Genomic DNA, 72,089 nt, shown 5'->3' with positions numbered 1-72,089 from the left:
TGTGATGAGAACTCGTCCTTCCCGATCTGTATGCATTTGGAAAACGGAGGGAGAAGATTCCATGGCTATTCGTAGCCCTATCCATTATGGAGGATATAACAATTCCCTCAACTATATGTCTACTATCTAAATATCACTTTTGTTTACACAGTGCATGTTATTTGCAATTTGACATATATATTGTTTTTGATTTTTTGTTATCTATCCTACACTTGTAAATTTATGTTATCCAGTATTGATTCTATGTGTCTGTTATGTCACCTTATGGTGTATGTAATTCACTTTCATTATTTATTTTTTATTTTTTATTATTTTTTATTTTTTATTTATTATTTTTTTCATCCTAATCACCGTTTATGGCTACATTATTACTTCCCCTCATATTTTCCATATGTGCGGGTCTTATAACTCACTTTCACCTTTATATATTTTCACCTTTATTTTATTTTTGGGTCTGACGCTAATATATATGTCTTTTTTCATTGAGTTTCTGACACTGTACTTGTAATACTGCTTACTAGACATTTGTCTTTTCTCCCTTAACTTATTGTATTTTCGGTTTATACTAAGGAGATTTTGACATAGCCCACTATAGGCAGTAGGACATTAATATATATCTTTCTTCTCCTAATATATATGTTTTTTTCATTGAGTTTCCGACACTGTACTTGTAATACTGCTTACTAGACATCTGTCTTTTCTCCTTTAACTTATTATATTTTCGGTTTATACTAAGGAGATTCTGACATAGCCCACTATAGGCAGTAGGACATTAATATATATCTTTCTTCTCCTCCCGTGCTCACCGTCCAATCAGGTGCGCGCGTCCTCTGCGCGACGCTGTTTTGTGGCCGGCCCTCTTCCTTGCCCCCCATAGCGCACTGCGCATGCCTGGGATCCCTGTACGCGTCGGGGATCTCTGGTGTGCGCTCTAGCGCTGGGGGCTGGAAGTGGGGCATGCCTCACTTCCGGTCTCGGCAGATGACGTGCGCCGGAATCTTCTTGGACTGAGTTTTACTCGATTCACCTGGTGCTTGCGCTACTTATACTCCTCATCTCTTTAGACACTTCTCACCCCTTGAGGAAGCACATCGCGAAACGCGCGTTGGGGTTTTTCTACTCACACTAGCTCGACTCTCTGCATTTATCGTTCAGTATGGGTAAGTTGTTATATCAGTGGGTGGACGTTCGGCTTATTTAGGCTGCAGTCTGTGAATCCCCTTTCTTTCATCTTATATGACTGATGGTCTGTAACTCCTTCTAGACCTTTGCGTGACTGTAGGTGACTGTAGGTCATACATCACCTGTTGTTTATGATACTGTATTTGTATAAATCTACCCATGACACTATTGTCTTACAGTGCTGTTGTATATGACTTGCGTCATGATTATACTGGTCCACTCACTTTAGTCTGTGTATTGTACACTGCCCTTCATTCTGCCATATAGAGATATTCCTGCTAGTTGTGTTTTAGTGTAACTATTCAGAGTCTTCATGTCCAGCTCTGTACCTTTTTATCTTTCATACATGTTTCTATATGTTTAATAAAACTATTTTCTTTTAATACTGGCTAGTATGCTCCTTTTTGTCTCTAGTGTATATCATTATATACGGGAGTTGCCCTTTCTCTTATTAGGGTAGTATGCTATACCTTAAGCATCCAGCCCCACACATGCTATTTGAGCTGGTTTTTTTGTTTATACTTCTCTGTACAACGCCCAGTTGGTAAAAAGTAAAAACACGCCCAGTTGTCCATTGAGAAACTCATTAGCATAAATCTAAAATTGCTCATAACTTGCTCAAAAATGATTGTTTTTCAAAATAAAAACCACTGCTGTAATCTACATTACAGAGCCAATCAGATTATGTAGGAGATCAGGCACTTATAATCTGGTGACAGAGCCTCTTTAAGATGCAAAACATGCTATAGCATGTTGGTAGGATATTAGGGCAGACACATAGAGTTTGTTATTTGTCTATATGACCTGTCCTATTTTTATTGCTCTGGTTAGAAGTTCAAAAGATGCAGCATAATAATAATAATAATAATAATAATAATAATAATAATACATATAAAGGATTTAGTCACAGATATTGTCCCCTAAGAGCATTAAAAATACCTCCATATTATGGCATATGATGGTCATGCTACAGTTTTTTTCTGGCAGAATAATACGGATTTTGAAAGAAAAATGACTGTGTGTCTCCGTTTGAAATCGGAGGCATACAAAGGTACAGGGTTCCCTATACTTCTAGGGGTGCCATTTTTTTTTAGCTTGGTACAACTTGGAGGTTGCACAGAGCTGTAATAGGGCCTTGGGCATAAGACCTAATATCAGGGATTGTACTTCCCGACTCTCCTCGGTGCTCCATCTGCCCGGTGGGGCACACATTGGCTTGTTACAGAGCTATGGTGTTCCGACGCCTTGACAAAGTCACAGCTACCTTCTCCACACTGTGCGGCACAGCTGCGGGATTGAGGCCTGGCCACAGTGGATATCGTCATCGGTTGGAGACCTTAAATGGGAACTGCTTCTGGAGTTCCTTGCTTTATTCTCACTGTTAATGGTGAGTTTTCTGGAATTTTCCTGTTGTTCTCTGTGGTTCCCTGTGTTTGATCCAGCGTTTATCTTGACTTTGTTTCATCTATTAATCCATGTACCGACCTCTGGCCTGACCCTGACCAGAAGTTTCCCACCTGTTACCTACCCAGATTCATTAGACTACGATACTGATCACACCTGCCATCTGCATCCCCCCGTCTATTCGAGACTATCCTGGGGACCTAGACCTGGGAATCTTACCAACAAAATCCATACCTCCCTGCAGGGATTTAGCGTGAAGAACATGAGCTTCCTTAGACTTCTCAACTCAGGTTAGCCTGCGCCAACTCAATAAAGGTCTCTGTCGATCATCGTCATTGCCTGCTGCCAAACTTCTCCTATGCTCGAGCGCAACTCCTTGTCATAGTGTCACTGAAGTGTGTTACTGCTACTCTGCATAACCGCTCCTATTTGGGGAAGATGTATTAAAACTAGTGAAAAACAAAATTGCAGTGATTGCATATGGCAACCAATCAGATTCCACCTCTCATTTTTCAGAGGCCCTTTGGAAAATGAAAGCTGTGACCTAATTGGGTGCCAAGGGCAAATACTTCACTATTACATTGCACCAGTTTTAATACATAGAGGAGCCCTATGTGCTTGCAGCAACATTCATGTGCAAAGTACTCAGTTCTTTCAAAGCATTTTTAAAGCCTGTATGTGGGTTTTATTTTTTTAGTAGCAACGATTTTCCATTGCTATATACCTGCTATTAGTACTAATGCTAAACCAATATATTAGAATGTATAATAAACTAATATACTCATTATGTTGCTGTATCATAAATGTGTTAGGGTGCCTGTACTCCTGGAGGTAGTGTGCCGCTGTAATGTATTTCACCAGTTATAACCTTGTGGCACACTACTGCCAGGTGTACAGGCAGCCTAACAGAGTTGTCCATATATTATATATTGTATATGTTTTCAATTTGGAATAATTATCTATGTAACTACAAACAAAGCCTATACAAAGTATTCACTTCCCTTGGATTTTTTTTTAAGGTTTTATTGTTGCAGCGGAGGCAGCAGAGGAACTGTGCCGTACTATTGTGGTGCTCTGATCGTGTGGGCACTGCCACTGTTCCTGCAAGATAAGAAGCAGGACAGCATCTATAATACACAGCTGCAGTCCTGGTCTTACAACAAAGATCAAAGACTTTTCTAATCTCAATTGTTTCAAAACTTTGGATGATCATTTTTGCCATGATTCGGCGCAAATCGCAGCACTCACATAATTGATCAAACAGAAAGCATCCGTGGACACAAGGAGGGGAATATATTAAGACTGATGTCATTCTTAAAGGACAGGTGTCGCGAACATATTTTTTTTAATATAAATTACCTTTTAGTGTGTTATTAAAATACATTTTATTTATTTGTGTTTGTGTTTTACTTTTTTCTTTTTTCTAACTTTTACATCTCTATGGGGGCTGCCATTTTTTCTTTCATCTCTGTATGTGTCGATTAACAACACATACAGAGATGGAATACGGCACATACAGCCCCATAGAGAATGCGGATGGGAGCCGTTCCATTCACTATAGCGCACACCGTTTGTGTGGGAACGGCGCATGCGCCGCTCCCACACAGTCCAAAAGTAAGGTCTGTATGTGTGTGTGTGTGTGTGTGTGTGTATATATATATATATGTGTGTTGTGTGTACACTACCATTCAAAAGTTTAGGGTCACTTAGAAATTTACTTATTTTTTAAAGAAATGCACAGTTTTTTTCAATGAAGATAACATTAAATTAATCAGAAATACACTCTATACATTGTTAATGTGCTAAATGACTATTCTAGCTGCAAATGTCTGGTTTTTAATGCAATATCTACATAGGTGTATAGAGGCCCATTTCCAGCAACCATCACTCCAGTTTTCTAATGGTACATTGTGTTTGCTAACTGTGTTAGAAGGCTAATGGATGATTAGAAAACACTTGAAAACCCTTGTGCAATTATGTTAGCACCGCTGTAAACAGTTTTGCTGTTTAGAGGCGCTATAAAACTGACCTTCCTTTGAGCTAGTTGAGCATCTGGAGCATTACATTTGTGGGTTCGATTAAACTCTCAAAATGGCTAGAAAAACAGAGCTTTCATGTGAAACTCGACAGTCTATTCTTGTTCTTAGAAATGAAGGCTATTCCATGCGAGAAATTGCCAAGAAACTGAAGATTTCCTACAACGGTGCGTACTACTCCCTTCAGAGGACAGCACACACAGGAATTAACCAGAGTAGAAAGAGAGGTGGGAGGCCCCGCTGCACAACTGAGCAACAACACAAGTACATTAGAGTCTCTAGTTTGAGAAATAGACGCCACACAGGTCCTCAACTGGCAGCTACATTAAATAGTACCCGCAAAACGCCAGTGTCAACGTCTACAGTGAAGAGGCGACTCTGGGATGCTGGCCTTCAGGGCAGAGTGGCAAGGAAAAAGCCATATCTGAGACTGGCTAATAAAAGGAAAAGATTAATATGGGCAAAAGCACACAGACATTGGACAGAGGAAGATTGGAAAAAAGTGTTATGGACAGACGAATCGAAGTTTGAGGTGTTTGGATCACACAGAAGAACATTTGTGAGACGCAGAACAACTGAAAAGATGCTGGAAGGGTGCCTGACGCCATCTGTCAAGAATGGTGGAGGTAATGTGATGGTCTGGGTTTGCTTTGGTGCTGGTAAAGTGGGAGATTTGTACAGGGTAAAAGGGATTTTGAATAAGGAAGGCTATCACTCAATTTTGCAACGCCATGCCATACCCTGTGGACAGCGCTTGATTGGAGCCAATTTCATCCTACAACAGGACAATGACCCAAAGCACACCTCCAAATTATGCAAGAACTATTTAGGGAAGAAGCAGGCAGCTGGTATTCTATCTGTAATGGAGTGGCCAGCGCAGTCACCAGATCTCAACCCCATGGAGCTGTTGTGGGAGCAGCTTGACCGTATGGTACGCAAGAAGCGCCCATCAAGCCAATCCAACTTGTGGGAGGGGCTTCTGGAAGCATGGGGTGAAATTTCTCCCGATTACCTCAGCAAATTAACAGCTAGAATGCCAAAGGTCTGCAATGCTGTAATTGCTGCAAATGGAGTATTCTTTGACGAAAGCAAAGTTTGAAGGAGAAAATTATTATTTCAAATAAAAATCATTATTTCTAACCTTGTCAATGTCTTGCTATATTTTCTAGTCATTTTGCAACTCATTTGATAAATATAAATGTGAGTTTTCATGGAAGACACAAAATTGTCTGGGTGACCCCAAACTTTTGAACGGTAGTGTATGTGTACAATGCGCAGGATCTCCTGTCAAACGTAGAAGTCCTGCTGTTGTGGCGCTGCATGTAAAAACCTGACCTCGTGGGCCACTCAAAATGAGGTGGCACACCGGATTCGGCCCGTAGCCTAATGCTTAACATGTGTGGTCTAAAGTGTCCATTAAAAAAACAAAAACACTTTGTCATTAACCAAACACTGAATCCCCCAAAAAATACACCATGTTCACTGTAAAGAATGGTGTTGGAAGTCATGAAGAAAACACTGCTGTGGGCAAGAGAACTGAGACTTTGGAGAAAGTATACTTTCAAGCAAGACAACAAAGGGCTCATGCACATGACTGTAATCTACAATGCAACATCTATAGAACTATATGGGCCCATACTGTGCCTCTGATTTTATACAGTGGCATAGAGAGTTTTTTTCTCACAGATTTTCTAGAAAAAAATTATTAAACGCAAATCACTCAAGGTTGCACTGCTCCATGTCTCATGAAGGCTCATTTTATGTTAGAACCAAATATATTCCCGGAGCAGGGTGGCTAGGGACATGTTTATAGGACATTTTCTAGGGAGTCATACTCACTTATGCCAGAGCTTACCTGCATATGCCAGACCAACTCTACCCACACGTCCTGGAAATGAAAGACCCAGGTAAGGAAAACATGGAGAAAAGTTGTTGGGGGATCAAAAATCCAGACAAAGCTGAGTTTCCAGTTTTTGGCAGGAAAAATAACTTTAATCGGAAACTTTAGTAAAAACTAGAGTATCCCATAATAATTACTCAATATAGAGTCCTTCAGAATATGTTATCTGCGGAAAAACAACACAGCATGCGGATGACACATAAATATCTCTAAGTCCATGTGCTGACAAAGTTAGAAAATATATTGGCCTCTTATCCATAGCATAGTATTCCCATTGAAATTGTTGTCTCTATGCTGATTCTTGAAAATGGCTCATCAGATAGAGCCGAAACGTTGCACGAGGGCAAATAAAAACCCATTTTTTTTACTTTGAATTGGACTACTGCTTATTCTTGGACATATATTGGAAGATTTGGGAACTGTGATCGGGTTCCTGAGTCGTGCACCCACTCATAAGTTATACTGGTGTTGCTGGATGTTGGACTTTCTAGATAGACAGACAGATAGACTAGATAGATAGATAGATAGATAGATAGATAGATAGATAGATAGATAGATAGATAGATAGATAGATAGATAGATAGATAGATAGATAGATAGATAGATAGATAGATAGATAGATAGATAGATAGATAGATAGATAGATAGATAGATAGATAGATAGATATGAGATAGATCGACAGATAGATAGATAGATAGATAGATAGATAGATAGATAGATCGACAGATAGATAGATAGATAGATAGATAGATAGATAGATAGATAGATAGATAGATAGATAGATAGATAGATAGATAGATAGATAGATAGATAGATAGATAGATAGATAGATAGATATGAGATAGGTAGATAGATAGATATGAGATAGATAGATCGATAGATAGATAGATAGATAGATAGATAGATAGATAGATAGATAGATAGATAGATAGATAGATAGATAGATAGATAGATAGATAGATATGAGATAGATCGACAGATAGATAGATGATAGATAGATAGATAGATAGATAGATAGATAGATAGATAGATAGATAGATAGATAGATAGATAGATAGATAGATAGATAGATAGATAGATAGATAGAAATGTTAGAATTAATACAGAAAAGTATTATATATATATATATATATATATATATATATATATGAAGTTATATAAATACTATATACCTATTCATGTAAAAAAAGTTAACACGATACAGACCAGATATAATAGTAAAACTAAACATAAAGAATAATATCAATTTGCAAAGAAAAAGTAATTTGCACACAGGACTTTTCGTGTGTGTTTTTCACAAAATCGTAAGTGTATACATAAGTATGATTTCCATGTACAACATGCAAAAATAAATGTAGCCCAAATCATAGACACAGCCTGTTCTAGGAATATTCAGATCAACAATATTACTGATCCTAAATTCTTTTTCTTAGTATTTTAATCAGTATTACTGGATTAGAAAGGAGATTACATTGATCTGTTATATCCCCTGCTTGTGCCTATGATTCTATGTGTAATAGGAGAATGAGCAGGTAGAGCTCAGACGGGTTCAGAGGATTCCTGAGCAATCATCTATTTAGCCAAAGTATCCATATTGCCTCATTATAGAAAGCAGCCCCCTACTCAGAAAGAGCCCCCTACTCTTATCACTAAACTATCCAGAAGGTGACTTATTTCTGTCATGCTTTAATTCAGACTGAACGACATTAGGAATAAATCTGCACCATTATAATCTCCAAACAGAGCTCCACATTTGCCATTGTTTTATAACTGTATGTGCCGCCTCATATGGCTCGTTGCAGAATATGAAACAAATATTTTACAATTTCCCTTTAACTGTATTAAGTAGCATGTGATTAATGTATGTGAATATTTAAGGAGTGTATGAACGCGTAACGCGATTAGTTGTGCAGTCCTATCTTTTTATAGATGGTATTTACACCAAATGTTACAATAACCAATTTTGACTTGGCTGTTGCCATGGTAAGATGAGATGAGGGAATTCCTTATGAATAATTTACCCTGCATAATTTCAAAGCGATATTTCATTTGATATTTATCAAAATAAATACAGAATGATAACGGAAATCACCTCAAATGTTATATTTCGCACAAAGATGATTTTAGACGGCACATAGCACATGTTTATGGGGCGACATCTCCTGGAATCCCGCAATTGCTTTTATTATGGACTGCTTAAGATACTTTCGGATAATGCAGATTATAGTAACATTGACCTCGCTAAATAGAATTCATTCAATGTAACTATAGAAAATATTTTAATATCATTGAGAGTCATGTATGAAAGTGGAGTTTAGGATAGGTGCAGCTACGTTTGGGCTCTCCTGATATATACTTCTCATGCGCTTTTGGACTATGATTAGCTTAACATATACAAAAAAAAGTGTCCTTTCGGCGTGCATATAGCTGGAATACGTTGGTACACCTTAGCCTCTGCTGTACTTTTATAGCGTAGTTAACTACATTTTTTAACACAACCAGGACTATGTGTGTAACAGTATAGCCATACAGTTGCATATGTCTGGGCACGCATTGGGGGAATGCTTCAAACCGTTTTGACAAACATAATACCCAAAGGTGGTGTGATCCCAGCCTTACATAAAACCATTGTTTCTGAAAATAGCGGTTCAGGTTCAGTAAAATGTAGAGCTTAAAGGGAAGGTGTCACAAATTATTTTTTTTATATATGTTATTGCTTTTAGTATGTCAGTAAAATAAATTTTATTTATTTGTGTTTTTGTGTTGTACTCTTTTCTTTTTTCTTTCTTTTACTTCTCTATGGGGCTGCCATTTTTATTTTCATATCTGCATGTGTCGATTAACGACACATACAGAGATGGAATACGGCACATACATCCCCATAGAGAATGCGAACGGGAGCCGTTCCATTCACTATAGCGTACGCCGTCTGTGTGGGAACGGCCACACAGACCAAAAGGAACGTCTTTGGCAGAGCGACATCCGGCACCATTTTCATGTGGACCGGAAGCCGCGGCCGAACAGTAAGATGACTACTTCTGGCCGCGGCTTCCGGCCATATGTCCAGACGCAAGGACTAGGAGCGGAGGTAGCGGCAGCAACAGCGGCGGCGGCAGAAGCAGGTAAGTTATGTTTGTGTATGTGATGTGTGTGTATGTTCGTGTTATACTATGTGATTACCACTGTATCTAATCCTCCTACACTGTGCATTAGCTAAAAAAATGGCGGCAACACAGTGTAGGAGGTTTGAACATTCAACCCCCTCCTTTCTCCTGGCACTAGCCAGGATAAGGGAGAGAGGATTGTGTGAGGTCACTAGAGCGAGTGTGTTTTCTCCAATTTTGCAGCATAAATCAATGAGGTTGCTTTACCACATGCCAATGCTGCAATTTTGGGAATTGCTCCCTCTAGTGACCAGCACATGGAAATTTTATAAATTAGAATATAATGTATTATATTTCCTGACTTGTGAAAAAATTAAAAAAAATGAGAACAATGTGTAATCACTTATATACTAACTGTTTAACTAAAAAAAAATAAAAAAAATTCTAGCGACACATTCCCTTTAAATTTAACTAGCGTGTGGGTATATTCGTGGCAATAGGAGATGCTTTCAATCTCTTAAGTATAGTATATAGGGTAACTGAGCACAATGCAAAGATAAAGTATTAATTTTAATATTTTTAAAATATTTTCGTTTCCAAAAACATGTATTGGCTACAACGTGTATATAGACAAGTATAAATAAGTGTATCACCCATCACAACTAGAGTCCATGGAGTACTTCGGTCAGGTATTTTTTTTTCTATTCCGGTAGTTTCCTGGGCTGAGTAGCAGAGGCCACACGTGGAGGATTGCCGTCTGACGTCACCTGTGCAACGTTTCGGGGGAACACCTATGCGTGATCTCCATGTGTGATCTCTGCTACTCAGCCTAGGAACTACCAGAACAGAAAAAGAAACCTGACCGGAATACTCCATCGACTCTAGCTGTGGTGGATGATACAACATGTATATAGACATAAATTAATGTATCTAATACATGTTTTTGAAAACGAAAATATATTAAAAAAATTTCAAAGTAATACATTATCTTGGCATCGTGCTCATTTACCCTGTATGCTGATGAAAATAGCGCCATCTGTTCTTAATTAAATGAAAAGTTGTGCAAATCTGTTAATTATGGTACAACTTTTTATGCCCCATTTTTCTAGTGTGGAGAAAATGATATAAGACCCCTAAGGTCTTTCTAAGCATCATCATTTTTGTATCTTATTAAAAACCTTTTATACCTATAAGAAAACTCACTATTTTTGGAACCTCTTAATGGCTAGACTAGCGAGGCCGTCAATATTGCAGGACTGGAATATTTTCCGCACTTGTTTTAGAAGAAATAAATAAATAACATATCAATCAATAAAGGTTTATAATCTCCTTGCACCAAATCAACTCCTCCTAGCTCCTCATGAAATCAATGAACGCAGTTAGTACAAGTAGCTGACTTATCAGTCCTGCGATCAGAATATTCACAAATGCTAAGGAATGGGTCTCTGAAGAATTGTTTGTAACTGCAAAGTGATGCTGTGGCTGACATTAAGATGCTGAGATGCTAGAAGCCAGGCCTCCTGTGTCACCTTAGCAGTGAATAATTGGGCCTCTGCATATTCCTTGTCATAAATGGCAGGAGTGAAGGGGCCCAAAGGATTTCCATGGCAGGACGGATGCAGCGATAGCAAAATAAATTAAAACACGGTCTTGAGAAGCATGATTGTGTGTGACAGATCAGGGCAGTTGTCTCTGTACCATTTGTCCTGATGCCCATATGGTCCTTACCAAGTGGCAGGTAATGCAGAGCATAAAGATTGACCGCGTGAATGCCAAGTATTAACCTTAGTGATATTGATGCAGTGTCCAAATTTTGCTTTTCTTCAATAAAATTAATCCTGTACGTTTCTCTTACAAAAAAACAACCAGACGTTTTCAAATCTCTGCTCTCTTATTATAGAAAGCTGCAGTAATGTCAGGTTTATGCTTAACTTTTTATCTCCGCGTTTCTAAAGTCATAAGCTTTTTCATTTTTCTGTCAACATTCAAAAAAGCGTTATTGTTTATTTATCATTATATTTAGTTCCGCTTCGGGACTTGACCATGCGATAGTTGGATTGCTTCTATAATTCACTGCAATACTTCTATATTGCAGAATATTATGCCTATCAGTGAAAACTGACAGGCACCCCATTAGGCGCTGCCTCTGGCGGCGCCTAATACGAGTACAAAGAAGCTAGACCTGGGGATCCTAATTAGGCCTCCGGGCTGACATTGAAACCCCTCAGCACCCGGATATGGCCCTGTTGGGGCTCCAATCAGGTGACAGAGGGATCCCACTCCTTCTGTCAGACCGCCTAGATACCGCTGTTGCTATTGACCACTTCATCTAAGTGGTGAAACAGCCATGATCTGAGATATCTCAACAGACAACCACTGGCAACAGACAACCACATGGCATGGGCTCTCCTCTGCATTCCTAACCGCCTGCGCCATAAATGTATGGCACTGGGTGGGTAGAGTTTATAATAAATAAATACATACATATTACGGGCAATGTAGTTGGCTTACACTTTATATGGCTGCCATGTGGCTGGCAGTATATTTGTTGGTCCCATGCCTATCACTGTATATGGGGGCATGTGGCTATCACAATAGGATGTGCTTTGACTGACACTTTATTTTTACCCTCTAACCATCACTACAAGAGAAGTGCTGAAAGCACCTCGAAAGAAGGACAAAACAAATTTGCCAAGCAAAGCATAGATCAGTTTTAGCTGGTTGTGACATTTTGTAGGAACTACTAGAAAGAATCTGGAGAAGGTCCAAGAGAACAATTATGAAAGGGAGCGAGCTTCAGTTACTAAAGAAGAGACGTCCCACTGGACGTGTTTATTAGCCCTAATCCTTTGGACTACAACTAGGTAACCTGACAAAGGAAGAAGGAAGAGACCTATATACCCGGCATGGTCTTTTACGAATGCGGCGATACCAGTTACAGTATATTTATTTTTTTACATTGCATCTGAACTTTTAACATATGTATACATGATGCGTATACATATATATATATATATATACATATATACATACTGAGTATATATATATATATATATATATATATATATATATATATATTGATATTGCTTTATTTAACTGTATTTAACTGTATTACTTTTTTATTATACTCCCTAGACTCCTATTAAGTCTTGCCTCTGCCCACTTTATTAGGGCCCCTGGCTGCCATGACAACCATTGGCACCCCGCGATCGCGTCACGGGGGGCCGATGGGATGTCAGAGAGGGCTGTCCCCTCTTTATAATGGTATAGATGCTGCAGACGCTATTGACTCCAGCATCTAAGGGGTTAAATGAGCAGGATCCCTCTTGTTGCAGTGAAGAGTCGGCTGTAAAATACAGCAAACACGCTTAAGTTACGTAGTGGGCTCAGCCCATAAGCCTGCTACATACTTTCCCCCCAAGCCCCCACCGTATATATACAGTGGATATTGGGAAGGGTTAACTAATACATCACAATTACAAAATATTTTGCCTGGAGAGCAGCCTGGCTGAATTGCTGAATTTTAGAAACTATTTAACTCGTCAGATTATTAACAGCGGAACAATAATATAAAATGCAGAAACAGTTATGTGATTAGATTCGTGGCCACAAATCCACGGCTCAGCATTCAGCTATTGATTTGACATTCATCCAGCCAGAAGTATCTCATTGTCCAAGTGTTTTAATAATCTGATTTTAAAATAAAGTACTTTTCCTGCACAGGGTTGAATATGACCTCTTTTGCTTCCTGAAATCTACAGTAATGTCCTTCTAATGCAATCTAGAGGTGAGTGATGAATGTGAGTTGCAGTCTGACAAGAGGATATTTCATTCTCAGTTACATAGCAGCTCCACTACAGATAGTCCAGATTTAACAATCGCTGATTATGTTCATTTGCAAAAACTGTTTATTATTAGATAAAGATTTCCAACTGTTAATATTGAAGAAAAAATACTACTGTATTGTATGGTTAATTAGTAGAATTAGTCTGAAAGTCTGATTGGTTACTCTATTACACTAAGGCCGGGTTCACACATGGTATGTTTGTGGTATTTATATTAAAAACGGTAGTAAATGGTGCACCTCTTACTAAATTTGGCAAACTTTAACTGACAGTCAGAAATTAAAATTTCTACTTGCTATAAACAGGCTTAGATCTTAGCCATAATGTCAACAATTTTCACTTATCTTTCTTAATAAATATGGCCTAAACAACGAGCTACTCGAGTCCGACACTATGTCTATAGGAGCAGGGCTGACCTTAGGGGTGTGCGACCTGTGCGAGTGCACAGGGCGCTGCACCCTCCCAGCATACAGGGGGCACCACTGGGCTCTGCCTTTACTCTGTCCTCTGTTCTTAGTTACAGACAAACACGGAGTAAACAAGAGCCCAGGCAGAGAAGAGGAGGAAGCTCCACCCATAGCCCGCCCTGCAAAAAGCCTGTAAACGTTTCAGCAAGAAGAGATGGTAAGTGCCTATGTGTGTATATGTGTCTGTGTGTATATGTGTCTTTTGTGTATTTATTTCTGTGTATATATGTCTCTGTGTCTGTATGTGTATATTTTCCAGTATGTGTGTATATGTTTATGTGTGTCTATATATGTGTAAGCATGTGTATATATGTTTCTGTGTGTATATGTCTGTGTATATAAGTCTCTGTGTTTGTGTGTGTATATGTTCCAGTATGGGTGTCACGAAGCGGGTTAGTGGACCCACTAGGCCGTACCGCCGTAGCGGGGAAGCAGCTGGCCAGACAACAGGACATCCCTGAAATACAATGTCCCGCACAAGGGTACCTGAATAGTCCAAATGGTGGCCGCAGCTCTGGCACAGATGAGATGGGTGCAGCAGATGGCGCCAAACGTGGCGGATGACACAGGAGCCGCAAGTTGCGCCAGATGTGGCGGACTCCTCCGGACGTGGCAGAAGACACAGGACGTGGCGGATTCCTCCGGACGTGACAGATGACACAGGACGTGGCGGAGTCCTCCGGACGTGGCAGATGACACAGGACGTGGCGGATTCCTCCGGACGTGGCAGATGACACAGTACGTGGCATGACTCGATACAAAGGCACAGCACGGGAAACAGGAACGGGAAACAAGGCACGGGTAACAATTGGAACGGGAAACACTAAGGGACCATTTGCAAGACAGACTGGGAAAACTAACAACACTCAGGCAAGGATTAGAAGACCTGGGGCCTTCTTATAGACCAGGAAATCGTGGCAGTTGATGATGATGACGACTTCCTATTTGCGCGCGCTGGCCCTTTAAGGCCGGGCGCGAGCGTGCGCGCGCACCCTACGGGACACAGCCGAATGGAGCGGAAGTGAGTGTCTCCTAGGAGGGAGATGGGGACCAGCGCTCACGGATCCATGGCTGCGGGCGTCGGGAGGTGAGTGAACCTGACGGCCCGCGGCCATGGACGCTACAATGGGTGTATATAAGTTTCTGTATTTGTATGTGTATATGTTCCACTATGTGTATGTGTATATATGTGCCTGTGTCTGCATATGTGTCTGCATGTGTATATATGTCTCCGTGTAAGTGTGTGTTCAGTATTAAAGTAGAACAAATAAAATGATATATGTGTTGCCCCTTAAGGGAAACACCACACTTTCATATATGGTAATCTATAAAACCTTAACAAATTCATGCCAGTTAATTCACGGAAATAATATTTTGAAAGTGTATCACGAGCTTGGAGGTGCACTGCATGAAAAAATAAATAAATAAAAAAAATACATATATATATATATATATATATACACATATTCCTGTATTTGTACCTCTGTGGGTATAGTTATCTGGGTGTGTCCTCTGTGGTGTTACATAGGATTGCAGGTAACACTATCACATTATCTGTACTCAGAGAGTAACCACTGTGTGTTATCTGTGGTGTTACATAGGACTACAAGTAACATCCATTACATTATCTGTACTCAGACTTATCACTGTGTGTTATCTGTGGTGTTACATGTCGCGCCTGTGGGCTATGTGGGCCCACTAGGCCGAGTAGCAGTTGGCCAAACTACAGTCAATAACAGTCTTTGGGGTAAGAGTACTTGGGAGGATGTTCAGGCAGATGCTTGGAGAAGCAGACACGTGGCACAGGTGAGGCTTGGCGTGACAGACGATACCAGACGTGGCAGATGTCACCAGACTTGGCAGATGATACCAGACGTGGCAGATGACACGGAACATAGCAGATGACAACACAACTCCAACACTAGATACAGCTCAGGAACAAGCACAGTTACAGGATACAGGATACAGGTAGTAGGATATGGAAACACTGGGAGCAGTATAACAACTAGGGGACCATTTGCAAGACTAACATGGGAATGCAACAACAATGCTCAGGAAAGGAGTGGAAGGGCAGAGCCCTTTATATAGTCCAGGAAGTAAGGGGATAGGTTAGGGAACATTTAGTTGGTTCGCGCGCTGGCCCTTTAATGTCTCCTAGAGGCAGGAGAGTGCAGCCCCATGAGTTGGCATCTCCTATGAAGGAGATGCCAACATGCATCTAGTGCCCCGCGGTCGTGGCTGCCGGTAAGTACAGGGTGCCGGCAGTCAGCGACCGCAGACACAACATTACATAGGACTGCAGGTAACACTACAAAATTATATGTACTGGGAGAGTTATCACTGTGTATTATCTGTGGTGTTACATAGGACTGCAGGTAACATCTACTACATTATCTGCACTGTGTATATATGTACCTGTGTGGGTATATATGGGTCTGTATGTGAATGTGTCTTTGTGCTGTATACATGTGCCTATATGTCCATATAAGTGCCTTTTATGTATTTATATATGTTCCTGTCTGTGTATTTATGTACGTGTGTGTGTGTGTGTGTGTGTGTGTGTGTGTGTGTGTGTGCATATATGTATCTGTATGGCTATATATTTAACTTTATGTATGTATATATTCCATAATGTGTGTATACATATTTGCCTGTTTGGCTAAATATCTGCCTTTATATATGTATAGTATATATGTTACAGTATGTGCGTGTCTATATATGTGGTTAATTTTTGGTTTGTGGAGGGCAGCAATAGAGTCCCGCACAGAGCGCCATCCAACATAAGGCCGGCCCTGTATAGGAGGAACTGGAATGTCAACTTCCTCCCGAGGTGAATCATAATCCATAATGTGTTCTGGATCAGAAGGTGGTGGTGTGAAAGACTGTGAGTCACTATCCTCAGCACTTGATCTTTTATGCAGTCTTTTCCCACTAAGTAGGTGTTCTTTGAAATCCTCTTTTTTTCTTCATTTTTTCAACTAGGCTCCCGAGCAACTTAAGCATTTTCAGTTTCTCCAAGGTTAGTACTGTCAGGAACTTCCATGGAGAGGCACCCCACTTTCATCCCATCAGAAACAGGATTACCGGCAGGCTCCACTTCAAACTCAAGACTTCTTTCTTTAGGAGATTCGGTAGGAAACAACTCCGCCAAGCTTATCTTCCTTTCTTGGCAATTTCTAAAGGCATGCCCCTCTTTTCCGCAAACACTGCACACAGTCTTCAAAATACAGCCCATAGTATTATGACCGTATTGGCAACAGTTTCCACAAAAGGCAATGTCTAGAGCACGCGATTCTTGTGTATGACCAAAATGCCTACTCTTTCTGCAGTAAAGTGGCATTCCACTGTAGGGATCGCCTCTGTATCTCCTGATCATCACAGTAAAGGGTGAACTTCTTAATAAATTTTGCAAATTTTGAACTGTCTAACAGACAGAAAATAAAATCTAAACTTGCTATGAATCTGCTTCGTTCTAATTTGTACAATTTTTGAACTATGTTTTTTGAAAAATATGGTCTAAACCATTGGTCCCCAACCTTTTTAGCACCGAGGACCAGTTTGATGCAAGAACATTTTTCCAGGGACCCGCGGGGCGCGGCGCATGGGGGCATGGGTTAGAGTCAGTTCACACATTGCGTAAATACGGCGTATTCCTGTATTAAAATACATGTATTATGCTATGGAAAATCCGCAGCATAATACAGTAGCAGCAAAGTGGATGAGGTAAAACAAGTCTGATCAACACACTGCGTAAATACTGAGCAGAAAAAATGCTCAGAAATTGACCTGCGGTGCAGAATTTTATTCCACAGCATGTCAATTGTATTTGCGTAAACGCTGTTTATTTGTTGCGGGTTTTCCCCATTGAATTTAATGGGGTGGTAAAATCAACAACAAATAGCAGCAGGGGTGTAGCTAAAGGCTCATGGGCCCTGGTGCAAGAATTCAGCTTGGGCCCCCCTCCCCAACACCACCAGACCCCTGCCCACGCCTATGCCCAGCTGCCTTGCCCAACAGTCCCCATGGATGCCCCCACAGTATAATGCCCCCATAGCTGCCTCCATGGTATAATGCCCCCATATCTTCCCCCACACAGTATAATGCCCCTATAGTATAATGCTCCCCATAGCTGCCCCATCACAGTATAATGCCCCCATAGCTGCCCCCCCACAGTATTATGCTCCCCATAGCTGTCCCCACACAGTATAAAGCCCCCAAAGTATAATGCTCCCCATAGCTGCCCCCACACAGTATTATGCTCCTCATAGCTTCCCTCATAGCTTCCCCCACGCAGATTCAATTACATGCATAAGCGCTGCATAATCGCTGAATAGCAGGGCACGTTCCGTGCCCTGCTATTCCGCCCCTTTCAATGACGCAAGTGACACAATGAGATCATTGCACTGCTTGCATCATTGACTGCTTGCACCATTGAATGGCACGGTGCAAGGCACCCTACCAATCAGCGCTTTCTATGATGCAACCGGCGCTATGATGTCATTGCGCCGCTTGCATCATTGAAAGGCGCTGATTGGCAGGGCAGAATGACTTACACTGTCACTCAGCGCCTTTTTACGTTGCAAGCGGCGTGATGACGTCATCACGCCGCTTGCATTGTTCAGTCCCAGCAGACCTGCTCAGAAGAGAGCAGGCTATATGTGGGGCACTATCTACAGGGGGGCTATATGTGGGGCAATATCTACAGGGGGGCTATATGTGGGGCACTATCTACAGTGGGGGCTATAGGTGGGGCACTATCTACAGAGGGGGCTATATGTGGGCACTATCTAAATGGGCACTTTGGGGGCACTATCTACATGGGCTCTATGGGGCAGTATCTACAGGGGGCTCCATAGGGCACTATATACAGGTGGCTGTATGTGTGGCACAGTCTACAGGGACATTATGTGGGGCACAGTCTGCAGGGGCTTTATGTGGGGCACTGTCTACAGGGGGCTCTGTTGGGCACTGTCTACAGGGGGCTCTGTGGGGCATTGTCTACAGTGGGCTCTATGAGGTGCACTATCTACAGTGGGCTCTATAATAGGGCTCTATGTGGGGGCACTATCTACAGGGGGCTCTATGGGGGGTACTATCTACAGGGGCACTGTGTGTGTGTGGGACACAGTGTATGGTGCTATTATATTCAGGGACACAGTGTATGGCATTATTAGAACTAGAGGTGCAGTGTATGGCGCTATTATATTTAGGGGTATAGTGTGTGAAATATTGAAAAGTGAGAAGCTGAAGCCAACTGAGCTGCAAACTACAGAATTGGGCTATGGCCGATATAAGTCATCATAGAGGCCTAGACCGGATGGAGAAGAAAAGAGAAAAATAACAACTAGAATCTGAGAAGACGTCACTTGTGAATCTCTTAATGTAAATGTTTATTCTGCCTCTAATCAGAAGGTTAGTCCCTGTACGATCTGCAGCAAGATGATGGGCGGCATGATTTTTTTTTGTGAAGCTGCAACTCCCAGCATATCCTTACCATTGTTCGGGCCATGATGTAGTATTACGCCGTACAAAGCTATACAACAGAGGTTGCACTAAATTGAGCTGTATTTGTGCTGGTGCTGTATTTATGTAGAGAGCTTTGTTCTGGTGCTGTATTTATGCACTGAGCTTGGTTATTGTGCTATATTTATGTACTGAGCTTGGTCCTGGTGTTGTATTTATGTACTGATCTTTGTTCTGGTACTGTATTTATGTACTGAGCTTGGTCCTGGTGTTGTATTTATGCACTGAGCTTGGTTCTGGAGTTGTATTTATGTATTGAGCTTGGTTCTGGAGCTGTATTTATGTACTGAGCTTGGTAGTGGTGTTGTATATATGTGCTTTGCTTTGTTCTGGTGCTGTATATATGTATTTAGCTTTGTTCTGGGGATGTATGTATGTACTGAGCTTTGATCTGGTGCTGCATATATGTACTAAGCTCTGTTCTGGTGCTGTATATATGTACTGAGCTTGGTTCTGGGGATGTATGTATGTATGAGCTTGGTTCTGGGAATGTATATATGTGCCCAGCTAGGTTCTGGTATTGTATATATGTACTGAGCATGGTTCTGGTGGTGTACCTATGTACTGAGCTTTGTTCTAGTACTGTATATATGTATTGAGCTTGGTTCTGGGGCTTTACTTATGTACTGAGCTTGTGTCTGAAGCTGTAATTATATAGGATATATTTATAATAACAAAATTGCAGGGAAGATAGAATTGTTTTCAATTCATCGTATATTTAATGGGAACTTGTCAGGTAGTTTTAACCGCTTGAACCGCCACCATGCGGTAATACATGACCTGACAATATTTCCAAGCATTCCCCTGTATGTTTTTTTCAGATACAGCAAAATCTAATAAAATCAACTTTTAAAACGGCATACACTATATGCTAATTAATAATTAAATGGTCATGTGGTGGTGACCCTGAAGAGTCACATAGTCTTGCCGCCAAACCCACCTTTCCATGCTTGATTGACATCCTCCTGGCTGTTATACATCACTAGTAGCCTCCTCCAACTTTCTCGGATGCGCTATTGCCTTGTACTACTTGGGCACGCACCGTGCAGCTAGGTGTACTCTGTCCAGCTTCATCGCTGCACTGCGCATGCCGGGGGAGTACAAAGCAACGGCGCATCCACAAGAGTTGGAGGAGGCTGGTAGTGATGTAGAACAGCCAGAGGGATGTCAATCAAAGTCTGGTGGCCGCCAATTTTCGCCTCAGGCAGCAGTAAAGCTAGAATCAGCCCTGGTTATATAGCCCCAACATATTCTTTAGTGCTATACTGAGATTGCTATCACTCTCATCAGTTCCTGTCTAAAATTAGTCTCACAATCTAAAAACACACACACTAGAAATACTGTATTTTATAAGAAGCAAGTAGGTAGCGGTTCAGAATGCACTAGACCAAAGTAGGTGCACGAATAGGGTCCCAACCCAATCGTATTTGAAGAAGTATTCGGCACACAAAATGTAGTTTTTAAATTCTTTAGATTTATTGTATTCAATGTCAGAGGCTTAGTGCGTGCGACGTTTCGGTCAGGAGACCTTCATCAGGCACTATTGGTGTACAGAATATTACAAGTAAATATATTTGCATCATATAAATACGTAAACAATAAGTATATCATATATCATAACACAAAGAAAAGAGAAATGAAACAAAATGAAAAAGATAAAAATACAAAATAAGATAAGAACAGAGTCATTTGACCAAGATACATACTAAGTTCCTACGTCATAAAGATTTTCATGACATACATATCATTTGGTAGAAAAAAATAATAAGGATACATAAATATAAGTGTATGTATGTGGATGGATGACATCCCAGCCCTGGGTACAATATCCATATTCAATGCCCCTTTCAGAAAATGCCAGACAATGCCCCTTGTAGATAGTGCCACACCCCCCTGTAGATAGTGCCACACTCTCTTCTTTAGATAGTGCCACACCGTCCTCTGTAGATAGTGCCCCACACAGCCCCCTGTAGGGAGTGCCACACACACCCCTGTAAATAGTACCCCAGCCCCTCTATAGATAGTGCCACACCCCCTGTAGATAGTGACACACAGCCCCTGTATATATAGTGCCACACACACCCTGTATATAGTGCCACACATATACTGTAGATAGTGCCACACACCCCCTATAGATAGTGCCATACACTCCCCATAAATATATAGCCATACACCCGCCTTTGTAGATAGTGCCACACCCCGTTTAGATAGTGCCATACACTCCCCTTACTCTTATATATATTGCAACACACTCGCGATTGTAGATAGTGCCACCCAGCCCCCTGTAGAAAGTGCCACACACCCCTTGTAGAAAATGCTACACACAGCCCCTGTAGATAGTGCCACACCCCCATGTAGATGGTGTCACAGCCCCTTGAAGTGAAAAAAACTTGTACTCACCCTTCCCCGTTCCTGCGACGAACGGAGCTGCATAGCAGGCCTCCTCATTCATGTTAGTCCTGCAGCCTATGACAAACCGAGACGGGACCCTTGGGAAGGCCGGCGCGATGCAGTGACGTCATCGTGCCAGCCTGTGCAGGGATCCTGTTCAAGTGTCTTATAGGCTGCAGGCCTAACGTGGCCTGTAGCCTAGTGAATGGCAGAGCAGGGTGCTGATAGATTAGTATTCAATTGCAGCTGCGTCCTGAGGACACAGATACAATTGAATGTGGCAGTCACCCAGTGATCTACGCGGCGATGCCGCTAGTCCAAGCAACTGAATTCCGCAATCCAGGTTCATTCCGCATAAAAGATGCCATAAATTTTAAAAAGGCCATAAATCCTTAATATGGGAATACCCCTATAAGTATAATTCTGTAAACAATTTTTATCAAGATTGCAAAAATAAAGTAATTCTGAACACTTCTTTTACTGTATATCAGAACCCGGTCTTGTTCATGGAGCCTAGGCATCCTCAATCTCATATTCAGAATACAAGCAGCAACAAGTGAAAGTCATTTTTCAATTTACTTTTCAATCTTATTAGAAGGGAATGCAAGGAGGGACAGAATGTTTTATTGAATCCTTTTAGCCTCTAATAGGTAGAGAGAAGCACTTCCACTGCTTTCTAGGGAGTTTCAAGTATGGTCTGGAGGGAGAAGAGTTTAATCCAATGAACTAATCTTTGCTTTGGAGATTAGAGAGATAACACAGAGGGATCAGCAGAATTCAGACAACCCTGAAGCTTTGTCAGCTTTTTTTCCTCTCAGCTCAGGGGAAGATGTTGAAGCAAAAGTAACTCATATTAAAATGTGAGGGGTACAGTACAAGAGGTCATGTGCTGAAATGCAAGTATGGAAAATATGTGTTCTTCAGAACTAGTGATCTACACAAAAAAGCAACTAAAAATACTAAATGATAATGATTTGTTAAAATGAAAATATTAAAATGTCTAACATCAAAAAAGGGTATTGCTATTTAAATGAACAATAGTTTATGTGATCAGCTTCAAATTCATATTTTATGTAATTTTATAACACAAAGTGGTAGTTTCCTCTTTAAAGGAACACTCCAGGAAAAACTAATACACTGTCTTATGCCTTGTGCAGGGCCTGAAGGGCCGGTGCATGACTTGTCTTTGGTTTTCATTAAATCTTTGCATGGTGCATTGCTCGCTCAGGCCCTGCACTAGGCATTACACAGTGTATCAGTGAAAAAAAATGGCCATTAAAAACTGATTAACTGTTTTTCATGGCTGTTTGTATCAATGTTTCTCCAAATTTTCATGCATTTCCAGTCCGTCTGTCTGTTTGTAATGGCCAAAAAAATCATGGATTTAATTACTCAGGGTTTTTTTTTATCCTAACCCCCCTAAGGGTATGTTCACATGCAGAGTCAAAAACGGCTACAAATTACGGAGCTGTTTTCAGAGTAAGCAGCCTCTGATTTCAGCCCTTTTTGAAGCTGAAAACATTTTTTGAGGCATTTTTGGAGCCGTTTTTGGAGCTGTTTTTCCATTGACACAATGAAAAACAGCTCCAAAAACATCTCAAGACGTGACATGGTCGTTCTTTTTACAGGGTGGTTTTTACGCACCATTTTTTTAAAACGGCGGAGTAAAAAAACGCCCCGTCTGAACGAAACGTAATTTTTCCCATTGAATTCAATGGGCAGATGTTTGTTTGCATTTAGCTAGCGTTTTTGTCAGGCATATTTCAAGGTGTATTTCGAGGCATTTGCACCCCGAAATATGCCTGAAAACTCTGTGTCAACAGGACTGGAGCACATTGTCCATTGCATTTAAATGGCTTTACTTTCTAAGGGGTTAGACTACACAGTCGTGACTTGATGTAAACACTAAATCATTCAGCCTGTCGGATAAATGATGTAGTACCTATATATTCCAGTCACCCACAATCATCATAGGGCTTTATGAGAAAGCTAGCCGATTTCTAATATTTAATTATGAAAATGAAAAATTGCATCTACTGGCCAGTGAGAAAAGCAAAGTAATCTTACTCATTGGCTTCGTTTGTATATATTATATACCAATGTAAAATGGAATTATAGAAATACACATTAACGTATGATCTGAGATGACTGACCAATAAAACCAATATCATATTTCACTATTCACACAAAACCCAATGTACATCACATTTATATGAAAATATTTGGGGACAGGTCCAGTATCAATAGTGTTGTTAGTCTGACACATTTTTTAATTGGAATGAGTCTGATTTATGAAAATAACATACAACACAGTAAATTTGTTGAATTTTGGGAAGCTTCTATGAAAGGCTTTGATTCAGTAAATTTTCATTGAAAAAAACTGGTGTACAGGGAATCGTAGATATGTCAACATATAGCAACTTCTTAACCACAAGCTCTATTTCTTACAATTGTTGGATGTGTTAGGATTTAAGGTAAGAAAAAAAGAATAAAATATTGATAAATGTAATATGATATGAACTGTCTGCCACACTTTGCGACTCTTTTACCCTATTTTTGTTGTTTAGCAATTGAAATATGAGCTATAATTAATTTATGTAGGTAAATAACTGGATATTTATTACTGGGCGGCCTATTAACTGGTATTTGAGATATGAATACTTGGATGGCCCGAACATAGATCACATGGAGACATTCTGGTATATGGTCTCGACCTTGCTGAAATGATTACTAGGATTGGTTTAGGTAGTTTCTTGGAGTCGCAAGATATAGAAAGTATCTATTTAAAAGTTTGGCCAATTTTATTAAGATTATGTTGCATTCAAAATAGGAAGACAGAACACCTTGAGGGTAAGTTCACACGTAGCGTAGATACTGCAGATTTTCTGCAACGTATCTCGTTGCGGAAAATCCGCAGCATAATAGAGTAGCAGCAGAGTGGATGAGATTTGAACAAATCTCATCCACACGCTGCGTAAATGATAAGGGGAAATAACACTCAGATATTGATCTGCAGTGCGTCTTTTTTTTATTCCGCAGCATGTGAATTTATGTTGCAGAAATGCTGCTTTTTTGTTGCGGGTTTTCCCCATTGAATTCATTGGGGAGGTAAAACTGAAACAAATAGCACTTTTTGCAGTGGAAAAGCTGCGATTCCACTGCAAAAATCACAACTCAGAAAAAAATCTTATACTGGCCAGCCTCCTGGGATGATGTTTCATCCCATGTGACCGCTGTAGCCAATCACAGGCTGCAGCGGTCACATGGGATGAAACTTCATCCCAGGAGGCTGTGCTGCAAGACGTCAGAGGGTAAGTATGGGCTTTCTTTTTTCTTTTTTTCTCTTCTGTCCCCCACAGTAAACCTTCTGGCTGAAAAACTGCTCTACTATTAGGTGCGGTTTTTCAGCCAGAATTGCCTGCAGCCCCCAGAGCGGATACACTGTGTAACTTTACGCTGCGTATCTGCCCTGTGTAAACTTACCCTAAATATGCAAAATGATTACAGGGCAGAATGATGACAAAACCCCATACAATCCTTAATGCAGATAACAATACAGTATGGGTATGATGACTGCAGATAATATCATTGTCATCATCAAAAAAGAGAAAACATTCTAAATTACTAACGTTGTTACTCTGAAGGGTAAACCTTTCCTCTGTTAAAGCAAAGGAGATATTATTTGGATTTAATATTTCTAGATATAGACCGAAATTATCTTGCATTCCTGTTGTAATTGGGGGAGACCTCCTTGGCCAATGAGCCCACAGATACAGAAAAGGCCCAGAAAGCTCAGAAACTTCAGAGGGGCATATATCAACTTACAGTAATAAATACATACCAACTTCAACAGCGCCAACACTTACTGGGCATCAACAGAACAATTTGCAACAAGTATTAACCATCTCAACTAAACAAGGGTTAAATATATCATACCAAAATACATGCAGCAGTTCAAAATCCTAATAGAATATAAAAATTTAAATCTCATTGCAATACTGAGCATAATAATAGTAAACTATATTATGGCTCAAGAAGAAAGTCTGTCATCATCATTATTGCAATTATAGTGATAGAAACATCAGCCAAAGAAGAGTGGAAACGGCACACAACAAGGTCCAGCATAAACCCCTGTTCAGAATGGGCAAATACACCATGACCATATCCAAGACTCCAAGTTACAATGACAAAAGGGAATTAGCAACATCGTAATAGAGTGAAAAATGTTCATCATTTATATACCCACTATGATTTCATGTTTCACCTCTTTTGCTATAAACAGCTCATATTAATCTCCATTACATCTTTTTAATTAGAACAACATATTATTCACAGTAACTGATGGCTAAGTATTGATTTCTCATAGAATTGTATGTTATTGCTACTATATGTTATAAGGTCAAACAAAGTATACAAAAATGGATTATTCATGTGGGAAGCCATCTGGAAATCTGGTTAGATTCTCCTGGTAGTGCAGTTTCTTCTAATAACCAGTGCACTAATTTCCTTCTATGCCTTCTTTCTGTAGTAGTAATAACTAGTAAGTACAATGTATACATTTCTCAAAAACGTTGTCGCCCTCAAAAACGTTGTCACCCTCATTTTATTTATATGGTCTGAAACTTTTCAACAAACTTTACATAAATCTATAGTACAAGCTATGTAATATTTCTCAGTATAGAAAATGCCTCATTCTCCACATATCAGGCTAACCCCCTTCTAACGGTTCAACCTCTCTGAATTTACTGCTAAATCCGTCTCAACATGAGACGGACTATCAGCTCATTGAGGGATAAGGTTACAGCTGCCCATAGAAGTCTATGGAGGGGGGAGCAGGAGTAGAGTAAGAGAGAGGCAGGGAGACACACAGAGACATTGGATTCACAGCTACACTGCTCATTACTGTTGTATAATCTCCTGCATAATCTACTGTTGTATAATGTTGCTACTTGTATATATTTGATAGATAGAAAAAGGAGAGCAGGATTTTCCTCCTCTATGTATGCTGTGTATAGAAGACATGACAGCAGTTAGGGTCCGCCCACTAGCCCAGGGAAAACTGAGAATTAGAAATAGAGCCTGAAGAAGGCTACATAATCCAGAATACAAATAATATTAGGGCCCGATATAGTGTTATTCCTTATGTACATGCATATGACAGCTTATTCTAAAAATTCACCTGAAAAGTTAGGTACGCTTTCATTTCCTTTACTATATAGCACACCCAAGAGACAATATCCCCAACACTGTATTCCCAAGTTGGCTTCAGTCTCCCTGTCTATAATATATAGGAGGAGCTGCCCAAATTGCTATAGAAAGTACTTGACATCTCCCCAAGTGTCTTCCTACTTGAATGAAATTTAGACGAGCTGTACCCAACTCTAGACACATTCCTCAGCATTTCTCTGAGATTGACAAATAGTGAGCCAAATACTGGAAGTAATTTCTTTCCCGTGGTTAAATTGACCTTCTTTATTACATAGTTACTTACATAGGTTGAAAAAAGACACATGTCCATCAAGTTCATCCTTTCTCAATCAATTACACGTCTTTTATTGCTAGATTAGTTATAACCCTTAATGCCATTTGTCATTAGTTAAACATCTAGCCTTTTTTCAAATTCTGACATAGTATCTGCCATCACTACCTCTTGGGGTATGGCATTCCATAGTTTGACTAGTCTTACTGTAAAGAAGCCTTTCCTATATTGGTATCCGAAACACCTTTTTTCAGAACGCAATGAATGTCCCCATATCCTTTGTAAAGTCCTTGGAAAGAAAAAAATAATATGCTAGATCTTTGTATTGACCACACATATACTTATACATGTCCTTTTTATATTGTGGTGCCCAAAACTGAATTCCATATTCAGGTTGTGGCCTTACAAGCGATTCATAGAGGGGTAATATTACATTTGAATCACAGGTTTTTGTTTCTCTTTTTATACACCATAAAATCTTATTTTTAAAATCTTTTGCAGCTGCTGCTTGACATTGAGTGCTACTGCTTAGCTTATATGTAACCAGGAAACCCAGGTCCTGCTCTTGTTCCGTTATTCCCGGTTTTATCTAGATGTATTACTTTACATTTATCAATATTAAAATTTATCTGCCATGTATTTGCCCGTGCAAAAACTGTTGTGTGGTACGATATCAAATACTTTTGAAAAATCCAGATATAACACATTAGCTGCATGACCAACATTCAGATTTGAACTTACCTGTTCAATGAAACCGAGCATGTTGGTTAGGCACAACCTATTTTTCTTGATCCATGCTGGTTATCAGTTATGAGATTATTCCCTGATATATACTTTTGCATTCGATCTCTTAGAACACCTTCGAATACTTATCATACCACAGATGTCAAACTTACTGGACAGTAATTACCTGGTTCCAACTTCTTACCCTTTTTAAATATTGGTACAACATCAGCCGTCCTCCAAGTCTAAGATGAGATACAATGGTCTGTCCAACACAATCTCAGTTCTTTTAATGCCCATGGATGATTGCTGTCTGGGCCAGAGTCTTTATCAATATTTTTTTGGCTCAGATGCAATTATAGTTTTCTTCTGTGTTAAGCGGGTCATATTGGGTTGAGAACCTTGATTACTGTCCCCCTGAATATCTGGCACTGGCAGCTCATCATTGAACATTGATGAAAAGTTTGTGTTTAATATCTCAGCTTTCTTATTTTCGTCTACAATTATATTCCTATGGTCATCTTTAAGAAGTTTCATATTATTAGATTTTTTCTTTTTGGCATTAGTATGTCTTTTAAAAAAATTGTGATTAATTTTAATTTCGTTAGCGATTTGTTTTTCTGTAGATAAGTTTACTAACTTGATTAAATGTTTACATTTCCTATTGAAATTGTTGTAAATCTCAATGTTTTAAATGTTTTTTGTTTTTGTCTTACATATAGTTACATAGTTTGTACGGTTGAAAAAAGACACATGTCCATCAAGTTCAAACAAGGGATGGGAAAGGGGAAGTGGGATGAGAAAGGGTAAGTAAAAAATTTCTACACATAGGAGCTAATATTTTTTTGTTCTAGGAAATTATCTAAGCCTTTTTTAAAGCCATCTACTGTCCCTGCTGTGACCAGCTCCTGCGGTAGGCTATTCTATAAATTCAACGTTCTCACAGTAAAGAAGGCTTGTCGCCTCTGCAGGTTGAACCTTTCTTTTTCCAGATGGAGGGAGTGCCCCCTTGTTTTTTGAGGGGGTTTTACATGGAACAGGATTTCATCATATTTAATCGGCTCCAGGCGTCCAAAAGGTTAATATGCTCGTCCCTAGGGAGTTTGCTATGCTTGCCTGCACATACCCTGCACTGTACCCTCTGACTCCTGGAGCTGATGTGTCTTCTCTCTTCCGACGCCAAGGTTGAAGGACCTGTGGGTGACGTCACGCTGTATGTCTGCAGTGAAAGAAGCTGGGTGGGAACGATGAGAAGTGTATGATGCTGATTCGTCAGCGTCATACACTTCTATTCACAACGCCCAGTTGGTAAAAACACAATACACGCCCAGTTGGTAAAAACACAATACACGCCCAGTTGGTAAAACGAGAAAACACACCCAGTTGTCCATTGAAAAGCTCATTTGCATAAATATAAAATGTGAGCTCACAGGATCATCCTTTCCTCCTATCTACACACTGAGACCATACTACAATGGACTTTTTAATGCAATCCAATTAAACTTGGAAAAATTTTTTCCATTTTACTTCTACCTAAGCGCTGGACCATACCTTCTTGCTACTTCAAGCCTTTATGAGTCTGCCCCTTGCCCCTATGCCTGAGAAAAGTTGAACAAACCTTGTGTTATCCTGCGAAGGTACTGTATCCTGTGCCCGTTACCTGTTGGTATCCTGCGTCCTGAGTCTGTTACCTGTTGGTACCCTGAGTCTGTTACCTGTTGGTATCATGTACCCTGTGGGTGCTTCCAGTAATCTGGCACCAACGCGCTTCCAGTTATCCGGCACCAGCATGCTTCCAGTAATCCGGCACCAGCCTGCTTCCAGTAATCCTGTACCAGCCTGCTTCCAGCATTCCGGCACCAGCCTGTATCCTGCTACCACCAAGGTACCATCTGCCTGTGTCTGCCTAGCTTCTATTTGGCCAGCAGCTACTCCACTTGGACCACCCCAAGAGTTAGCGACCTGGCAGTCTCCCCGCAGCGAAGACCAGATCCTTGTACAGGGGTTAAATCCCTCTTTTTGGAAACACATCTAGTTACTTCTCTTTTTCCTCACATCTACTTTCAGCGTGAGCAATGTGAGTTTAATAATACAAATAATCTTATTTGTTTTTTATAGCATATATTTTCTAAACATGCTATTGTCGTGTTGTTTGAATTGTCTTTTATTTTAATGATTCATGTATCATGTATTATCTATGTGTATTTTTATGTATTTGTCTTTATATTTTTTTATAAATATATATATTCTTGTGGTATCTGTGTTACGCAAAACACGCTTATGTAATCTGTATCGTCTGACCCCTGACCCGCCCGTATTGGCGGTTCTTTTTTTCCCTCCTTTTCGTGTTGAATGCTAATTATCTTTCATTTCATTTGTGTATTTAAACGTGCATGTATCGCACAATGTGTATTGGCCTGATGAAGACGCTAGTCTGGCGTCGAAACGCGTAGCCCAGTCTCTTGCAAATAAATATTAATCATTTCATTCTCTCTGGCTTGGACTTCATTCATAGCAGCGCCGGTGGTCCTTTTTTCCGATCTACCACATTTATACACTTTGACAGCAAAATATTTTGCTTGTGCACGGACCTGGCTGCAGCTTCTTGCGTGTGTGATACTTATGGTATCCATATTCTAAGGTGAGCAATTTTCGTAATTACTATTGCTCACGTACTCCCTCGTTTTTATTGCACTATGTGGCGCCGTGTCTCCTTTTATCTCTTCATCTAGTAGATCTGGTCTTATCAAATATAACCAGACACAATATCAGATATGGAGGTCCGAGAGCATTTGGGCAGCAGAGACCATAATATGGTAAGTTTCAAAATAATATTCAATAATACAGTATGAAGGGGAGCTACCAAAGTCTCCATCGGACAATTAAAAAAAAAAATATGCTCACCTCTGCCCCTCTTCTCCCCACCAGGTTCCCATCAGCATGTTGCGACTCATACAACGTACTGACGCCATGTTGTATGTGACAATGCACTCAGGATGTTGAGTGGTGCATCGCATATGAGGTCCAGTGTCAGGACCTTGTATGAGCTGCGCAACATTCTTAGGGGACCCAAAGTTACATTATTTTATGTCGGGGAAGGAGTATGGTTGGCGCACGACTAGTGTAATGATGTGTCAAATTTATCAAGAGGCCTCTAAATAAATCTGTCACACCTTACTCCAGCAGAGAAGAAAGCTAAGACTGTCTTAGTAAATCTGCTCCTAAAGGGTGTTTTACACTGGGTATTTATCAGGTAGACAAGCGTTCATAGAACGCTCGTTGCCGATAATTGCCCTGTGTATACAGGGCAGCGATTAGCAGATGAAAGAGCAAGCACTCGTTCATCTGCTGATCGAATCGTTTTAAAAAAGTAAAATATCGTTGTCGGCAGCACATCTCCCTGTGTAAACAGGGAGACACGCTGCCGACATGATAATAATGTATGGGGATGAGTGATCGGAGTAAGGACCGCTTGTCTCCATCCATAGCTTCTTGTTTCCCTACTTTCATCCTCATCTGCGGACATTGCAATTTTGGACCCATTACAACAGCACTTATCCCTAAAAAAATCTGTGTTTATCCATTTTCGCAAATGGATTTACAGACTGAGCCAGGCCTGGCCCCCGTGACGGATTATCAGCAGCAGTCCCTGTATCTACTGATTCATATTACAGGGTGTTGTGCTCCTAGCGCAACACCATCAGGTGAGCATAACCGCTTACTTCTGCATCTGTTCTTCTCTATTTTTCACAGTTAATGCACTATGTGCGCCTGGCGTCTGTATTTTTTCTGTCTTTTACTCATTACTAAGGTGGGGCTTAGTGTTAGCCTGTGCAGAGTTACTTGAACATCTGTAGGGATGGGCGGGCAATGGGACGGCTGCAGGCTGGTGTTATTAGGCTGGGAAAAACAGTGGCCCTTCCCATCCTGGTAATGCAAGGCTGATGCTGCTATGTTGTATCTGGCTGGTTATGAAAAATGCGGGGGCATGTTGTTTTAATAAATAAATGACGTGGAGTCCCCCTAATTTTCATAACCAGCCAGATACAACACAGCAACAGCAGCTTGGCATTACCAGGGTGGGAAGGGCCACTGTTTTTGGCCTTTCCCAGCCTAATAATACCAGCCTGCGGCCGACCCAGTGCCCGACCTTCACTACAGATGGTCAGGTACTGGATCGTACCTGGATCTTCTCAATACCCCTGGTGGCGGTGGGTACCAGGGTAATAATGGGGGTTAGTGTTAGCCTCTGCACCGGATGACACCAAGACCCGCCTTAGTAATAGAAGCTGTCAATCAGCCAGCGGTTATTACTAAAGCGGTAGTAATAAAGTTTAAAAGAAAATACAAATACATAGATAAAATATTTTATTGACATAAACCCCTACTAATAACCATTAGTAACACATGTGGTAGGCTTAGATACAGGGCCCACGTGTGATGCTGTCTGTTAGACCGTGTATCTAAGCCTACCACAAGCTAGGCGTAGATACAGGGCCCCAGCAGACAGCAATCTTATACTGTATAAGATTACCGTCTGCTGGGGCCTGTTTATAAGCCAATGTGGTAAGCTTAGATACAAGGCCATCAGATAGGATCAGACATGGACCCTGTATCTAAGCCTATCACATGTTAGGCTTAGATACAGGGTCTAACAGACCGTGTCACACATGGACCCTGTACAAGGTAGGCTTAGGTACATTACCCCAGCAGACCATAACGTTACACTTACCCTCCTCTTCGGCACCATCTAGCGTTGTGACGTCATTCGCGGCGCACAGCGTCGTGAAATCATGACGCGAGAAGACGTTAGGACTTCCGCTGCGCTTGGGAAGGAAGATGGGTAAGTATGTGTCGTTACTATAGTAACAGGGGTATTTTATTACATACTCCCCAGTTACTATAGTAACTTTTATAGATGCAGTGCGGGTGGCCAATTGTGACTGCTGCGACCCGAATGTGGCAGTCGCCGGGGATGTGGGGCACTGGGCCAAAGACCCGGGGCTTGGACCCCAAAGGACCGGTGCTAGCGATGCCCCTGCTTCCTTGTATATAGTGCTACACAGCCCTTTTCCCTTGTATATAGTGTTACACAGCTCCCCCTCCCTTGTATATAGTGCTACACAGCCCCCTCCCTTGTATATAGTGCAATACAGGACCCCCCTTGTATATATTGCCACACAGAACACCCCTTGTATATAGTGCCATACAGCACCCCCCTTTATATAATGCCAAACAACACCCCCCCATGTATTTAGGGCTACACAGTGCTTCCCCTAGTACATAGTGCCACACAGTACCCCCCTTGTATATAGTGCTACACAGCCCCCCTTGTATATAGTGCTACACAGTCCCCTCTCCCTTGTATATAGTGCTACACACCCCTCCTACTTTGTATATAATGCCACACAGCGCCCCTCAATGTATATAGTGCCACACAGTGCTCCCCCTTTATATAGTGCCACACAGCACTCCTCCTTGTATATAGTGCTACACAGAAATCCCCCCTCCCTTTTATATAGTGCCACACAGTGCCCCCCTTATATATAGTGCTACACAGTGCCCCCCTTGTATATAGTGCTACACAGCCACCCCTCCCTGTATATTGCCTCAAAGATCCCCCTAAAAAAAGAAACATTTTGTAATTACCTTGCCTGGGTGGAGCAATGCACTACCTCCAGGCGGGACGCATGCGCAGACCAGCATGATGAGGCGACGTCATCACGCTGGCCTGCGCAGGGCATCTTCCCAGCGCCATATAGGCTGCAGGCCTAATGTGACGCCACCTGCCATGAGGGGGCCTGTGCCACCCAGCCCATAAATGTTATGTGATCTACTGCACACCCGCAAACCTTGCTCCACTCAGTAAACCTTGCTTGCAGTCTCTGTAGCTTGGACACTTGTTTTCTCTTTCTATACAGTAGACACCTCCCTCAGGACCTGTTCACATCAGCGTCGGGCTTCCGTTCATGGGTTCCATTCGACCTTTCCATCGGAGGAACTGATGAACGGAAAGCCAGAAACTATAACTACAACTATAACTGTTCGACTATGCTATTGTTTCCGCAAAATAAATGGAACTATTTACGGAATGGAAACAAACAGAAACCAATTGCAACGGAAGCATTACCATTGAAATCAATGGTAATGCAAACGGAAGCTATGGTTTCCGTTTGGCTTTCCGTTCATCGGTACCTCCAATGGAAAGGTTGAACGGAACCCATGAACAGAAGCCCGACGCTGATGTGAACTCACAACTTAGGCAGTTTTTTATCCGTTTTATAGAGCCATACACAAGAGTGGATCCAAAAAGAAGGAATAGTATAAAAAAACAAAAAACAAAGACTGATATGTCTTCTCTATTTTGGATCCACTCTGTTTGGCTCAGAAAACTGCCAGAAAAACTTCATGTGTGATTCCAGCCTGAAGGAAAACATAATTGGGGATTTGTTGATACCTACCCACTAAGCACCATATAATGACACCAGATAATGTAATGTCACCCCAAATATCAAGAAAATTCAAGCATGAATGGATCAGATGTGGAACATATATCACAGTAATACTAAAGCTCATAATGTTATTAGTTGTGAAGTATGTATAGAACGGAATAAGAATGAAGAATTGGGGTAAAAAACTGTTTCACACACCTGAAGTTGAAAACTGTAATTGAAATATCATTTAGAATTGTGTGAACCATCTCATCTGCTTTGTTAGAAACTCTATCTCCTATTGGCTCTTACTTCGTTCCATGAAAATAAAGCAAAAAAAAACCTAAACAAGACGATTAAAAAGTTTTTCTTGAGAGGGATGTTGTTTTTTCAGACCTCTTATTAACCCAGCTGTGCACATGCGGCCCTCGGGAGTTGATGCTAATGAAATGCGTGTATAAAAAACGGCAACACGTCTTATTATTTTCCAACCTCTTCAGTGTAACGCTAACTTTTCATTTAATGAAACATGAAGGCAGCTGCAATAATCTCTATCCACAGAATGAGGAAACACACACAACTACTCAGTACAAAATCAAGTGGTGAGCTATGTAAAGAACGAAAATATGCTTTAATGTTGTACAATTTTTTAGCAATGCTTCTGCCAGCTGTGATCTCACTTCACATTATCCAGCAATTAATTGCCCCTTAATCCACTGCTTCATTCAAAGTCCTGAGATCAAAATGGTCAGCGAGGATGTTTGAGTGACAGAGGCAACTTTGTGGTTGTAATTCCGATCTCTTTTTTTCTTTTTTTAATTTTCTCTATTGTTTTGAATTTCCGAATGTCGCAGCTCATCGTTCAGGACCAGACTTTTTAATCAATCACCTAGATAATCAAGTGTCAGTGGCTATCTGCTCTGTGTAATTACTTTTGCAATTAAAAATCAACCTCAAGTCGACTGGTCTAATTAGAGGGTTGAACAGATTTTCACCGAGATTGATTTTTTAATAAATATTGACTTAGGATGCCATAATCCCAACACATTCCTTCATTTTCTTTGTACCAAAAATCAAACAAATGGTAGAATTAACGAGATGAGACGGATTCTGATCACTTCAAAGGGTTTTCTTTTTATTCTTTTTACATACAACACCCAAGCTGTTCAGAAGCCTGGCTTATCTCATGCTAATTTTAAGAAATGCTGGCCAATTCTGGACCCTAATCATGAATATATTAAAGGGCCCAAGTCTCTTCTTCACACATTAAAAGGTAATGTACAAGTGAAAATCATAGACTTTCATATGGTATTTTAAACTTCCTATTATGCATTGTGTTTGTGTTATATTTTTGAATAAACCGATTGACAATCCAACTATGTAATGTATGACATGCCATAATCACTGCCTAAAACTGGCAATTATGATTTAGGTTTGTATATAAGGGGTCTACAGGTAAATTGATTATTGAATGTTCATTTCCCCTGTGCCCATTGAAAGCAGTGGGCATACATTCAGTCCAATCAATGACTGCAGCCCTCCATGAGAGCCGTTTTATGCAGGGTCTCTCTGATATGGCTAATACTGTAAAGAGGTCCCAATTGGAAAAAAAAACCCTCTCTATTATATAAAGTTGCCCTAATAGGTCATATGGAAAGGTATGATTTATGCCAGGTAAACCATATATCTATTTCTAAAGGTCCTGTTACACGGCCCGATGAGCACTAATCAACAAAACAGCTCATTGATCTGCGCTCGTTTGCTCCTTTCACAAGGAGCTTGTATGGGTACGAGCGCTCGTTACTACGCTCACTCGTCCCCATATATTTCTATCATGTCGGCAGCACATCTCTTTGTTTACACAGGGAGATGTGCTGCTGATAACGATAAAATCAGCCGATGAACGAGCAGCTGATCGATGAACGGGCTGCTGATCGTTGCCCTGTTTACACAGGGCAATTACCAGGAACGAGCCTTCTGGGAACGCTTGTTTACCCGATCATTGATACAGAGCATCTGAACATTAACCATCACAAATGTTTAGACTACATATCAACTTTCACTGCATGAATTGCCCACGTTATTAACAGCATTTTCAAAGACAATGCTCAAAGATACAATAAAGTTGGTATTGCAGTGGAAAACCTATATCCTCCAGATAATGAGATACCCCTTTGATGAAATTAGCAAAGATTCACATAACTAGAAGTTTTCTGTTCTTTTCCTTAAAAGTTGTGCTTCTGAAAATAAAGTTTAGTTCATTGTAACATTAAACTCCTGTTATGGGGTTTACCGACCAATAACTTTTAGGGATGTCCCCAGGATATGATGTCAAATCCCTCCAAAACAATGGCTTCTGACTTATTCCATCAGGTATATCGTACAATATTACATTTATGGCAGGAGTTAATATAAAAAAGTTTCACATTTGAGGGTCATATAATCTTATTTTGGTGTACGGTCGTCCAACTTATTATGAACAAATACGCCCGAAAAATGTATCCTGTTCTTGCCCTTTCAAGAGATTATTTTTCCCCAGTGTTTGAAGGTTATGAAGTAAAATAATTCCAATAATATGAAGTTCTGACTTCCTTCCATCCATACTGATTGTGTTTTGTAAATCCTGACAAACTTTTATCATGTTACGTAGATATACATGGTAAGATCTTGTTCACACAGTGCAGATTTGCTGCAGATTTTGCATGTATTTTTTGAGCCAAAACCAGAATTGGATACAGGTGAGGAAACACTTTATAAATTTCCTCTGTTTAGGTTTAGTTTCTATTTTTTGGCTTACAGAATACATGCAAAATCTGTAACAAATCTGCACTGTGTGAACAAGACCTTGAACTTGTGTCTTTGCTTATCTTGAAGGCAATCAATTGTTACACTTTCTTAGGTACTTGGGTCACAATAGTTTTTCACACCCTTGATTCCAAATATGTTCTTAATTTTCAGGAGTTATGAATTATTTTAGTAATTTGCAAAATAATAGTAATAATAATAATAATGTGGTTTTGCGGTAATTACAGGATTACCATTAATCAACAACCTACATGTTAAAGGCTACAAATTACAACCTTCAGGATGAATTAATTGAACTCCCATTGATATGTTTTTCTTTTTGTTTTAGGCTGGGTTCACACGACCACATTAACGTCCGTAATGGACGGACGTATTTCGGTCGGAAGTCCTGGACCGAACTCAGTGCAGGGAGCCGGGCTCCTAGCATCATAGTTATGTATGATGCTAGGAGTCCCTGCCTCGCTGCGGGACAAATGTCCCGTACTGTAATCATGTTTTCACTACGGGACAGTAGTTCCACGGAGAGGCAGGGACTCCTAGCATCGTACATAACTATGATGCTAGGAGCCCGGCTCCCTGCACTGAGTTCGCTCCGGGACTTCCGGCCGAAATACGTCCGTCCATTACGGACGTTAATGTGGTCGTGTGAACCCAGCCTTAAGAAGAAAAAGAAAACCAATTTGACTGTTACTGTATATCGCATTGCACCCTTTTGCTCCATGGCTACTGCCTCAAACATTTACATATATATATATATATATATATATATATATATATATATATACAACAGTGAAGAGAAAAATCCATGGCACTCACCATTTAGAAAAATGTCTTCTTCTTTATTAGCATAAAGCAGAAATGGGGTGTGGACCAATAGACTATGCCATTTTGCGTGTGCCCATGCGTTTTCAAGGCCTCAGCCGAGGGCATCTACTTCTACATGCCACAGAGCACCACCTGTTACATATCAGTTCAGCTGTGTCCTACTAAAAATTGTGTAAGGTTCCGGGATTTGTGTTGCTCCGAGAGACAGAGCAGTCCCGGTTAGTTTCTTCCTCTCTAGTATTTTTAGGCAGTTGTGGAAAAATGCTGCAAAGTAAGAATGCTTACAAAATAGAAATGTTAATAGTTTCTTTTTATCAATTAACAAATCACAAAGTAAATGAACAGAAGAGAAATCTAAATCCAATCAATATTTGGTGTGACTACCCTTTCCCTTCAAAACAGCATAAATTCTTCTAGGTAAACTTACACAATGTTTTTGAGGGAGGTTGTTCCAAACATCTTGGAGAACTAACCAGATCTGTGGATGTAGGCTTCCTCAAATCCTTCTGTCTCTTCATGTAATCCCAGACAGACTCAATGATATTGAGATCAGGGCTCCGTGGGGGCCATATCATCACTTCCAGGGCTCCTTGTTCTTCTTTACGCTGAAGATAGCTCTTAATAACATTGACTGTATGTTTGGGGTTGTTGTCCTGCTGTAGAATAAATTTGGAGCCAATCAGACGCCTCCCTGATGGTATTGCATGATGGATAAGTATCTGCTTGTATTTCTCAGCATTGAGGACACCGTTAATCCTGACCAAATCCCCTTGTTGAAATGCAGCCCCAAACTTGGAAGGAACCTCCTTTCACTGTTGCCTGCAGACATTCATTATTGTACCACTCTCCATCCCTTCGGCGAACAAGCTGCCTTCTGTTACAGCCAAATATTTCAACTTTTGAATATCAGTCCAGAGCACCTGCTGCCATTTTTTTGCACCACAGTTCCTATGTTTTCGTGCATCGCTTGGCCATGTTTCCATGTCGAAGGTATTTGGCCGCAATTTTTCCATGAAGACCACTTCTGGCCAGACTTCTCCAAACAGTAGATGGGTATATCTGGGACCCACTGGTTTCAGCCAGTTCTTTGGTGATGGCACTGATGGACATATTCCAATTTTGAAGGGAAGTAAGCATGTTGTGTCTTTGATCTGATGCATTACGTTTCCTTGGCCGACCACTGCATGTATGGTCCTCAATGTTGGCGATTTCGTTGTTCCTCTCTGCCTTCCAAAAGCCATTATTTTTATTTACTTATTTCATTGACATAGCCGTACGAGGGCTTGACTTTTGCGGGGCAAGTTGTAATTTTTCATGGCACCATTTATTGTACCGCATAATGTACTAGGAAACTGATAAGGTGAAATGGCCAAAAAACAGTGATTACCCATTTTTTGGGTGGGTTGTTTTTACAGCGTCCATCAGGCAGTGACAACTACATGCTCACATTATTCTACGGGTTGATGAGATTTTTTTATGTTTTACCACTTTTCTAAAAAAAACAAAAACGATTTGCTAAAAAAAAGTAATAATTTGTTTTGTGTCGCCATACTCTGAGAGACATAACTTTTTAAATTTTCCCTCGATTGAGCGATGCAAGGTCTTATTGTTTGCGGGGCGAGCTTTAGTTTTTATTGATACCCTTCTGAGGTACATGCAACTTTTTGATCACTATATCTAAAAAAAAAATTTGTAGAGCTAAGGTGACCGAAAAAACAGCTGTTTGGGTGTGTTGTATATATATATATATATATATATATATATATTTTATTTTTTTTATGGTGTTCACCGAGCAGGTTAAATAACACTATATTGTGGCATTTTAGACTTATACGGACGCTGCAATACCAGTTATGTTTACTTTTTTTAACATTGCTTTAGGGGGAAAAAAAAGGAAATGTTTTTTTTTGGGAACATTAAAAAAACTTTTTTTAGCAGTTTCTTTCTTTTTTAATTAGTCGCCCTAGGGGACTTGAAACAGTGATCATTGAATTGCTTGCATGATATACTGAAATACTAATGTATTGCAGTATATTGCTATACTGACTGCCTCCTTTGAAGACCATCGGCACCCTAAGATCGCATCGAGATCGGGGGCGGTGGTACGTCGTATGGGGCCGCCCCCTGATTCTTACGATTTAAATGCAGCTGTCGCGATTGACTGCATCATTCAAAGGGTTAAATGGGTGGAATCAAAGATCAGTGAGATGTTGGGTGTATTACACAGATCGTGAGCCGGCTCCATACTTCTCCTTAACGACTGCCACGTACATGTACGTGGCATGTCGTTAAGGGGTTAATGACTGTGTTTCAACCTACATATGAATTTGATGTTCATTATCACCTGTTTGGTATAATTGGCTAATCATACACCTGATTATAATCCTACAAAATCTATGCCTTTGTGCAAGTGTACCAAGAAGAGTTTATGCTGTTTAGAAGGCAAAGGGAGGTCACACCAAATATTGATTTAATTTTCGATTTATTTTCTGTGTAATCCTTTGGTATTTTGCTAAAAAAAAACAAAAAACTATTATCCTTTTTGTTTTCAAAGCATTTTTACTTTGCAGCATTTTTCCACAACTGACTAAAACTGGCACAGTACTGTATATATATGCCCACACACTTTATGGCAGAAAGTATGTAGACACACCTTGTAATTATTATGTTTCAGTGTTTCAGCCCCACCCATTTCAAACAGGTGCATAAAATCAGGCACACAGCCATACAATCCCCCTAGACAAACATTGGTAGTAGTATGGTTTGTAATGAAGAGCTCAGTGGCTTTAAATGTGGCAGCCATATGATGCCACAAGTTAGTTTGGGAAATTTCAGATCTGCTAACTGTAAGGGTATGTTCACATGACCTATTTTCGGCCGTTTTTCTGGCCCTAAACGAAAAATCGGAAGCAGAATGCCTCCAAACATCCGTATACATCCGTATACCAAGACCAAAATGACCAATAATAACAAGAGTCAATATACAAGGGTCAAAGAATACTGCCACAACATGACCACATATTAGCGACCGAATAATACCACCATACTGTTACTGAATAATACCTCCACACTATGACCACATACTGAATTACGACCACATAGTGACTGAATAACACCATCATACTGTTACTGAATAATACCTCCGTTCTGTTACTAAATAAAACACATTATGCAAAAACAATATTACCACCATATAGTGACTGAACAATACAACCATATTATTACAGAATAATATCCACATCATAATCACATATTACCATCACATAGTGACTGTAAAATGCTGCCATACTGTTACTGAATAATACCTCCAAATCATGACCACATATTACCACCACATAGTGACTGAATAATACCATGCTATTACTGAATAGTACTGCCACTGTTTCTGAATAATACTTCCACACCATGACCACATATATTACATATACAGTAACTGAATAATACCACCACATAGTGACTGAATAATACCATACTATTACTGAATAGTACTGCCACTGTTTCTGAATAATACTTCCACACCATGACCACATATATTACATATACAGTAACTGAATAATACCACCATATTTTTACTGAATAATACAACCACACCATGACCACATATTACCACCACATAGTGACTAAATAATGGCACCATACTGTTACTGAATAAATTCTACTATATTTAGACCAATATTACCACCGTACAATGACCACACAATGGTTGATACCAGTTCTACACAAACGCTCTATAGACCATAGAAGTGAATGCAGTGCATTTAATCCAATGACTCACAGGTGACGCCTTCTCTGATTGGAGTCGTTCACTTTTCCTTTAATTTTTCATCCTGCCAAGACCTCCATGACTACTCCGAGCTGTGACTTGTCTCTGCAGAATTTTACACACACATCTTTGGCTCCTTGCTATTCCAGCACCCTCCCCATCTATTCAGAACCCTCTACACAAACTCCCCATCCATAGCACCCCAAAAGGTAATAATGCCACCTTTGGTGCCTCACACAGTAATAGTACACCACTTTTATGCATACTATAGGCCCCACACAGTAAGTGTCACTTTCAGTTCCCACACCCAGTAATAGTACTATTTTAGCACTCCTGCACAGTAATAGTTTGCCCTTTATGCCCCACTCAGTAATAAATGTCCCTTTTTGTGCCCCCCATGTAGTAATAATGCCCCTTTTATGACCCCATTCAGTTGTTCTGCTGCTCTATTTAATTATTGCAACATTCCCACTGCTCCAGGGAGCAATTCAGAAATGAACACAATATTAAGGAATTTCTATTTATGCAATTCCCTGATGTCTTTGAGGAAGTTCACAAAAGGTGAAACTTCATTTTTTAAGTTTTTGAGAATTTCCAGGCACAATTTCCTGGACAATACAAAGTATATGAACTTCTATTTTGACAATGATAGCGCCCATAAGACATTGTGATCTTAGCCTTTAACTTGGCCTAGAAGAACAAACATTGCCTGCAGAGGAGAAGTTCTAGATGTGTTACTTATAGTGAAATCAATAAGCATACTTAAAGAAGCACACACATTGCTTCATCTCGCTGACTCATTTCTACTAAAATGCTTGAGTGCTCCAGTTCTCTCTCTCCGCCAGTATATTTACTGTTTGGGTGTTGGAATCATATTAAGTGGAAGTATTATTATTTTTATATTTAGAAAGACCCAGGCAAGCAAACACTTCCAGTATGCACAGCGGGTGAGATGAAAGGCAAACATCTTTTTTTCTCCCTCCCCCAAACAGAGAAAAAAAAACCTTATCTTATTCCCTGATCCTTTGTTGGTTTGAGAAATCACAAGTGCTTCATTCTGGCGGCAAAGTTCAAAGGCGTTTTATTTTCTAGATAACCCACTGAAAAGTCTGTATATCTGCTAAAATATTTTGAAGAACAAGATATCACCATGACCTGCGTACACCTGCCGCCTCTCTGAAATAGTTTAAGAACTGGTTCCTATTTGTTTATATTTCTTATCTGTAAGAGGCTCCTGCATCAATCCAAGATTAATAGGTCCATAAGGGCTTTTGAAAACTGAACACCATGGTGTGACTTCTAATCATTCATTAAGTTAATGCCAAATAATCATTCATCTGTCAACCACGAAAGTCTGTATTTAAAGAGGAAACATAACCTATTTTTATATACTGTCTTATATAATATTTATATATAGACTTATTAATACTGCCCTAAAGTTAGAAAACAATTAAACAGGCAGAAACTGAGCCAAATTAATCAAAGTGTATTCAATTTAATGCATCTTGCTAGACATGTTAAACATTTTTCTCTTCCTTATGCTATCTCATGGCTGGCGTACTTTACACCAATGTTTTTCACCAAACTAAGGGTATGTGCACACGATAGCAGGCATTTACGTGTGAAAAGACAGACTGTTTTCAGGAGAAAACAGTTGCCTCGTTTCACACGTAAATGCTCCTCCTCGTAATATACGAGGCGTCTGTGACGCTCATTAATCTTGAGCTGCTCTTCATTGAGTTCAATGAAGAACGGCTCAAATTACGTTGCAAAGAAGTGCCCTGCACTTCTTTGCCGAGGCAGTCAATTTACGCGTCGTCGTTTGACAGCTGTCAAACGACGACGCGTAAATTACTGGTCGTCTGCACAGTACGTCGGCAAACCCATTCAAATGAATGGGCAGATGTTTGCCGACGTATTGTAGCCCTATTTTCAGGCGTAAAACGAGGCATAATACGCCTCGCTTACGCCTGAAAATAGGTCGTGTGAACCCAGCCTAATGGTGCAAACCATTAGCCCTTAATGACCATGGCTGAAAAGGCCTTAATGACCAGCTATATTTTTTCGTTTTTGCCTCTTTGCCTTTTGGCAGCCATAACGTTTTAATTTTTTCATTGATGTGGCTATTTAAGGCCTTGTTCTATGCGGGAAGAAATTGTTTTTATTTTGCCCTGCGCTGTTTTGGGTACAAAAAATTTACTCTTTAAGTTATATAGTTTACTTTTGTTACGTAAATATATCCTGTTTACGTTTCACACTAAATAACCTGTTAAATTAATTCTTCATGAAATTACAGTCATTTATATAGGAAAATAGAAATGTTTCTCCAGCTCGCCAGTCTTGGCGTTTTTGATCCCAAAGTCGCACATGGATCCTCAGGAAGGCACTCGGTTAAATCGCAATAGAAAAGGAGAAAAAAATCTCGATCCAGCGCTGAGCTTACTACGCTATTACATACGGCAAAATGACGGGTCCGGTGCACAACAGAGACAAGCGGAAACCACGGGCACCAGATCCGTCACCATTGAAATCAATGGTGATGGAAACGGAAACTGTGTCTGTTTGTGTCTGTTCAGGATCCCGTTCTGACCGAAAGCTCTGACGGAACATCAGTACGGGATCCCAACGCAGATGTGAACGAGGCCTTACTGAACAGTCCTTCGTGGGTCTCCCCATGGCTGACTGCAGAAGGTTTCCCCAATCTCCAATCACGTCATCGGATTTCTGGTAACGTGAATTAAGTGGGAAATACCCTTTGATCATGCCGTAGTCATGGGCCACGGCGATCAAAGAGTTAAACAGCTGGGGTTGGAGGTTCCTCCGACATCAGCCGAATTTAGGAGGCTTCTGTGAGTACAGGAACTTTTAATAGAAGCTTCTGCTTAGAGAATTAGCGCTCACTGGAGCACTCAGAAGTCTTTTCGACGACGACAAAAGAAGATTCTAGACCTGCACCACTCAATGTCAAAAAACTGTGGCTGGTCGGGAAGGATTTAATAAATTTAGGGCACTTAAGGACAATTTATGTCAACTTCTCTTAGCCACGACACCTTTTTGGATACTTTTCAAAACTGTCTAATGAGGCGTAAAAAGTGTCTAAAAGCAGCGCCAAAGGAATGGAATGCATAGGGAAAAATCCACACGACAATCTGCATCAAAATCCACATGTGAAACATGCCGATTTAGTTGAGGACTTGCTTTGAAATCCGGGACAAAAATTTTTTTCAGAGTGTGTCTATCATCTATCTATTATGTATCTATCTATGTATCTATTTAAATGTATCTGACCCACTAATCTGAATCAGAAAAACACTAAGAGCAGTTGTCAACATATCAAAACTTAAAATAGGGCCTGCTCAAACAGGACATAAAAGGATTGTGACGGGTGTGCGCTCCATCCTGTTCCCATGTGTTTTCCTACCTGCCTTGGTCTTCAACTGACCTGCATTTTTTCTCTCTTGTGTTCCATCATCCACAGTTATCACTTACTGCATCTAACCTCTGACTAAAGATGGGGCCCCTATGTTGCAGGGCCCCTTAGCAGCTGCTTTGCCTGATACCCTGGTAGTTAGGTCCATGGTTGATGCTTTCTTTCCCATGCTCTTCTTGTTGGAACATCGTCCATTCTGAGTCATGATGTGAGTTAAATTAGGACTATCAAAATCCAGCTACAACTAACTTTTAGGCTGGGTTCACACAACCTATTTTCAGGCGTAAACGAGGCGTTTTACGCCTCGAATTACGCCTGAAAACACGGCTCAAATACGTCGGCAAACATCTGCCCATTCATTTCAATGTGTTTGCCGACATACTGTGCCGACCACCTGTTATTTTACACGTCGCTGTCAAAAGACGGCGCGTAAAATAACAGCGTCGTCAAAGAAGTGCAGGACACTTCTTGGGACGTAACTTGAGCCGTTTTTCATTGACTTCAATAAAGAGCAGCTCCAAATTACGGCCGTAATTGACGCCTCGCAAAATGCGAGTACGAGCAATTACGTCTGAAATTCAGGAGCTGTTTTCTCCTGAAAACAGCTCCGTAATTTCAGCCGTAATTGACGTTATAGTGTGCACATAACCTTACTATGTTGTTGGAATTACCAAGATAAGTCTATTACTAATATACAGTAGCCTATTACTGGTCTGGGTCTACATTCAGTAATAATCAGCACTGGACGACCCCACTGCACAGCTACAGTTTGTAGGATTGAGTGGGCAGATCTATTTCATGGGCACACCTAACCACAAAGGGGCCTGTGCTGCTCAGTTCCTACCAGAAACTGAGACTTCCGGTGGGTTTGGAAGCCTAGTAGACAGGGTGCTTCTCTTATAAACTACAGTCATGCAGTGGGGGTGCCCAGCACTGGTTATTATCGAAAGGAGGCACTTGTAATGTAACTTTTTTTGCAAACAGTCCTGTCTTAGTAAGTCGTAGTAAAAACTGTAGATCCATTTAGAACTTTTTATTTTCATTACGAATACCTATTGTGATAGGAGTTGTTATTTTCCCATCCAATCGTGTAAGTCAGCGTCTTTTTGAACATTGCCCTGCAAAAACTCCCCCACTTCATTCTTTGTTTCCATGATAGGACTAACTGCTTTCAGGCCTCTATTTACATATAAAGACTGTTTGAGTAAATATAAATGGGTATATTTTAAGAGCTGTATCTCTCTTTTGTTCTGCCAGTTAGTGTTTTCTTTTGAAAAGCAGTATTACAAAAGGTCAAACATGGAACAGATGTACCATATAAAATACAAGCTGATCAAAGCTCAGGTTTAAGAGACAGATATGCTCTAAAATGATGATAAATCAGACCCTGCAGATCAGTGCTTAGCACCAGACAAATGCTGGTCTCCAAGGCTGAGCCCGTAAGGGGAATTCTTGTCAACAAATAAATAACCCTTATTTTAATCGGAGCCTTGTCCTCTTACAGTTCCCACGTGTCTCTCTGAATCATTTCTATTCTCGGTCTGTCTCCTTCCTCACTGTTCTTGAGGAATACAACAATATTAGACACTTTACATGTATCAGAGCACTCCTGATGTTTATCATATTATGACAAAACTATGGACATAACACCGATCCCGGTTATTTAACCCCATAGATGCCATGGTCAATAGCAACCACAGGATCTAATTGGTTTTACAGAGGGAGGGGGCTCCCTCTGTAAGCCCATCAGTGCCCCTGCAATGTGATTACTGGGTGCTGATAGGTTCCCAAGGCCCCCAAGTCCGCCATGTATATGAGCCTATTAGGCCCTGCCCTGTTCAACACTGACAGACATAATACACTGCAATACACAACCAATGCGGAGGACAACCAGAATACCCCTTTGAAGGTCATAAAAAGTAAATTACTTCAAATAATATATAATAAATGGGGGGAAGGGCATATAACACAGTCAATACCCATGACTGCTGGTAACATTCGCAATGACTCATATAATTTATAAGAACAACAACCTAAAAGAATTGAGTCAAAGACCAAATTTTAATAAAGAATTATAATTTTTATTATTGCACAACAAAATAAATAAATATATTTACTCACAAGTTTAAAAAGACAAGGATGACTACCACAGTGTGGAAAAAGAAGCCAGACACATGTATATAATGGGGCTACTGTAATAGCATATGCATAACAAGGATATATATGAAACCAAGGTACATAAATGGATTAATAAATAGATAAATTAATTACTAACACCTGGGTATGCTTATCAAAAAAGGGGCTTGTGTAAGGTCCCAAATGATATTATATGGTTATACTCATTAATATAGCCTAACATTTGATAATCCATAATTCATTAATATAAAGTGCACATGCAGTTAAGTGAGAGCAGCTTACCCATATTATAACACACTGTTGTCTGGCATCACACCCGACGCCGAAACGCGTCTGCAAAATGTACTCATAGTAGGTAGGGAGGAACCAGCTTTATTGTATGATAATTAAAAACAGCCTTGGAGCCACACAATTTGAGCAAAACGTGCACTAAGAACCTCATATTTATACGTATAGTACATATAGCAGTAAAGCAATTCAAAATAATAAAAACATTAAATGCTTGCATACATCTTGGTGCCTGCAGGGGGCTGCTGCATCTTTGTGAATTGCAGTCACAGCAGATTTGCACCTGTCCATTTATTTCACTTTGTTAGGAGGTGCTGACTAACTTTGTCTATTGCCTCCTGTGGTTATGCAATAAATATTCAAGCCAGCAAATACCCTTTTAAGAAAAAAAAAACTAATTATTTCTTTGCTAAATATTCCCATGGATTGTAAAATGTTAGCCAAAGTATCTGTGCATCTCTAGCCACTTTAAGAAAATGTCTGCTTTTTAGACTGTGCATGCAAAAATATATAATTGTTATCTATTGGACTATACTTGCCATCATCTCCATACAGATTAAAAAGACGTCACAAAGTTACCCATAAAGCCTGATATATCAACAATAAAGTGATTTGTAATGGAAAATATGATGCATGAAATTGGGTATAAAAGATTGCATGCACCAGATAGAATACACTAAAGAAGAACTCTGAAATATATTTTCTCTTTTAGACACACAATGCTGACTCGCTAGCAATATTCTAGTATTCTAGATATGTAATTTGCTTCATCCTGGCTTAGTTGCATCCATAAATTTAAACCATTTCATGTTATGGACGACTGTATCATGTGATCTCAGTTTGACCACCAGTTCAGAGCTTGCTTTCCTGTGTAAGCCAGAAGTCAGTATCCCCTGTGTAGATGACTTCCTATGAACTACAGGTATACATCAGCATCTATCAAATCTAATTTCTGCCTTTTCCAAGGGACCAGAAGTGAAGACATATACTAGTTGTGTCCGTAAAATAATTAGCATACTTCCCAACATTTAAATTCCCAAAATCAGAACATTTAAGGAGTTTTTCTAATAATGATAATTTATCACCTCTCTGCAGTATAGGTGATAAATGTCTGATCGGTATGAATCCGAACCCAGGGACCCCCATCAATCCCGAGCTCAGGGGGTCCCGAATTGTTATATGTGTATGTGCATGCTCGGCACCCTTCCAGTCACTTTCTGTGTGGCTGCAGGAGATAGTCAAGTGCTGTCTCTGGCAGACCCACATAAAGTGAATGGAGCGGTGGCTGAGCATGTACTATTCACATAAGGCACCCTGGGACCTCCGTTCTTGGGATTTTTGGGGGTCCCAGCGGTCGGACCCCCACTGATCAGACATTTATAACAATCCTGTGGATAGGTGATAAATTATCATAATGCGGAAACCCCTTTAAGTCCCACACCTGTTCTGCCCAAGAACTCCTCAAAGCGATTGAAAACTTCCACTTCTTGCGCTAATTTGCAGAAACTCCCTCCATTTTGCAGTGTGGTTTATATTATTATCCGGCCAAAAACTGGCCTGTTGGCAAGTGTGGATTATCTGCAGCTGCTCTCCTGACTCACACTGCCTTTCTTTGCTATCTGCTGAATGCCGAGTCCAATGTATTCCTATGAGATGTAGCTTCACACAGCCTCCTGCTTGTAAGAGCTAACGGAGAAAACAATTCCAATCAGGAGACAGGGGAGAGCAGTGAGAAGTTACATCTCATAGAATACAGTGGAGACTCTGCAGTTTGAAGCAGAATGTCATAGAATACATTGGAGACTGCAGTGTGATATGGGGAGTTATATTTCTAAAGGACGATAGCTGTCACTGAATCAGTATAATCCATATTATAAATCTTTACAGTTACATTTAAAGGACAGTACCGGATTAGTGAAAACATGGCTGCTTACTACCAAAAACAGTGCCATAACTGTCTACATGTTGTGTGTGGTAATGCAGCTCAGCTCCTTTCACTTATATGGTGCTGAGCTTTATATACACAATCCATGGACAGGTGAGACACTATTTTTAAAAGAAAGCAGCCATGTTTTTCTTTTCCTGTACAAGCCCTTTAATGCCTCCACTGACATTGGACCAAACATGTATATATGGACTTCAATTTCTTTAATTTCACTGCAAAGATCACATGAATAGACTCTACAACTTTCTCTTAGATCTTCCAAATGAAGGTAGCTCAAATTTCTAAAATGAATAGAGCCGACATCATTCAAGTTCTGTGATCTCAAGTTTAATATAGGTCACTTGGCAATGACATATTTCTTGCAAACGAGTTCTTTTCAACACAACTTGCCAGCTATACAGACTGTTTGCTGAGTCACCAAGTTGTTAATAGTTTGGATGCAAGGTAAAAAATGTCCAAGAGGTCAAATGAAGTCATAGTTATCTAAGGCTAGGGCTGCACAAGTCATTTTACTGCAACACTTTAATTTGACTCAAATTATGCAATATTTATAACATGACACCACATAATACAGTACCGAAAACATACTATACACTATTTATTACTCACAGCCCCATCCCCCATGGCTGTCATACATACTGTGCATTCTGGAGGTCTTGATGACCCTTTCATTTTTTTTTTTTATATTCTGTTATGTTGAGGCCTTGTGCTAATATAAAAAAAAATGCACGTTTTTTCCTCATCATTCTGCCCTCAATACCCCATAGTGACAAAGTGAAAACAGAATCTTAGAAATGTTTGAACATTTAAAAAAAATTAAATACTTGTATTTCACATGGATATAAGTAATCAGACCCTTTGCTATGACACTTGAAATTTAGCTCTGGTGGCCTCTTATTTCTCTAGATCATCTCTGAAATGTTTCTACACCTTGATTAGAGTCCACCTGTGGTAAATTCATTTGATTGGACATTATTTGGAAATGCACACACCTGTCTATATAAGGTCTCACAGCTGACAATGCATATCAGAGGAAAAACCAAGCCATGAGGAGGAAAGAAATACCTACAGATTTAGAGACAGGATTGTGTGGAGCAACAGGGTGCGCGCACATGCTCGGGCTTAAAGGGCCAGTGCGCACACATGTTTAACATCACTCATTAGCCCATGATCACCCTGGAATTAAGTGGGGCCCTGCCCTTTTGCTCATTGCCTGAGCGTTGTTCGTATTCCTCTGTTAGTCTTGCAAATGGTCCCTAAGTATTATCCTGTTCCCGTTGTTCCCGTGCCCTGCTACCTGTATTCCGTGTTGTAGTTGTTCCTGTGCCCGTTTCTGTCATCTGTCCCATCTGCTGGGTTAGACCACATCTGGTGCCATCTGTGCTTAGCCGTTGCTACTGTCTGGACTATCACAGGTACCCTTGTGCTTGGACTATATATATTAACTTGGTACATTTGGCCAGCTGCCATCCCGCTACGGCGGTGCAACCCAGTGGGTCCACACACCCACAGATCGTAACAGTACACTCAAGCCATGGACCCCACTGGTCAACCCAAGACCATGATGATGTCACAAGCCATGCAGGCAGACATATGAGACCTTCAGTCACGACAGGACCAACTCCTCCTGGCGTTGAATTCCATTGCACATCGGCTGGATGTGCAAGCTTCAACCGCCACAGCACCTGCTCCTGTTGCTGTTCCTCCTGCTACACCTCCTGTCAGTACCAGTACCGACTTCCGATTCTTGCTGCCGCTACCTCCTCGCTACAACGGAGACGCGAGGTCCTGCAGGGGATTTCTAAACCATTGGCAGATCTACTTCAGCCTACATTCCAGAGAATTTCCTTCCGATGGTGCTAGGATCGCATTCATAGTCTCTCTCCTGGCTGGCAAAGCCCTGGCATGGGCAAATCCCATCTGGGAACGTCAGGGACCAGAGACCTGTGACTTTCAGTGCTTCCTACAAACTTTCCGCACAGTATTTGAGGAACCTGGATGAATCTCTATAGCAGCTGCATCCCTGCTGACCGTGCACCAAGGAGACACCTCTGTTGGCGAGTACTCCATTCTGTTCCATACCCTGGTGGCCGAGCTGACCTGGAACAACGATGCATTAGTGGCCACATTCTGGCAGGGTCTATCCTCTGAAATCAAAGATGAGCTTGCCGCTCGAGACCTGCCCTCTACCCTAGATGACCTCATTCTTCTAGCCACCCAGATTGACATGCAGATTTAGGAACGGTCTCCAGAGGTACGCTGGTCCAGAAGACTTCCTAGGCTGGCTCCTACATTTCAGCAAACCCTGTTGCCCTCATTAGCTACTCCACCTGAGGAGCCTATGCAAGTAGACTGCCTCGAATTAGTCTGTCCAAGAAAAACAACGCAGACGCACTTCGGGGCTATGTCTGTATTGCGGCCTCAGAGGCCATTTTGTGCGTCTGTGCCCCCAAAAACAAAAAAACTCCAGTGCCTAGGTTTGGTTGGAGAGACAACCCTAGGTGGAAGGGCGCTAAATAAAAGACTCTCTCCCAAATTGTCAATCCCCGTGACCATAGTGTCTGGCAAAAAGATGCACCGGGTCTCTCCCTATCTGATCTCAGGATCCGCGGCAAACTTCATCCTGCAGGATCAAGTGGATCATCTCCAGTTGCCCACTGTTCCTCTAGAGCGTCCTTGGCTGTTGCCTCAGTTAATGGTCTTCCTCTGCCCGATCCGGTCGTGTCTGAGACCAAGCCACTAAAGCTCCAAGTTGGAGCTCTTCACACGGAACTGATTACATTCCTTGTCTTGCCTAAAGCCGTCAATCCGGTTTTGCTGGGTCTGCCTTGGCTCCAGTTGCATGCTCCAGTCCTGGATTGGAATTCAGGAGAAGTTCTCCAATGGGGCCCCAAATGTCCCCACCGCTGCCTGGTACAGATCCATCCAGTCCAGCCTCCGCTGCCTTAGTGATTAGCGGGATTACCCACCAATTTTTTTCCCAGTTTGCAGATGTCTTCAGCAAAAAGGAGGCTGAGATGCTTCCTCCACACCGGTGTTAGGACTGTCCGATTGAACTGGTTCCTAACGCTTCTCCTCCCCGTGGACGGGTATATCCTTTCTCCTTCCCAGAGACTCAGTCCATGTCAGCCTATATCAAGGAGAATCTGGAGAGGGGTTTCATATGAAAGTCTTCCTCCCTGGCCGGGGAGGAAGGTGGATCTCTTCAACCCTGCATTGACTACCGTGGACTCAACCAGATCACGGTCAAGAACAAATACCCGTTGCCACTAATATCCAAACTGTTTGACCGCATATGAGAAGCCAGTATTTTCTCTAAACTAGACTTGCGTGGGGATTACAATTTGATCCGAATCAGTCAAGGTGACGAGTGGCAGACGGCATTCAACACTCGAGACAGGCACTACAAATACCTGGTGATGCCCTTCGGTCTGTGTAACGCTCCCGCGGTCTTCCAGGAATTCATCAATGATATCTTCCAAGATCTCCTCTATGTCTGTTTTGTGGTCTATCTCTATGATATTTTGATTTTCTCTCCAGATCCGACAAGTCATCGGAGGCATGTTCGTCAAGTTCTGCTGCGTTTATGGTACAATCACCTGTATGCAAAGCTGGGGAAGTGCGTAGTTGAAAATAATTCTCTGCTCTACCTGGGCTACATCATCTCGAATCAAGGTCTCAAGATGGATACTGAGAAAATAAAGTCCATCCTGGAATGGCCACGTCCTCAGGGCCTGCGGTTCATACAACGCTTTTTGGGATTCACCAACTTCTACCAGCAGTTATCCCAAATTTCTCATCACTGACGGCTCCCATCTCTACCCTTTCCAAGAAGGGTGTGAACGCCAAGGTGTGGACCCCAGAGGCAGAATCTGCATTAATAGCCTTAAGAATGCCTTTACCTCAGCCTCGATCCTCCATCATCCTGACGTCTCCTGACAGTTCTCGTTCCTCTGTTGGTGCAGGTGCACTTCTGTTCCAGAGAAGTTTCAAAGAAGAGGCAGTGGTGTGTGGCTATTACTCTAGACTTTTTTCGAATGGCTGAGCGCAATTACTCAATTGGAGTGGAGACATCTGCTACAGGGCGCAGCTCATCCCATCCTGATATGCAGCGACCACAAGAATCTCACCTATCTCCAGTCAGCTCAACGGTTAAACCCTTGTCAAGCCAGATGGTCGCTGTTCTTCACCTGTTTCCAACTTGTGCTCCACTAAAGTGCTGCTGACAAAAATGTGAGGACCGATGCCCTATCCAGGTCGTTTGAGATAGAGGACATTGTGGAGTCCCCCCAATGTATCATAGACCCGTCCTGCATTATTACGGCTAATCCCCTGCATGTTAGAGACATCCCTCCTGGAGGACTTTTGTGCGGCTGGCAGACAGGAGGAGAATCCTTCGCTGGGGTCACAGCTCCAAACTGGCTGGACACGCGGGTGTTCCTAAGACTCGAGCCCTGACAACTCGTCATTTCTGGTGGCCCACGCTACCCAAAGATGTTATGGACTTTGTCTCTTCCCGCACTGTGTGTGCTTCAAACAAGGTTGCTCACTCCAAGCCTTCCGGTCTGCTCCAACCTCTGCCTGTACCCAATGCCCCTTGGCAGCACATTGCATTGGACTTTGTCACTGACCTCTGTCCCTCAGCTGGATGCAATACCGTCTGGGTGGTTGTGGACCGATTTTCGAAGATGGCACATTTAATCCCGCTGACCGGCCTACCTTCTGCTCCCCGACTGGCAAGTCTCTTCATTCAGCACATCTTCCGCTTCCATGGCTTGCCCCTTCACATCGTGTCCAATCCTCAAAATTCTGGAGAGCCCTCTGTAAATTCCTGGATGTGAGATTGGACTTTTCCTCAGCCTATCACCCCAAGTCCAATGGGTAAGTCTAGAGGATTAACCAGATCATGGAAAATGATCTCTGCCACTTTATCTCCATGCAGCATGATGACAAGGTGCAGCTTCTTCCATGGGCCGAATTCTCGTATAACAACCACACAAATGAGTCCACCACTTCCACACCATTCTACATTGTGTACGGTCAACATCCTAGAATCCCTCTTCCTGTGTCGGCTACATCTCAGGTATCCGCAGCTGACTCTGCATTTGGGGACTTTCTGCAAATCTGGCAACAGACCCGGTCCTCTGTTCTGCTGGCAGTTGATCGCATGAAGCGAAAGGCGGATAGAAGAAGAAGAGAACCGCCCCAGTATCTTCCGGGTACCAAAGTCTGACTGTCCTACAGGAATATCCGTATGAAGGTGCCTTCATACAAATTTGCTCCCAGGTTCCTCAGACCTTTTGAGATCCTGCAACAGATTAACACTGTCTCCTACAAGCTTCGGCTGCCTCCTACCCTCAAAATCCCCAACTTTTTTCATGTGTCCCTCCTGAAGCCTGTGGTCCTGAACTGCTACACTAAAACCCCTAGCCCTGCAGTTGCTGCCAGTGGTTTGTGCGATGTGTTTGAGGTCAAGGAATTCCTGGACTTCAAGAAAGTAGGAAGAATAACTTTTTATTTGGTGGATTGAAAGGGGTTTGGTCCAGAGGAGAGGTGCTGGGAGCCAGAAGAGAACCTCAATGCCCCTACCGTCATGAAGAAGTTCCTCTCTTGCTCTGGCCCTATCAAGAGGTGACATAAGAGGGGGCATACTGTAACATCCACGGCCGCGGACCGTCCGGACTACTCACCCCCCGACGGCCGCAGCCATGGACTTGTGAGCGCTGATCCGCATCTCCTCCCCAGGAGATGCCAGTGCTCACTTCCGCTCCACTTTGCTGTGTCCCGTAACATGTTTAACATCACTAATTAGCCCATGATCACCCTGGACTTAAGTAGGGCCCTGCCCTTTTGCTGATTGCCTGCCCTTTTGCTCTTTGCCTGCCTCTTGCTCATTGCCCTGCCCTTTTGCTTATTGCTTGTTCGTATTCCTCTGTTAGTCTTGCAAATGGTCCCTTAGTGTTATCCTGTTCCCGTTGTTCCCGTGCCCTGCTACCTGTATCCTGTATTATAGTTGTTCCTGTGTCCGCTATAGTGTTGGAGTCGAGTTCTGCCATCTGCCATGTCTGCTGGGTTACCCCACGTCTGGTGTCATCTGTCTCGTTTGCATCACCTGCCGTCAAGATCCCATCTGTGCCTAGTCGTTGCTACTGTCTGGACTATTACAGGTACCCTTGTGCTTGGACTATATATATTAACTTGGTACAGTAAAGGATTTGCTTGACACAGCTTCTGTGTCGACGCCCGTGATTAATCAGCCTGCATCTGTTCCTAGGTTTCTAGAGTGACTCGATTTGCTACCACTCAGGCTGGTAGGCTGAGTAGTGAGAGAGCCTATCGCAGCCTGGCCAGACGGTTCTAGCTCCCGCCCTTGGTCTACTTATACCTTCATTTGGTGCTTGTCCTTTGCCTGTGATTCTCTTGTCTCCTGGCTCTCCTGTTCCTGCTGTTACCATTGACCTCTGCTTCATTTTGACCCTGGCTTGACTGACTATTCTCCAGCTCTGCATTTGTTACCACGTACTCTCCTGGTTTGACTCGGCTCATCCACTACTCTGTTGCTCATGGTGTTGCCGTGGGCAACTGCCCCACTTCGCCTTGCTTCTGTGTACCTTTGTCTTGTTTGTCTGTCGTGCACATATTGAGCGTAGGGACCGTCGCCCAGTTGTACGCCGTCGCCTAGGACGGGCTGTGCAAGTAGGCAGGGACTGAGTGGCGAGTAGATTAGGGCTCACCTGTCTGTCTCCCTATCCGCACATTACATAATCACAGGCCCATATACCTTTTCTACCCTGGTCCCTGACACACTATGGACCCCCTTAAGGCCCTGGCTCAGCAAATGCAGGGTCTTTCCCTACAGGTCCAAGACCTGGCTAAGAGGTGCAACCAGCGTGATGCGACCCAGGTAGTGTCCTCTACCCCACCTCTTGAACCCCACCTCAAGTTGCCTGACCGGTTCTCAGAGGACCGGAAGACTTTTTTCTCCTTTCGGGAAAGTTGTATGCTCTATTTACGTTTAAGGCTCCACTCCTCAGGTTCTGAGAGCCAATGAGTGGGTGTAATTATGTCCCGGCTCCAGGACGGCCCCCAGGAATGGGCCTTTTCCTTGGACCCTGACGCCCCTGAACTCTCTTCTGTTGACCTTTTTTTTTTCGGCTCTCGGACTCATCTATGACGAGACTGATAAGACTGCCTTTGCCGAGAGTCAGCTGGAGACCTTACGTCAGGGTAAGAGACCCGTTGAGGAGTACTGTTCTGACTTTAGGAAGTGATGTGTAGCTTCTCGCTGAATGACCCTGCCTTGAGGTGCCAGTTTAGATTGAGTCTGTCGAACGCTCTGAAAGGCCTGTTAGTTAGTTATCCCTCTTCTGACTCTCTAGATCAGGTTATGGCTTTAGCGGTACGTCTTGACCGACGTCTCAGGGAACGACGACTTGAAAGTTTTTGTGCCTTCTCCTCTGGCTCCCCTATGATGGCTCCCGAGGTTCTGTTGCTTCGTTCTTCCACGGAAAACTCGGATGAACCAATGCAACTCGGGGCCTCCGTGTCTCCCCAACAACGTAGAGAGTTCCGCAGGAAGAATGGTCTCTGCTTCTACTGTGAGGATGACAAGCATCAAGTGAACGACTGTCCTAGGCGTAAGAATAAGCAGCCGGAAAACTTCCACAACTAAGTGACCATCGGGGAGGTCGCTTAGGCGCACAGGTATTTCCCGTATACATGAAACCTAATAAGATCTTGCTTCCCTTTCAGGTCTCTTTTTATGGTAGGTCTGCCACCGGCAGTGCCTTCGTGGATTCAGGGTCTTCTGCTAATATTATGTCTGTGTAATTTGCTATGTCTCTAGCTATGCCATTGATTGATTTGCCTAAACCTGTCCCGGTAGTGGGTATCGACTCCACTCCACTTGCTAATGGTTATTTTACGCAGCATACCCCTGTTTTTGAACTCATTGTGGGCTCCATTCACTTGGAGCAGTGTTCTGTGTTGGTGATGCAGGGATTATCGTCCGATTTGGTTTTAGGCCTTCCTTGGTTGCAGATGCATAATCCCACGTTTAACTGGAATACTGGGGATCTTACTAAATGAGGTAATGAATGCATGACCTCCTGTTTTTCCATTAATTTGCTTTCTCTCGCTGAGGAGGTGAACACTCTACCTGCGTTTATTCAGGATTTCGCTGATGTTTTTTCTAAAAAAGCTTCCGAGGAGTTACCTCCTCATAGAGAGTACAATTGCGCAATCGATTTGGTACCAGGGGCTAAGCTCCCTAAAGGTAGGATATTTAATCTCTCTTGTCCCGAACGTGAAGCCATGAGAGAATATATCCAGGAAAGCCTGGCCAAGGGTTACATTCGCCCCTCTACTTCTCTTGGTCATCGATAAGCCTCTTACGGACCTTGCTCGCAAAGGTGCCGATCTCCTCCACTGGCCTCCGGTGGTGGTCCAGGCTTTTGAGGTCCTTAAGAGGTGATTATCTCTGCCCCAGTGCTGATTCAGCCTAACCAGATGGAGCCATTCATCGTGGAGGTTGACGCCTCCGAGGTGGGAGTGGGTGCTGTCTTGTCCCAGGGTACTAGGTCTCTCACCCATCTCCGTCCCTGTGCCTACTTCTCCAGGAAGTTCTCCCCCACTGAGAGTAACTATGACGTTGGCAACCGTGAACTCTTAGCCATTAAATGGGCATTTGAAGAGTGGCGCCACTTCCTGGAGGGGGCTATGCACCAGGTAACGGTCCTTACCGACCACAAGAATCTGATTTTCCTAGAATCTGCACGGAGGCTAAACCCGAGACAAGCTCGATGGGCGTTGTTTTTTTACTAGATTCAACCTTGTGGTCACCTATAGGGCTGGGTCTAAAAATATTAAAGCTGATGCGCTGTCGCGTAGCTTCATGGCCAGCCCTCCTCCTCCGGAAGATCCTGCTTGTGTTTTGCCCCCAGGTATAATCATATCCTCTGTTGATTCTGACTTAGTCTCCGAAATTGCGGCTGATCAAGGTTCAGCTCCCGAGAACCTTCCTGAGAACAAGCTGTTTCTTCCCCTGCAATTCCGGCTAAGGGTACTCAGGGAGAATCATTACTCTGCACTATCTGGCCATCCAGGCATCCTGAGTACCAAGCATCTCATTTTTGAACCTATTGGTGGCCTGGGTTGCTTAAAGACGTTAAGGCCTACGTCGCCGCTTGTGAAATTTGTGCTAGGTCTAAGACTCCCAGGTCCCGAACACCGGGCTTACTATGTTCTTTGCCCATTCCCCAGAGACCTTTGACCCATATCTCCATGGATTTTATCACCGATCTGCCTCCATCCCAAGGCAAGTCGATGGTGTGGGTTGTAGTAGACCGCTTCAGTAAGATGTGCCACTTTGTGCCCCTCAAGAAACAACCCAATGCCAAGACGTTAGCTACCTTGTTTGTCAAACACATCCTGCATCTCCGTGGGGTTCCTGTCAATATTGTTTCTGACAGAGGGGTACAATTTGTTTCATTGTTTTGGAGAGCTTTCTGTAAGAAGTTGGAGATTGATCTGTCCTTCTCATCGGCCTTCCATCCCGAAACTAATGGCCAAACTGAGAGGACTAATCAGTCTCTAGAACAATATTTAAGGTGTTTTATCTCTGACTGCCAATATGATTGGGTCTCCTTCATTCCCCTCGCCGAATTTTCCCTCAATAACCGGGTCAGTAACTCGTCAGGGGTCTCCCCCTTTTTCTATAATTTTGGGTTTAATCCACAGTTCTCCTCCGTTTCACCTGGTAGTTCCAACAATCCCGAGGTAGATGCCGTTCATCGGGAACTGTGCACAGTCTGGGCCCAGGTTCAGAAGAACCTTGAGGCATCCCAGAGCATACAAAAGACTCAGGCAGATAAAAGATGTTCTGCTAACCCCTTGTTTGTGCTCGGGGATCTGGTGTGGCTGTCTTCAAAAAATTTGCGCCTTAAAGTTCCGTCCAAAAAATTTGCTCCCCGGTATATAGAGCCGTACAAGGACATTGAGGTCCTTAACCCTGTCTCCTTCCGGCTGGAGTTGCCCACGCCTTTTCAAATACACAACGTGTTCCATGCCTCCCTCCTTAAACGCTGCTCCCCGTCCTTGGCTACCTCGAGGAAACCTCCTGTCCCTGTTCTCACCCCTGAAGGGGTAGAATTTGAGGTGGCCAAGATTGTGGACAGCAGGATGGCCCAACGCTCCCTCCAGTACCTGGTCCATTGGAGAGGATACGGGCCTGAGGAGAGGACTTGGGTACCCGCCCGGGATGCTCATGCCGGGTTATTGCTCAGGAAGTTCCATCTTCGGTTCCCCAACAAGCCAGGCCCACCTAGGAAGGGTCCAGTGGCCCCTCATAAAAGGGGGGGGGGTACTGTAAAGGATTTGCCTGACACAGCTTCTGTGTCGATGCCCGTGGTTAATCAGCCTGTTCCTAGGTCTGCTAGAGTGACTCGATCTGCTCCTACTCAGGCTGGTAGGCTGAGTAGTGGGAGAGCCTATTGCAGCCTGGCCAGACGGTTCTAGCTCCCGTCCTTGGTCTACTTATGCCTTCATTTGGTGTTTGTCCTTTGCCTGTGATTCTCTTGTCTCCTGGCTCTGCTGTTCCTGCTGTTACCATTGACCCTGGCTTGACTGACTATTCTCCTGCTCTGCATTTGTTACAAAGTACTCTCCTGGTTTGACTCGGCTCGTCCACTACTCTGTTGCTCACGGTGTTGCCGTGCGCAACTGGCCCACTTCGCCTTGCTTCTGTGTACCCTTGTCTTGTTTGTCTGTCGTGCACATATTGAGCGTAGGGACCGTCACCTAGGACGGGCTGTGCAAGTAGGCAGGGACTGAGTGGTGGGTAGATTAGGGCTCACCTGTCTGTCTCCCTATCCGGACATTACAGGTACACTGTAGTTTGGCCAGCTGCCATCCCGCTACGGCGGTGCGGCCCAGTGGGTCCACACACCCACAGACCGTGACAAAATTCTGTAAATTTGCCATGCCTACAAAAAGATAAGTGACCCTGCAGATAAAAAAATTTATTTACACTAGTTCTGGATAAAGCACCTAATCTTCACGTACCAAAACACAATCACAAAAGTCATTAATAATGTAAATATCACCATCCCGGCCAGCTAATCCACCCAAAAGTGAAAAACAATGTACAGTACTGTGCAAAAGTTTTAGGCAGTGGTGGAAAAATGCTGCAAAGTAAGAATGCTTTCAAAAATAGAAGTTTTTGAAAATTGTTTTTTCTTATCAATTATCAAAATACAAAGTGAATGCACAGAAGGGAAATCTAAATCAAATCAATATTTGGTGTGACCACCCTTTGCCTTCAAAACAGCATCAATTCTTCTAGGTATACTTGGACATAGTCATGGATTTTGTAGGATTATATTCAGGTGTATGATTAATCAATTATACCAAACAAGTGATAATGATCATCACTTTCATATGTAGGCTGAAACACAGTCATTAACTATCACAGAAACAGCTGTGTAGGAGGCTTAAAACTGGGTGAGGAACAGCCAAACTCTGCTATAGAGTTAAGGTTGTGAAAGACAATTCCATGTCACAGGTCCACCATGGCAAGACTGAGAACAGCAACAAGACACATAGTAGTTATATTGCATCAGCAAGGTCTCTCCCAGGCAAATATTTTAAAGCAGGCTGGGGTTTCTAGATGTGCTGTTCAAGCTCTATTGAAGAAGATACGGGCAATATTGAGGACCGTAGACACAGTGGTCGGCCAAGGAAACTTAGTGCAGCAGATCAAAGACACATCATGTTTAGTTTCCTTCTATATCGGAAGATGTCCAGCAGTGCCATCAGCTCAGAACTGGCAGAAACTAGTGGGAACCATGTACTGTGAGAATAAGAAGAAGTTTTTTCAGCCCTTCCATATAAAAATATAACTTTTTATTGGCAACTCATTTAAAAAGAAAAAAAGTGAATAGAGTGCAGGTAGGTAGCGTCACACAACCTATCTGTACGCTGTTCATTTTTCCTTTTTTAATGAGTTGGCAATAAAAAGTTATATTTTTATATGGATGTGCTGGAAAAACGTCTTCTTATTCAAATGGATTAACCTTGAAAGCCTACAAGCCCACCTCTGTGCACTCCTAATTTAAAGGACTACAAGCACCGACGAGACAAATGTGGTGAGCCTGCTTATTGAATTTCTTCTATTTTTACTTACACCCATGACCCATCTACTGTTCGGAGAAATTTAGCCGGAAATGGTCTTCATGGAAGAATTGCGGCCAAAAAGCCATACCTTCGACGTGTAAAAAGGCCAAACAACTCAACTATGCACGAAAACATAGGAACTGTGGGGCAGAAAAATGGCAGCATGTGCTCTGGACTGATGAGTCAAATATTTGGCTGTGACAGAAAGCAGTTTGTTCGCCAAAGGGCTGGAGATCATTACAATAATGAGTGTCTTCAGGCAACAGTGAAGCATGGTTCCTTGCCAGTTTGGGGCTGTATTTCAGCAAATGGAGTTGGGGCAGTGGCGTAGCTATAGGGGTCGCAGCGGTCGCAATTGTGACCGGGCCCCCAAAGCCAGGGAGGCCCACGGCCCCCCCACACCACATCAATAAAAAGTTACTATAGTAACTCGGGCCACGGGCCCCTGTTACTATAGTAACTGACAGTACTTACCTTCCTGGTTCTGAAGCGCATCGGAGATCCTGACGTCACAGCGTTGTGCGCACAACATCGTGGATAGAGTCAGGACAGAACTTCCGCCGTGGCTGAAGAAGAGGGTAAGATTAATATCCCTGTCTGCTGAAGCTGATTGGCGGGGTCCGACTCCCAGGAGCCGGCCAATCAGCTGTTTTGAAGGGGCCGCAGCACTCGTACGAGAGCTGCTTCCCCTTCATTCCGGTCACTTCATTCCGGTCACTTGCTCACTGTGATTCACAGTGTGAGCGAGTAAGGGAAATGAAGGGGAAGCAGCTCTCGTACGAGTGCTGCGGCCCCTTCAAAAAACAGCTGATTGGCGGGCTCCCGGGAGTCGGACCCCAAAACATCAGCTAATGCTGCCTGCTGCTGCTTTATTATATCTGGCTGGTTATGAACAATGGGGGGGACCCCACGTCATTTTAAAAAAAATAAAAAATAATGGGAAAGAACGACGTGGGGTCCCCCCCAATTTTCATAACCAGCCAGATACAACACAGCAGCAGCAGGCAGCATTACCAGGGTGGGAAGGGCCACTGTTTTGGGCCTTCCCCAGCCTGATAATACCGGCCTGCGGCCGCCCCGGTGCCCGACCATCACTCCAGATGGTCGGGTACTGGTTCGTACCCGGCTCTTCCAGTACCCCTGGTGGCGGTGGGTACCGGGGTAATAATGGGGGTTATTGTAAGCCTTTGCACCTGCTAACATTAAGCCCCGCCTTAGTAATGGAGGTTGTCCATCAGCCAGCGGACATTACTAAGGCGGTAATAATAATGTTTAAAAAAATGCTAGCACATAGAAAAAATATTTTATTGAAATAAAAAAACACAACCCCCATTAACCATTTTATTGAGAATAAAAAAAGCTGTCATTGAAGTAGTCCTCGAATCTGAAGTGGTCCAACAACAGAACTTATAAAAAAAACACAAACACACAAAAATAATTAGTAACACATAAAGAAGCAAAACAATTATTATACTTACCTTTCCTGGGTCCAGCGCTGGAGCCGCAATGTCAGCGAGCTGGGCACTATATCTAATCCAATCATGTGTGATACTGTCTGCTCAGCCACTGTATCTAATCCAATCATGTGTGATACTCTACTGCTGAGCCACTGTATCTAATCCTATAATGTGTGATACTGTCTGCTGAGCTACTGTTTCTAATCCCATCATGTGTGATACTGTCTGCGGAGATGTGTATCTAATCCTATCATGTGTGATACTATCTGAGGAGCTGTGTATCTAATCCTATAATGTGTGATACTGTCTGCTCAGCCACTGTATCTAATCATATCATGTGTGATACTGTCTGCTCAGCCACTGTATCTAATCCAATCATGTGTGATACTCTACTGCTGAGCCACTGTATCTAATCCTATAATGTGTGATACTGTCTGCTGAGCTGTGTATCTAATCCTATCATGTGTGATACTGTCTGCTGAGCTGTGTATCTAAATCTATCATGTGTGATACTGTCTGCTGACCCACTGTATCTAATCCCATCATGTGTGATACTGTCTGCTGGGTCTTATATCTAATCCTATCATGTGTGATACTGTCTGCTGAGCTGTGTATCTAATCCCATCATGTGTGATACTGTCTGCTGGGCCCTATCTCTAATCCTATCATGTGTAATACTGACTGCTGAGCCACTGTATCTAATCCTATAATATGTGATACTGTCTGCTGAGCTGTGTATCTAATCCCATCATGTGTGAAACTGTCTGCTAGAACTTATATCTGATCCTATCATGTGTGATACTGTCTGCTGGGCCACTGTATCTAACCCTATCATGTGTAATACTGTCTGTTGAGCCAATGTATCTAATCCTATCCATAGTTTATAGGGTCGTGGTGCTATAGCTATGCTATGATATCTCCTACATACACACACACATATTTTTTTGGGGCGGACACATATGTATTGGGGCTATTTCCCCTGACATTTTAAGTCCTTAGTGACGCCCCTGGCTGCTAGTGCTGCATTGTTGGGTCACTTAGGAGACCCAGCGATGCAGCTGAAAGCTGCGGACCGTTGGCCATGAGAAGTTTGCGGGGGGGGGGGGGGGCAATAAGAACTTTTACATCAGGGCCCATGAGCCTTTAGCTACGCCCCTGAGCTGGGGCTTTAGTCAGGATTAATGGTGTCCTCAACACTCAGAACTACAGGCAGATAATTATTCATCATGCAATACTATTAGGGAGGCGTCTGATTGGCTCAAAATTTATACTGCAGCTTGACAATGACCCCAAACATACAGCCAATATCATTAAGAACTATCTGCAGTGTAAATAAGAACAAGGATACCTGGAAGTGATGATATGGCCCACACAGTGCATCATTGAGTCTGCCTGGGATTAAATTATGAGGCAGAAGGATTTGATGAAAGCCTACATCCACAGAAGATCTGCTGTATTGAAGGCAAAGGGTGGCCACACCAAATATTGATTTGACTAAGATTTCTCTTCTGATCATTCACTTTGCATTGTGTTAATTGATACAAAAAACTATTAACACAAAGCATTCTTACTTTGCAGCATTTTTCCACAACTGCCTAAAACTTTTGCACAATACTGTATATGTAGGCAGTAAAGCAGAGTGCCACTTTAGATATAATCAGGGGTGGGCACTGCCTGAGGGCTCAGAGCTTTTGGAACTCATAGCTTTATAGGGGTTAGAGCTCTGATTTACATGTATGCAGTTAAAAATATGCTGCTTCTTGTCATAAAGATTAATAACACTATAGCTACCTACAGCCACCACTGGGGTGAGCTCACTGCATACAGATTTTTTTTACAGCTAGTATACAGCTACTAAAGTTCAATTGGAACTATATAATTAATTTGTTTAGTGAGCTGTTTTTGCTTGAAAGTAGGTATAGGATGTGGAGCTGTTTAACAGAAAAACAGAGCTCTAATCCCTAGATATATGGTGCAGTTTCTGGGACCACAAAAAATCTGCAGAAAATAAGAAAAATCTGTAAAATCTCAAAATTCCTTTGCCGATCCTCCGTGCTCCATTGGGACTAGGCCACAACGACATTGTGTCCATAGTTTCATCATTAGTCTTTATTACACTAGGTTGAGTAATTTTTATTTTAAAAACTCTCTGCAATTGTTTTACTTTTATATGGGGGGCAGGGCCCAGAATAAGTTACCAGCTTTTGTGGTCAGTGATGTATTGAAAACAGTTTTACTTTAACTATGCTGACACTTTGCTCTTTTTGTTGATATGAATAATATCGCTTTACTTTTTTTTAATCTTTTCTTTGTTTGCTTTTTTTGCTATTGGCATGTGTAGGGCCAGATAACAGCTTTACGTTCAACATTTTAATTTGCTGACATTTAAATAAAACAAGATGTTTCGTTGGACACGTGCTCTATGCTAAAATACTGACTTCATGTTAGAGCTTACACCGCTTATGCAACATAATACTTGTTTTTACTTGTATGTTAATGCATCAAAAGCCATCTCAATCTCCAAAAAACTCTTCATCCTAAGCAACACTCAATCAGTTTCTAATAACTAAAAAGAACGAGAGCCCCTTCACTTTTGCACAAACGAAATAGAAACATTAAAGGCCTTGAGGGGAAGGAGAGGTAATTATAGACTCTGTCAGCAGGAGGCCGATAATTTGATTTAACAAAACACCCCCACCCTCCCTTTTTTTCTCTTTTTGAAACTTTTCGTTTAGTATCTGTTTATGTTTCAACAAATTGAAACCCCACTGGTTGAAACCTGGAGAGCGGCGCTCGGCACTATAACACACTAACCAACCGATTAGTTCAAGGTGTGGAGGGATTAGTGATCTGAGTCTTACCCCTCCTGCTTGCTCATAGTTTGAGCTTTTTCCTACAGAGGTAAAAGACACGGGACATATGTAAATAATAAAGGAGGGAAGGGGGAAAGGAGGAGGTGGAGAAGCCACGAGTGAAGAATGCAGAACAAACCTATAAACCTATACTTACTAATGAGAAATGAAAGGAGACCTTTAACCCTACATGTATTTGCAACATTTTCTCAAGCTCAAAGCTCCAAAGCAGTTCAGATTGGGAAATGGGCGACACTTAATAACTGCATTGACTTTTACCATCATGAACATGGTGGAATTTAATACGCTAAACAGGACTACTACTCAACATTTATGGTCACATTCTTTCTCTATATATTATTAAGAAGTCATTATAGACAAAACAAAAAAGTAATCTTCCTTAAAATAATAAATAAAAAATGTACTTGAATTGCTTACATCACATATCCAAACAGGTTATATCTACATTTATCATTTGTGGGATATGTATACTGTTACTTTATGCTGCTGTGACCACTTTTACACACAGAACCCCAGTATGTAGCACAAATATAGTCACTAAGTAGGTGTACACCATCCATGAAGCAAGACGGGAACTGCACTTTAAGCAGCACTTTTACCTAACTACAGGGGGCAGCATTTTGGCAGAGATAGAGTCTATCCTTCATTTCGATTTCTAGGACTTGTGAGAGTGTGAGGGGTATGTGGGCACCATTTCATGTTTTAACTCAGGCAGGAGAAAGGCTAGAAGAACCCCTGTCACTAAGTACAGTGACTTATTCCAGCTGTTTAGTCCTCATCAGTGCAGGATATGAAAACGTAATAGATCCAAAACCTATTCTTCACCACTTTGGGATTCTGAGTCAGATAACATAGCATGATATTTAAACCTTAAACCAGTTAAAGTCATACCAATTCCCCCCGCTATTTTAGGATAACCTGTCACTTTGCAGAACGTTTGGTATTTTTCTTAACTATTAAGTTGTATGTTTTCTTTCAGCAGAGTATTTGCATTAATATCTTCTATTTTGTTCATAAATTAGGAACCTTCCACCTTCAGTTCTGCTTCTATGTGTATATATATATATATATATATATATATATATATATATATATATATAAAATACATTTAAAAAAAAAGTAGCAGAATCTGTCAGTGCTATCCAATATAACAGGCATTGATCCCTTGAAATACCTATGGGTCAGGCTGTGTGCAGCAGAGAGCGGATCAAAAGCCTGATAAATGAAAGGAAAGGGGCCATTTGACCTGCTACACTGTAACCTACAAGAATTCAAGGCCTTTAAAGCAATAATAAAAAACATAAATTACTGCACCCCCAACAATGTTTGACATATCCTCCCATTTCAGTCAGTCTGATTCTTCATCAAACTAAGTTAATATGGAGGATATTTCTTTTATGTGGATGTAACAACGTCAATGATCCTGGGAGGGTCTGTAGGTTAGGTGACCATATACCTCATAAGAAAAGTATGGAAAGTTTGCTGTTTTTTACAACTTGTAGAATATTTTGTCAGTATGATCCATTCTAGAGTTCTATTGAGTTTTGCTAACTTTTTGTGCAATAACATTCACTAAAGGGGACCATTATAGGGAATGTATATTGAGAAATATACTTGTATGTACACTAGGAATATATATTGGAATGTAATTCATGCTCATTTAACTCAGCATTAAAAGTACTAAGCACAGATAATCTCAAAGTTTCAGCATTTTTAGCAATGAACAGGGGTTTTATGACATTAATAAAAATGTATAATTTTTCTAAAAAGAGCGCTACTCTTGTCCACAGGTTGTGTCTGGTATTGCAGTTCAGTTAACTCATTTGGATTTGACTGAGCTGCAATACCAGACAAGGCCAATGCACAAATATGAAGCTGTTTTTAGGGGAAAAAAATTCACGTTTTTTATGCTTTTCTTTTCAAGTGAATATGTGACCTCCATTTTTTTGTTACTAAATAAAATTATGGACTGAAACATATTATTGTTTTCTAATCTATATTTATTTTCTGATTGTATATTTTTTATTTTTTTATTCTCTACTTAATAATGGGGCAGCCATCTTGCCTGAGCTGCTGGCCTGAGCTGAGCACAACAGTTCAGAGATTTGCTTTACACCCGCCACATGGACATAAGAAATCTCAGACATTTACCAATTGGCCCACATGTATCAATACTGACTATTCTATGTTATAATTTTCTTCTAAAGTTGCACACAATTTGTCTAATGTTGCACACCAATTTATCACATATTTTATTGGAGAAGGTGTGGTGCTTTTGGTTTAGGGTATGTTCACACGGGCTATTTTCAGTCATTTTTCGGGTCGTAAACGTCCCGAAAAATGTCTGAAAAATCGGAAACAGAATGCCTACAAACTGCTACCCATTGATTTCAATGGGAAATACAGAGTTCTGTTCCGACGGGGCGTTTTTTTACGCCTCATTTTCAAAAAACGTTGCTTAAAAAGACGCCCCGTAAAAAGAAGTGCATGTCACTTCTTGAGCCGTTTTTGGAGCTGTTTTTCATTGACTCAAAAGAAAAACAGCTTCAAAAACGGCCGTAAAAAATGCAGCGAAAAACGCTAGTTTGATTAAAAAACGGCTGAAAATCAGGAGCTGTTTTCCCTTGAAAACAGCTACATATTTTCAGACGTTTTTTTGTTAAGCATGTGAACATAGCCTTACTGTTGTGGCTTACATTTTACATCAGCCTACTGTCTAAAGGTGATTTTGCCCATAACCAGGCCACCTCAACCAATACGAATCCCAAAATGTAATTATTTTTGGTGCAAATAAATCAAGCGCACATAGTATACGCCATTCCATCATAAAAGCTCCCAAAAAGTGAAGTACAAACTTGATACATATGGGCCATTGACTCATATGAGAGAGCGTTCAGGGCATGCTCTGTGACCTGTGTAGTGTATGTTCACACAGCTTATTTTATGGCTGATTTTGGAGCAGAAAAGTCTCGTTTAGGGTATGTTCTATTTTCAGAAGTTTTTCGGGCCGTAAACGCCTGAAAATATGGGGGCTGAACGCCTCCAAACATTTACCCATTGATTTCGGGGCGGTTTTTACGTGGCCATTTTTAAAAACGCATTCGTTTTTTCTATGCAATGTACTATGGGTTCCAGGTCGGATACGCCACGTGATTTTTTAAGAAACGTATCTGACCCGTGGGAACCCGGCCTTAAAGTGTTTTTACAATACACTGTGCTAACTATACCATATTAGTTAATTCTGAAGCCACCAATGTACATGGGAAAATATTGTGAGACCATAACTCTATGCGAGCCTATTAAAAAGAAAAGCTGCAATACCCGGCACAAAAAGACTATTTTGTCTAAACTCAAGCAATCCCTTTAAATAAGTCTAAATGATAATTAATTGAGAATCTCTATAATTATTTTTTTTATAATAGTCGTGTTTTTATGGTTTTATGTTATAGCATAGTTTATTTGTTGTCATTATGAACATTCTCTAGATTTAGCACAATGCCAACGGTATGATGACTACACATAGACATGTTTCTTCTATAGATCTCAAATATATATTTTATACCCATGAACATAAATACCTTGTCTTGAACATAACTTTTGACATTCAGCACTTAGCTGTGATGGTTTGCTAGGGCCGCTCCAGATCTGGAATGTTTTGTCATATGTCTTTCATGTATGAAGGAAAACCATATGTAGCTGTAATAAGCTCTGCATGATGCTAAAGGTTATCTAATCAAGCCTAGCAAGTTTAAGTACTAAGAACCTTAACCCCTTCAGTAAGAGAATGACCATATTTACGATTAAAGAGGTTTTTCAGGATCTGATTTTTTTTACATTTATTTTCAAAAAGTAGCTGCAAATAAAAAAGAACCCATTTACTATTATATGAGATGCTCTTTTTGAAAAACATCAAGAGCACCATGAACATTTTAAAACTTGTGCTCTATTCAAATGAATGTGCTTCTCTGCCTTATTGGCTGACAGGTACCCCGTGGCAACAGCATTGTATTGCCCTAAAGGAGTTGCGCCCATGATCACATGGTTATTTCGATATACAGATTGTCCTAGGGCAAAATACCGGTTTTCCACCTCACTATTAAAATGATAAAATATTACTTTTATTATTTCAAGGTAAAACTCAAAATATATCCTACACCACAAAAAAATAAATTAAAATCAGCTGTCACTATCTATCCTATATAATTTATTTCTCATTTATTACTCATTTGTCTGTGATTTTCAGTCTACGACTCTGACAGTGTGTTATGTATAGTAAGTAGATCGCTATTGAGATTGCGAGTCTGCGGTATACACAATTACAAATGGACTCTGACGTATGTTGGAAGGATAGGAGCTCAAGTCTAAAACGTAAGACAGTAAAGTGCATGTAATGCTCCTTGGCCAATCATGGCAGAGATACACATTATTTGCATAGATCATGCTTCCAATCGATCGCTGAACACCCCAGCAACAGCACTTGCTGACAACACATAGTTCTAAAAAATTTATTTGCATAGATCGTGAGTATAAGATTATTGGGGGTGCAGGTGATGTGATTCAGAAGTAGCATATCATAGATTCTTTCTTAGAGGCGTCTGTCTGGTGACAGGCAGGCTATAACTCTTCTGATGCGGTGATCACTCACGATTGGAAGGGGGCACCCTTTGTACCCTGATCACCAGACCCGGTGATAGTAATTTTCAGGCTGAGGGTTTGAAGGGCCTTTTTTACAGGCCTGTGTCTAACAAAGAACCCCTGGACTGTCCTAAGACACATTAGAACATGAAATTTAGAGTGTTTGGAGCACGATGTAAAAGAAAAAACAATGGCGAAAATAAAAGATGTTTGTAAACATAGTTCATAGAATATAAAAAAAAAAAATGCTGATTACTTGAACGGGTTGTCCACTACCGGACAACTGATGACCTATCCACTGGAAAGGTCATTAGTATACGATTGGTGGGGATCCGAAACCCGGACCCCGCACCGATCAGATGCTACTGCTGCCTCTGGCACCGGACATCCATGCCAGAAGCAGTTGGCTCCGGTCAAGGAATAGTGGCCGAGCAGCAGTACTGCAGCTCTGCTCCTATTCAAGTAGAGCTGCAGTTCGACAGCATGGCCGCTGTGCAATGTACGGTACCATCTGCTTCCGGCTCTATACGTTGCATACTGTGCAATGACATCCGATGCCCGGCGGCAGCCGAAGCAGCTGATCGTTGCAGGGAGTGGGTGTCGGACCCCCACCAATTGTATACTGATGACCTTTTTGGTAGATAGGTCATCAGTTGTCCGGTAGTGTACAACCCCTTTAAGTGGTTAAGCAATGTATGTGTAAAGTATCTGCCAGGCACAACTTCTGTGTATACTCCCATAGGTAATCAGTCTGCACCTGAGTCTATGTCTCTGAGACTGACTCCATCTTCCACCACTCAGGATGGCAGGCTTAGGAGTGGGAGAGCCTATCGCAGCCTGGCCAGACAGAGCTAGCTCCCGCCCTCTGTCTATTTATACCTGCCTTTCCTGTTCCTCCTTTGCTTGTGATTCTTCTCGTGTGGTTTCCTGTCCCAGCTACAGCTTCTATCTATTTGATCCTGCTCCATACTGACCCTGGCTTACTGACTACTCTCCTGCTCTGCGTTTGGTACCTCGTGCACTCCTGGTTTGACTCGGCTCGTTCACCACTCTTGTTGCTCACGGTGTTGCCGTGGGCAACTGCCCCTTTCCCTTTGCTTGTGTTCCCTTGTCTGTTTGTCTCGTGCACTTACTGAGCGTAGGGACCGCCGCCCAGTTGTACCCCGTCGCCTAGGGCGGGTCGTTGCAAGTAGACAGGGACAGAGTGGCGGGTAGATTAGGGCTCACTTGTCCGTTTCCCTACCCCCGTCATCACATAGTGCTTGTGATTATGTG

The sequence above is a fragment of the Rhinoderma darwinii genome, chromosome 9 (assembly GCF_050947455.1).
Source record: "Rhinoderma darwinii isolate aRhiDar2 chromosome 9, aRhiDar2.hap1, whole genome shotgun sequence".
Taxonomy (NCBI): domain Eukaryota; kingdom Metazoa; phylum Chordata; class Amphibia; order Anura; family Rhinodermatidae; genus Rhinoderma; species Rhinoderma darwinii.
This window is presented reverse-complemented; position numbering follows the sequence as displayed.